This window comes from Pseudophryne corroboree, chromosome 1 (assembly GCF_028390025.1).
Source record: "Pseudophryne corroboree isolate aPseCor3 chromosome 1, aPseCor3.hap2, whole genome shotgun sequence".
Lineage (NCBI taxonomy): Eukaryota > Metazoa > Chordata > Amphibia > Anura > Myobatrachidae > Pseudophryne > Pseudophryne corroboree.
Window position 1 is genome coordinate 913,883,067 of NC_086444.1, and position 72,089 is coordinate 913,955,155.

Consider the following 72,089-nt stretch of genomic DNA (forward strand, 5'->3'; position numbering starts at 1 on the left):
GCATTCAGATTTTTTCCATAGGGCAGGGTTTTTTTTGTGACATAGGTTTAAAGTTTTATCAAATTAGTACAGTATTTATGTAAGTATAAATGATAAATATACACCTCATTCTATTTGACCTAAAAAGTTGAAGAAGATGATTTTCAGGCATATTTTGCCTTTGGGATGTCTCTTTTTATTCAATAGTCAACCAACAAACTGGAACTCCATTTGCCTTGGCACCTTTCCATCCTAGAAATCTGCTGAAGGAAATACTGGCCATGCTCCTCACTGACAGCCCTTATATTTTCTGGGAAGAAGTCGAGGTGGGAGTCCAAGAAGTAAAGTTTAAAAGACAAATGCAGGGGTGCTGTAGTTAAAATAAAAGTACACTGGCCCTGTCTTGTATGCTGTAAAAATACAGGGGTGCTGTTGTTAAAATAAAAGTACACTGACCCAAATACAGGGGTGCTGTTGTTAAAATTAATGTACACTGGCCCTGTTCTGTATGCTGTAAAAATACAGGGGCGCTGTGAATATAAAAGGGTGCTGGCCATGTCTTGTATGCTGTAAAATTACAGGGGTGTTGTGAAAATATGGTAGTTCTGGCACTGTCCTGTATGCTGTAAAAATACAGGGGTGCTGTGAAAATAAATATACACTGGCCCTGTCCTGTATGCTGTAAAAATAAATAGGGTGCTGTGAATATAAAGGGGTGCTGGCCCTGTCTTGTATGCTGTAAAATGATAGGGGTGTTGTGAAAATACAGGGGTGCTGGCACTGTTCTGTATGCTGTAAAAATACAGGGGTGCTGTGAATATAAAGGGGTGCTGGCCCTGTCTTGTATGCTGTTAAATTACAGTGGTGTTGTGAAAATACAGGGGTGCTGGCACTGTTCTGTATGATGTAAAAATACAGGGGTACTGTGAAAATAAATGTACACTGGCCCTGTCTTGTATGCTGTAAAAATTCAGGGGTGCTGTGAAAATAAAGGGTCACTGTTCTGTGTGCTGTAATAATAAAGGGGTGCTGTCCTATGAAATGGAGAACAAAAATTTGGAGGAAAAAATAGTGAAAGATCAGGAACCACTTCCAGTTCCTAGTACTAACGCTGAAGTTGCTGCTGCCACCAATCATGACATTGACAATGCAATTCCATCAACGTTGTCTGCTAAGGCCAATACCCAATGTCATATAGGGCATGTAAAATCCAAGGTGTAAAAATGAAAAACCCCAAAAAAAAGAAATGATCTGCAAAGAAACATAAAATTGACAATATGCCATTCATGATACGAAGTGGCAAGGCAAGGCAAGGCCATGGCCTATGTTCATGACTGGTGGTTCAGCTTCTCATGAAGATAGAACTTTAAAAAAAGAAAGTTTGTTAAAGCACAGGAAAAACAACTGTGCGTTCAGAGAGATCACAAATCCCCAAAGAGAGTCCAAGTTTGTACACGGTTGCGATGTCTAGGAATGGCCTTTCCATTGTATGGGAAGAGGAGGCTCCTACCTCCATTTGCATGCCCCCTGCAAGTGCTGGTAGGAGCACCGCCAGTCCAGTTGCTGATATTGAGATTGAGGATGTCATTGTAGAAGTACACAAGGATGAGGAGGATATTGGTGTAGCTGGTGCTGAGGGGGAAGTTGACAATAAGGATTCTGATGGTGATGTGGTTTGTTTGAATAAGGCACCAGTGGAGACAATTGATGGCCATGGGATGAAAAATCCCATAGTCATGCCTGGGCAAAATACCAAAAAAGCCATGTGTTTGAGGATGAGGATGTAAACACTGAAGGGAGGGGGAATCTGAGGATGAGGACATCTTGCCTCTGTCAGTGCCGTAACTAGACATTTTAGCGCTGTGTGTAAGAAACAGCACCGGCATCCCCCCCCTCGTCATATATAAAATAAAGCCAGTGGGTGGGCTCCAAAAATATAGGGGCGAGGCTTCATCGGGAAGGGGCATGACCACAAAATAATACCAATTCACATTACACCACAAATAGTGACACTTGTACAAATTGCACCAAGTAGAGCCCCTTAGGCACTTTATGTCAGGGAGTGCCCATTAGACATACTGCACTAGATAGAGCCCCTTAGAACTACCAATGCCCCAGACTGCATCAGCCTCCATTTCATATGTTATGGGCCTACCTTGAGTGGTTGTTGTTGGTCATACCAATGGATCTCTAGGTCATGCAGTGTGGTGGGCAGGCACACTCCATAGGTATGCAGGTGCTTCCCATTCCGTCTCCTGGTATGATGCTGTGACTGGTGCCTCCATCTTCTGGTGTCTGTAGGGAGGTGTGTATACCAGCACTCCCCACCAGTCTCTGTTGGTAAGCTATGGAGTGGAAGCACAGATTATGCATGGCCGCACTTGTCACTCCTCTCTTAACTGAAGACAGATCTCTTTTAGATGCGATGGGTTGTAGATGTCCCTGCAACCTGTGTATGATGGGTGCAGAGTGGGACACCAGCGCACAGTGCACCTCAGCATCTACTTGGCTCCTCTCTCTCTGTACTGGGCATGTTATGTGAGAAGTAAGACGCAGCCATAAATTCACAACATGATGGAGAGCAGAGCCCTGGAGATGGAGCAAGCACCTGGCAGCAGTCACACTCCAATCAATGTGCTGACAGTCTGCCGGGGCCTTCCGTCTGGATGTAAAAATGTATATCATTAAACAGCTCTGTTGATGGCCTGTGACCCTGGAACCAGCTTGGCCCTAAGCAACCACTTTGGTCACAGATCGGTAAATCTCTCTCTCTCTCTCTCTCTCTCTCTCTCTCTCTATATATATATATATATGATATGGTGTGTATTTATTATGAGGGCACTGGGCAGTATAGGGAAAGCACAGACACTGCCTCCCATCACCACACCCTCTCAGCCATCAGTATCCTTATCCTACCCCCCTTCACCTTTCCCCGCAGTAGACAGCAGCAAGCCAGCACAAACCCTCCCTAGTCCCTACACAGAGCAGCAGCCGGTACGCCATCCCCTCCCAATCAGGACTGCAGCAGCTGTCTTTTCCCGCCACTCTACCCATCAGAGGACTATCGCGGCCAGCTTCTCCCCCCTGTCAGAGGACAACGTCTTCTCCCCCCTACTTACTCCCTCCATCAGAGTACTACATGGTTGGCTTCACCCCCCTCCTTGCTTCCTCTGTCAGTGGACTACGGTCGGCGGCTGGCTGCTGATCATGATCATGGGATGCAGGAGAGGAGGAGCCTTGAGGTGCACAAGCTGGCTAGTAAATTTGGTCAAAGCTGCAGGCAGATAGGCAGCATTGTCCCCTGATGACTACTCTGTGTCCTCCCCAGACAGCTTGTGCACCTTGAGGCTCCTCCTCCCCTGCAGCTGAGTGACCAGGATCCACAGCCAGCCACCGCAGTCCACTAATGGAGGAAGCAAGGACGGGGAGAAGCCAGCTGCGGTAGTATACTGATGGGGGAGAAGCCGGTCTCCATTGTCCTCTGAAAGGGGGGAGAAGCCAGCCGCGGTAGTACTCTGATGGAGTGAGCAGCGTGCGCACGCCTATGTATGTCACATGTGTGTGCCAGTGGATGCGCCCACAGTGCAGTTGCGCTGTGTGCAACGCACCACTGGCCCACACTAGTTACAGCCCTGGCCTCGTAGATTCAGCCAGATTGTGCAAGGAGTGATTAATTGCTTCTATTTTGGTGGGAGCCCAAACAAACCAATCATTTCAGCCACAGTCATGTGGCAGACCCTGTCACAGAATTTATTGGTTTGTTGAGGTGTGCATGTCCTGTTTATACACAGGGTCGGCGCCACCATTAGGCAGCTTTAGGCAGATGCCTATGGGTGCTGGCCACTGTAGGGTGGCATGCTCCACTTAAATCTATTTTAGTAAAAAAAATATATTTTGCTAGGTAAGCCCAGACCAGGGGCGGCCGCGGCGAGGGTCTAGCCTGCCACAGCCGTCACTCACCTCACCAATGGCAGTGTATTGATTTCCCTGCTCCATGTCTCTAACAGAATAGACGGAGCTGCGGGTATGAGAAAGCAGGTCAGGAGATGGGCGCCACACAGGCAGCCTAACAGGCATCCGAGGCATCGGCGCTAACATGCCGTGCACTTGTTTACAAGTGAATAACACCCTGTGTGGCACCCGTCTCTTGACCTGCTCTCTCATACCCGCAGCTCGGTCTATTTTTGTTAGAGACATGGAGCAGGGAAATCAATACACTGCCGTTGGTGAGGACCAGGTGAGTGACGGCTGTGGCAGGCTAGACCCTCGCCACGGCCGCCCCTGGTCTGGGCTTACCTAGCAAAATGTAATTTTTAGAGAGAAGGAGCAGGGACAGGGCTGGCGTTATTATGCGGAGGAGAGTCAGAGGCGTCATCAGGAAGGATTGTAGCCCTTTTATTCCCACCTCCGCTCTAGACAGCACTTCAAGTTCTTCCCTCTGGCTGCCATCGACGATCCCTCCCCCTAACATTATTGTCATTACTGCTGTCGGAAGCCCCAAGATGAGCATAGAATGGGCAGAGGGGAGACGCTGCAGATGGTGATGTCTACTGCATCTGAAAGGCAAGAGAAGCCGCTGTGACGTCAGGTTAGAACTCTGCTCCTGCAGGCACACATAGTAACACCCCCCCAGTGATGTGTATGAGTTGTCACCACTTCTGCCGCTGGTCACAACCACTAGGGCTCTTCTAGTTTAAGAGTTCCCGCAGGACTAGGATCAAGCTCAGCACACTGCCATAGAGAACCAGTACAGTATCAGTGTCTCTTCTATGTTGCTCACTATGTCTCTTTCCTCAGCTTCTTTACTGGCAGTGAGGGGACTTTTGTCAGGCACACATGACCCAGGAAAAATGCTGCAGCACAATAAGTTGTACAAGAATATCACTCACTGTGTCTGCTTCTCTCTATCCCCTCCCTGCCGTCCAGCATCTCCCTAACCCCTCCCTGCCGCCCCGCATCTCCCTATCCCCTCCCTCCCTGCCGCCCTGTGTCTCCCTATTCCCTCCCTCCCTGCCGCCCCATGTCTCCCTATCCCCTCCCTCCCACCACGTGTCTCCCTATCCCCTTCCTCCCTGCCACCCCGCGTCTCCCTATTCCCTCCCTCCCTGCTGCCCCGCGTCTCCCTATCCCCTCCCTCCCTGCCGCCCCGCATCTCCCTATCCCCTCCCTGCCACCCCGCGTCTCCTTATCCCTTCCCTCCCTGCCGCCCCGCATCTCCCTATCCCCTCCCTGCCACCCCGCGTCTCCCTATCCCCTCCCTCCCTCCCTGCCACCCCGCATCTCCCTATCCGCTCCCTGCCACCCCGCGTCTCCCTATCCCCTCCCTCCCTGCTGCCCCGCATTTTAAATCTTTAAATCACTTTGGGAGGCACTGATAGCAATGCCTCCCGTTAACAATTGGAATGGGAGAGAAAGGAGGGCGGGGCCAAGCACAGGGCTGTAAAAGCCCATTAAAAACCTGCTGGGGAAGCGGCACATATGCCAGTGCAGCATTGACAGGGAAAACCCGCACCTGTCAGTGAGGCAGATGTGATTGGACAGCGGATCCAGTACTGGATACGCTGGTCTAATCACCCATAGGCATTGAGGTCAAGCTGCGGCAGGACCCGGTGCTACAGTGGAGCTGCCTGCCACTACAGGAGCGCGGCGGGGGGGGGGGCAGCGGTGGCGGGACCCAATGTTGGAGCTGCCTACAGCAGTGGCAGCTCCGGAGACAACGGGAGCGCCAGAGCTAGGGACAGCGCGGCAGCGCCGGGCAGCGCTGTTACCTCTATTTCCGTGCCCTCATCATCTCCGGCAGCATCTACTTCCTCCGGGACTGAGGAACCAGGACCACAAAGGCAAGGGGGGGAGTTGTGCTTGGTGGTAAGTGTCTGGGCAGCTCACCCCCAGATCACTTGGACTGCAGCTCACCCCCAGTGATCTGGGGGTGAGCTGCAGTCCAAGTGAACTGGGGGTGAGCTGCAGTTCAAGTGATCTGGGGGTAAGCTGCAGTCCAAGTGATCTGGGCAAGATCACTTGGACTGCAGCTCACCCCCAGATCACTTGGACGCGGGTACAGGGAAAAATAAATAAAATAAATGTAAAAAAATGATATATTTATAACACAGCCGCCCGCCGCCCACCGCTGATCAGCGCTCACTGCCGCACACTGCACCGCCACTGAAAGCTGACCACCGCAGACCACAACTGGCGGTGGTCAGAGGGACATCAACGCCACAGCGACGATGGACAGCTTAGTACCGCTGCATCCCCCGCAGACCATGGGCTCATCCGCCACCAACAACCACAGTCCCTTCCGCACCTCCGCTGCACATATCAGGTAATCTTCCCCTGCTTCCCTATGTCCCTGCTGTCACTCTCTCAGTCCCTGCTGTCACTCAGTTCCTGCTGTCACTCTCTCAGTCCCTGCTGTCACTCTCTCTCTCTCCCTGTCCCTGAATTGTGGGTCATACCGTGTGCTATAATGTGAATTTCGGCTCATACCATGTGCTATAATGTGAATTTCGGCTCATACCATGTGCTGTAATGTGAATTTCGGCTCATACCGTGTGCTGTAATGTGAATTTCGGGTCATACCGTGTGCTGTAATGTGAATTTCGGGTCATACCGTGTGCTGTAATGTGAATTTCGGGTCATACCGTGTGCTGTAATGTGAATTTCGGCTCATACCATGTGGTAAAATCTGAATTTTGGGTCATAGCGTGTTCTGTAATGGGAATTTCAGCTCATACCGTGGTAAAATATGAATTTCGGGTCAGACGGTGTGCTGTAATGTGAATTTCGGCTCATACTGTGTGCTGTAATGTGAATTTTGGCTCATACCGTGTGCTGTAATGTGAATTTCGGGTCATACCATGTGCTGTAATGTGAATTTCGGCTCATACCGTGTGGTAAAATCTGAATTTTGGGTCATAGCATGTTCTGTAATGGGAATTTCAGCTCATACCGTGGTAAAATATGAATTTAGGGTCATACGGTGTGCTGTAATGTGAATTTTGGCTCATACAGTGTACTGTAATGTGAATTTTGGCTCATACCATGTGCTGTAATGTGAATTTTGGCTCATACTGTGTGGTAAAATATGAATTTCGGGTCATACAGTGTGCTGTAATGTGAATTTTGGCTCATACCGTGTGCTGTAATGTGAATTTCAGCTCATACCATGTGCTGTAGTGTGAATTTCGGCTCATACCGTGTGCTGTAATGTGAATTTCGGCTCATACCGTGTGCTGTAGTGTGAATTTTGGCTCATTCCGTGTGCTGTAATGTGAATTTTGGGTCATACTGTGTGGTGTCAGGTGAAAGGGGCGCCAGTACTAGATAGTATAAGGGGTCCTACTACACTGAAGGACACACCCCCATTTGAGTGGCCACACCCCCTTTTCCGGAGTCGTACGCATAATTGCAGCCTTCACTTTTCCATACCCCCACTTCAAAATTTCCACTTTGACCACTGTATGTATATATATATATATATATATATACATATATAAAATCTCAGTGCCTCCCCAGCCAATGACCTCACCACACGTCACTGCCACAAAGTACTAGTTACAACCCTGGTGCCTATCTATAATACTGTTTAAACAACAGACTGTGGTATTATACTATATATTGATATGGGGCTGGATGCATTTTAACTTGTGTGCATTTAATATAATATTTGTCATAAGGTTTTCTGTTGCTGTTATTTCGCTGCTTCAGGAGGGGGTGTCGTACGGTATGCCGGCGGTCGGGCTCCCGGCGACCAGCATACCGGCGCCAGGAGCCCGACCGCCGGCATACCGACAGCGTGGCGAGCGCAAAGGAGCCCCTTGCAAGCTCGCTGCACTCGCCACGCTGCGGGCACGCCCCTGGAATGATGTGGCAGACAAAGAAAAGAGGTGTAAAATGGAATTGTCCTTGGGCCCTCCCACCTACCCTCATGTTGTATAAACAGGGCCGGTGCAAGGTTTCTCTGCACCCTAGGCAAAATTTCTGCCTACACCCGCCCCCCCCCCCCCCGGCCCTCCCCCTTCCCCTGTTGCTTGGACAGTGGAGTGATCACGTTATCTAGAGGCTGTGTGTTGATCCTCCTAATGGGTGGTCTTCTGTATGCCGAATGTCGGGATACCGGAACCACAGTATACTGGTGCCGGAATCCCGACACCCGGCATACCGACAACTATTCTCCCTCGTGGAGGGAGAATAAAATAGTGTGGCCTATATGCAATGTCGTAACTAGACATTCTAGCGTGCAAGACACTGCATCGGCGCCCCCCTTATTTAAAATAGGGGCAGTGTGCGCTGTAGGCATGCACCGACAATATAGGGGTGTGGCTTCATGGGGAAGGGCTGGGGCCACAAAATAATACCAATTCATATTGCTGCACAGTGGTCTCTATTATTCAAAATACACCACACAGTAGCACCACTACACCAGATAGAGCCCCTTTTAACACATTACAGCAGGTGGAGCTCCATTTTACACAGTACGGTAGCAGAGATCACCTTTTTTACGCATTACAGCAGCAGAGTCCCCCTTTTACACAGTACAGCAGACAGATTCCTCTTTTTACACATTACAGCAGGCAGAGTCCCCTTTTTTTTTTTACACATTATTGCAGGCAGAGTCCCTTTTTTACACATTACAGCAGCAGAGTCTCCCTTTTTACACATCACAGCAGCAGAGTCCTCTTTTTATACTTTACAGCAGGCAGAGTCCTCTTTTTACACATTATGGCAGGCCAGGGATGTAAGTACATACCAGTTCCCTGGACAAACAGTATATACATACATACATACACACAACCAAATATATACATATATGCACAGTGCACACAGCCACATATATATATATATATATATATATATATAGATTTCCAGCAATGACAGCACTCAGAGATTTTTTCAACAATGGAAGTGTATTAAAGCAATTTGACGTTTCGGAGCTGCAAGCTCCGTCCTCAGAATACACACCACAATGAGGACGGAGCTTGCAGCTCCGAAACATCAAATTGCTTTAATACACTTTCATTGTTGAAAAAATCTCTGAGTGCTGTCATTGCTGGAAATCTACTTGTGATATGGACATGCACCGGAGGAAGCTGCGTTTATGTTTGTGAGTGCCGGTATTCACTGGATGGATATATATATATATATATATATATAAACACACCCAGCCACGCATACACACAAACAAACACAGCCTCGTGTACTCATATACACACCCAAAACATAACTATATATATATATATATATATAGTTATCAGCCACATATGTTCTCTCTCTTTCTCCATTCCGGCATTCACCCCCAGTGGCGGATCCAGGGGGGGGGCACCCAGGCACGTGCCCCCCCCTGTCATATTTTTTTTTTTTTTTTTACCGAGGAGAAGCTTTTTAAGCTCCTTACACTGTCCGAGTGACAGTGTGAACCTGGCTGCTGCTGCTGCTGCTGCCGCTGGTGGCTGCCTGTAGGGGGAGCTGCAGCGGAAGCGCAGCTCCTCTCAGGCAGTTCAAGGGGCCATGAGACAGAGCTACGTGAGGCAGTGGCTGCTGTCTTCGGCTCCCACAGTAATGTAAGGTGAGGAGGGTGTTCAGTTTACTATTAATGAGTGTGTGTATTGCTATGTAAATGTATAGAATGTGTGTGTAACTATGTATATATGCTGTATGCATGTGTACTGTGTGTGCATATATGCTGTGTGTGTGTGTATGTATGTACAGTATGCTGTGTGCATGCTGTGTGCATATATACTGTGTATATGTATGTACAGTGTGTGTATGTATAATATGCTGTGTGCATGTATACTATGTATGTATGTTTGCATGTATACCGTGTTAGTATGTATGTATGTATACTGTGTGCATGTATACTGTGTGTGTGTGTGTATGATGTGTGCATGTAAACTGTACGCATGTATGCTGTGTACAGTATGTGTGTGTATGTCTATGTACAGATGTTCTGTGTGTGTTGTATGTATATATATATATACATACACACACACACACCTTGTCCACGTACGGAACCCCCCCCCCCCATGAAAATCCTGTGTTTGCCACTGATACCATACAGTAACAGGGTGCGTAGTCAGCTGTGTTAGCGTGCATTGCCTCTGTGTCCCTTACAGCAGCGCCAGTCCCGGCTCCCGGCAACGTCGCACATCTGCTGTAATTAGGATGCGACACTGCCACAGCCTGACAGGGGATCTGGGAGAAGAAAGCAGGCTTTGCTGCTGTGAGGTGAGTGGACGTAAGGGGACAGGTAGATGCTGGAAACAGGACGGGGGGCAGAGGGCATAGGCGTAGGAACGGGATGGGGGGGCAGCTTGACCCCCCCCTCCCCCCCCCACAAACATGATGCGTCGCCCCTTTCTGTACTAGCCGGCTGTCTCTCAATTGGTGATGTATTACTGGGAGGAGGCATGGCTGTGGGCCACACATTCTCCCAGTAATGCATCACCATTGAGGAGACAGCTGGGTATTACAGAAGAGGGGACACCGCCCACGGGGATGCAGAGGTAAGCGCCCCCCCCCGCACTGAAGGAGAGCGACCAGCACCACAGCGGAAGCGGAGGGGAGGGAGGGGGGGGGTGTTTGAAGGAGAGGAGATCGGCACCACAGCAGGGGCTCCAGAATGAAATTCAAACTTGCCCCCCCAGTGTGAAATCATTCTGACGCCCCTGACAGAGGGCACTATATTAAAAACACACTGGACCACTCCAACAAAAATGGGGACTATAAAAAAAATAATTACAGAAAGGGACGCTGTAACTAAAAACACACTTGCCCTGTCCCCTACCAGGCCTGCCCCCGCACACTTGCCCTGTCCCCGCACACTCACCCTGTCCCCTACCAGGCCTGTCCCCGCACATCGCCTTGTCCCCTACCAGGCCTGTCCCTGCTCACTTACCGTCCCCACACTCTCATCCTGTCACCCACTGCCCTAGTACTCCATGCCCCCAGCGTGATGAAAACGAGGGCGTGACGCATGGGTATGGCATTCTCTGTGAGGCCAAACCCCTTGTTACAATGCCACACTCTTTTCACAGGAGCATGTGCCGAACCCCCCCTTCCTTCCTCTATTGTGGTGCCCCCCCTGTCATTTTGTTCTGGATCCGCCCCTGTTCACCCCTGTCAGTCTTCTCTCTGCTCACCTCCTCCTGCAGCCATGCAACTGGCGGTCATGAGGTGGGAGCCAGGCAGCCTGCCTCTGCTTGCGGTAGCTGGGCAGTGGTGGTCAGGAAGTGGGAGCCGGGCAGCCGACATCTGTGTGTGGATTCTGGGCAGCAGTGGTAAGGAGGCGGGAGCCAGGCAGCCTGCCTGTGCATATGGGAACCATACAGCTGGCAACCGGAGTGTGGGGGTAGGATCCGGGAAGTAGGGTCTGAAGCCAGGCACACTGCCATCAAGCATTTCCTCCCCTTTCAATGCTCGCTCCGGCAGCAGCACAGAGGTGGCTTTTAATGAGTCAGTTTGACTCATTACAATGCTGCAGCCTTCGGACCCCCTGAATGGGAATGCGGGCAGTTGCATCCTCAGGGCGACTGCACTGTGTGCCAGGCACCACCTGCACATACGTAGTTATGGCCCCGCCTATATGGGGTGCTGCCACTTTGCCCTATTAGTACAGGGGTGCTGCCCCACTGCTGTTTAAGTATATGGGTGCGGTTGCCTGTCTGCTGTGCTGTGTAATTTTCCAGGGGTGCTGCCTATGCTGTATAAATACGGGGGTGCTGCCTATCTGCTGTATAAATCCAGAGGCACTGCCGTATAATTTCAGGGGTGCTGCTGTACTTGATCCTAGGTTTAAATGAAAGCCTAGACCAGAATATGAAACAAGCTTCAACAATACAAACAGATTTGTGAAAACATATAGCTGCAAAGGTGGATATGGAAATTGCAATTTTGATGAAGTGTTTTCCAATGAGACCACATTTGTGGCTGAGTCAGACTCAGAAGAGAATGAATCATAATCCAGCGCAACTGCCGGAGAAAACTAGATTTTCCAAACACACCTATGTCTATATGTCTGCCATATAATTCCAGGGTTGCCCTGTCTGAACCCACTTATCTACATCTGCTAGTGTGCACTGTGCACCCAGCATTAGAGAGAGGTTCTTCTCAGTTATTTAATGTTAGGTACTTACTCAAATGAATGGCTCCAATTAGTCAATCTTAATTTTGATTTATTATTAATGTTACACATTTTGTGATTATTTATTTACAAAATGTGCAATTGTTGTATAGGGATCTTTTCCTAAATCCTGCATAGGGTTATTGCAAAACCTTGTGGTGTTAGAAGAACAGAGTTACAGTGATCTTGCATTGCATCAGCTTTTATTGACTGCAGCACTAGATGAGCCAGGAGCTCCTGTGAGGCACAAACAGTTACTGAATAAGGCCCAGTATGGAGTCTCATGGTGATTTACAGCCAGGAAGATGTCTGGCTTGCCAGGATGAGGCATGCTGTGGGCACAGAGGTTAGCATTGCTTCCTCCCACAGTTCTACTTATAGTATGAAATGAGTTTTGACTGTAGAGTGGTAAACTCCACTAGGGCAGGGGCTCAATAACAAAAAAATTCACTGCACAGTCATGCTTAGTACTTTACCGAACCCACCCAAACTCAATTTGCCCCATCCGTGGCTGCTGTGGGGGCTCATGAGGGGCTGCTAAAACTAGAGATGAGCGCCTGAAATTTTTCGGGTTTTGTGTTTTGGTTTTGGGTTCGGTTCCGCGGCCGTGTTTTGGGTTCGAACGCGTTTTGGCAAAACTTCACCGAATTTTTTTTGTCGGATTCGGGTGTGTTTTGGATTCGGGTGTTTTTTTCAAAAAACACTAAAAAACAGCTTAAATCATAGAATTTGGGGGTCATTTTGATCCCAAAGTATTATTAACCTCAAAAACCATAATTTACACTCATTTTCAGTCTATTCTGAACACCTCACACCTCACAATATTATTTTTAGTCCTAAAATTTGCACCGAGGTCGCTGTGTGAGTAAGATAAGCGACCCTAGTGGCCGACACAAACACCGGGCCCATCTAGGAGTGGCACTGCAGTGTCACGCAGGATGTCCCTTCCAAAAAACCCTCCCCAAACAGCACATGACGCAAAGAAAAAAAGAGGCGCAATGAGGTAGCTGTGTGAGTAAGATTAGCGACCCTAGTGGCCGACACAAACACCGGGCCCATCTAGGAGTGGCACTGCAGTGTCACGCAGGATGGCCCTTCCAAAAAACCCTCCCCAAACAGCACATGACGCAAAGAAAAAAAGAGGCTCAATGAGGTAGCTGTGTGAGTAAGATTAGCGACCCTAGTGGCCGACACAAACACCGGGCCCATCTAGGAGTGGCACTGCAGTGTCACGCAGGATGTCCCTTCCAAAAAACCCTCCCCAAACAGCACATGACGCAAAGAAAAAAAGAGGCGCAATGAGGTAGCTGTGTGAGTAAGATTAGCGACCCTAGTGGCCGACACAAACACCGGGCCCATCTAGGAGTGGCACTGCAGTGTCACGCAGGATGGCCCTTCCAAAAAACCCTCCCCAAACAGCACATGACGCAAAGAAAAAAAGAGGCGCAATGAGGTAGCTGTGTGAGTAAGATTAGCGACCCTAGTGGCCGACACAAACACCGGGCCCATCTAGGAGTGGCACTGCAGTGTCACGCAGGATGTCCCTTCCAAAAAACCCTCCCCAAACAGCACATGACGCAAAGAAAAAAAGAGGCGCAATGAGGTAGCTGACTGTGTGAGTAAGATTAGCGACCCTAGTGGCCGACACAAACACCGGGCCCATTTAGGAGTGGCACTGCAGTGTCACGCAGGATGTCCCTTCCAAAAAACCCTCCCCAATCAGCACATGATGCAAAGAAAAAGAAAAGAAAAAAGAGGTGCAAGATGGAATTGTCCTTGGGCCCTCCCACCCACCCTTATGTTGTATAAACAAAACAGGACATGCACACTTTAACCAACCCATCATTTCAGTGACAGGGTCTGCCACACGACTGTGACTGATATGACGGGTTGGTTTGGACCCCCCCAAAAAAGAAGCAATTAATCTCTCCTTGCACAAACTGGCTCTACAGAGGCAAGATGTCCACCTCATCATCACCCTCCGATATATCACCGTGTACATCCCCCTCCTCACAGATTATCAATTCGTCCCCACTGGAATCCACCATCTCAGCTCCCTGTGTACTTTGTGGAGGCAATTGCTGCTGGTCAATGTCTCCGCGGAGGAATTGATTATAATTCATTTTAATGAACATCATCTTCTCCACATTTTCTGGATGTAACCTCGTACGCCGATTGCTGACAAGGTGAGCGGCGGCACTAAACACTCTTTCGGAGTACACACTTGTGGGAGGGCAACTTAGGTAGAATAAAGCCAGTTTGTGCAAGGGCCTCCAAATTGCCTCTTTTTCCTGCCAGTATAAGTACGGACTGTGTGACGTGCCTACTTGGATGCGGTCACTCATATAATCCTCCACCATTCTATCAATGTTGAGAGAATCATATGCAGTGACAGTAGACGACATGTCCGTAATCGTTGTCAGGTCCTTCAGTCCGGACCAGATGTCAGCATCAGCAGTCGCTCCAGACTGCCCTGCATCACCGCCAGCGGGTGGGCTCGGAATTCTGAGCCTTTTCCTCGCACCCCCAGTTGCGGGAGAATGTGAAGGAGGAGATGTTGACAGGTCGCGTTCCGCTTGACTTGACAATTTTGTCACCAGCAGGTCTTTCAACCCCAGCAGACTTGTGTCTGCCGGAAAGAGAGATCCAAGATAGGCTTTAAATCTAGGATCGAGCACGGTGGCCAAAATGTAGTGCTCTGATTTCAACAGATTGACCACCCGTGAATCCTTGTTAAGCGAATTAAGGGCTCCATCCACAAGTCCCACATGCCTAGCGGAATCGCTCCGTGTTAGCTCCTCCTTCAATGTCTCCAGCTTCTTCTGCAAAAGCCTGATGAGGGGAATGACCTGACTCAGGCTGGCAGTGTCTGAACTGACTTCACGTGTGGCAAGTTCAAAGGGCATCAGAACCTTGCACAACGTTGAAATCATTCTCCACTGCGCTTGAGACAGGTGCATTCCACCTACTATATCGTGCTCAATTGTATAGGCTTGAATGGCCTTTTGCTGCTCCTCCAACCTCTGAAGCATATAGAGGGTTGAATTCCACCTCGTTACCACTTCTTGCTTCAGATGATGGCAGGGCAGGTTCAGTAGTTTTTGGTGGTGCTCCAGTCTTCTGTACGTGGTGCCTGTACGCCGAAAGTGTCCCGCAATTCTTCTGGCCACCGACAGCATCTCTTGCACGCCCCTGTCGTTTTTAAAAAAATTCTGCACCACCAAATTCAAGGTATGTGCAAAACATGGGACGTGCTGGAATTTGCCCATATTTAATGCACACACAATATTGCTGGCGTTGTCCGATGCCACAAATCCACAGGAGAGTCCAATTGGGGTAAGCCATTCCGCGATGATCTTCCTCAGTTGCCGTAAGAGGTTTTCAGCTGTGTGCGTATTCTGGAAAGCGGTGATACAAAGCGTAGCCTGCCTAGGAAAGAGTTGGCGTTTGCGAGATGCTGCTACTGGTGCCGCCGCTGCTGTTCTTGCGGCGGGAGTCCATACATCTACCCAGTGGGCTGTCACAGTCATATAGTCCTGACCCTGCCCTGCTCCACTTGTCCACATGTCCGTGGTTAAGTGGACATTGGGTACAGCTGCATTTTTTAGGACACTGGTGACTCTTTTTCTGAGGTCTGTGTACATTTTCGGTATCGCCAGCCTAGAGAAATGGAACCTAGATGGTATTTGGTACCGGGGACACAGTACCTCCAACAAGTCTCTAGTTGGCTCTGCAGTAATGATGGATACCGGAACCACGTTTCTCACCACCCAGGATGCCAAGGCCTCAGTTATCCGCTTTGCAGTAGGATGACTGCTGTGATATTTCATCTTCCTCGCAAAGGACTGTTGGACAGTCAATTGCTTGGTGGAAGTAGTAAAAGTGGTCTTACGACTTCCCCTCTGGGATGACCATCGACTCCCAGCAGCAACAACAGCAGCGCCAGCAGCAGTAGGCGTTACACGCAAGGATGCATCGGAGGAATCCCAGGCAGGAGAGGAATCGTCAGAATTGCCAGTGACATGGCCTGCAGGACTATTGGCATTCCTGGGGAAGGAGGAAATTGACACTGAGGGAGTTGGTGGGGTGGTTTGCGTGAGCTTGGTTACAAGAGGAAGGGATTTACTGGTCAGTGGACTGCTTCCGCTGTCACCCAAAGTTTTTGAACTTGTCACTGACTTATTATGAATGCGCTGCAGGTGACGTATAAGGGAGGATGTTCCGAGGTGGTTAACGTCCTTACCCCTACTTATTACAGCTTGACAAAGGGAACACACGGCTTGACACCTGTTGTCCGCATTTCTGGTGAAATACCTCCACACCGAAGAGCTGATTTTTTTGGTATTTTCACCTGGCATGTCAACGGCCATATTCCTCCCACGGACAACAGGTGTCTCCCCGGGTGCCTGACTTAAACAAACCACCTCACCATCAGAATCCTCCTTGTCAATTTCCTCCCCAGCGCCAGCAACACCCATATCCTCCTCATCCTGGTGTACTTCAACACTGACATCTTCAATCTGACTATCAGAAACTGGACTGCGGGTGCTCCTTCCAGCACTTGCAGGGGGCGTGCAAATGGTGGAAGGCGCATGCTCTTCACGTCCAGTGTTGGGAAGGTCAGGCATCGCAACCGACACAATTGGACTCTCCTTGTGGATTTGGGATTTCGAAGAATGCACAGTTCTTTGCTGTGCTGCTTTTGCCAGCTTGAGTCTTTTCATTTTTCTAGCGAGAGGCTGAGTGCTTCCATCCTCATGTGAAGCTGAACCACTAGCCATGAACATAGGCCAGGGCCTCAGCCGTTCCTTGCCACTCCGTGTCGTAAATGGCATATTGGCAAGTTTACGCTTCTCCTCCGACAATTTTATTTTAGGTTTTGGAGTCCTTTTTTTTCTGATATTTGGTGTTTTGGATTTGACATGCTCTGTACTATGACATTGGGCATCGGCCTTGGCAGACGACGTTGCTGGCATTTCATCGTCTCGGCCATGACTAGTGGCAGCAGCTTCAGCACGAGGTGGAAGTGGATCTTGATCTTTCCCTAATTTTGGAACCTCAACATTTTTGTTCTCCATATTTTAATAGGCACAACTAAAAGGCACCTCAGGTAAACAATGGAGATGGATACTAGTATACAATTATGGACTGCCTGCCGAGTGCAGACACAGAGGTAGCCACAGCCGTGAACTACCGTACTGTACTGTGTCTGCTGCTAATATAGACTGGTTGATAAAGAGATGTCTATGTAACTATGTATGTATAAAGAAGAAAGAAAAAAAACCACGGTTAGGTGGTATACAATTATGGACGGACTGCCTGCCGAGTGCAGACACAGAGGTAGCCACAGCCGTGAACTACCGTACTGTACTGTGTCTGCTGCTAATATAGACTGGTTGATAAAGAGATGTCTATGTAACTATGTATGTATAAAGAAGAAAGAAAAAAAAACCACGGTTAGGTGGTATACAATTATGGACGGACTGCCTGCCGAGTGCAGACACAGAGGTAGCCACAGCCGTGAACTACCGTACTGTACTGTGTCTGCTGCTAATATAGACTGGTTGATAAAGAGATGTCGTAGTAGTATGTATGTATAAAGAAGAAAAAAAAAACACGGTTAGGTGGTATACAATTATGGACGGACTGCCTGCCGAGTGCAGACACAGAGGTAGCCACAGCCGTTAACTACCGTACTGTGTCTGCTGCGACTGGATGATAAATGATATAAAAAATATATATATATCACTACTGCAGCCGGACAGGTATATATTATATATTATATAATGACGGACCTGCTGGACACTGTCTGTCAGCAGAATGAGTTTTATTTTTATAGAATAAAAAAAACAACAACACACAAGTGAAGTCACACGACGAGTGTTTAACTTTTTCAGGCAATCACAATATAAGTATACTACTAACTATACTGGTGGTCAGTGTGGTCAGGTCACTGGTCAGTCACACTGGCAGTGGCACTCCTGCAGCAAAAGTGTGCACTGTTTAATTTTAATATAATATTATGTACTCCTGGCTCCTGCTATAACCTATAACTGGCACTGCAGTGCTCCCCAGTCTCCCCCACAATTATAAGCTGTGTGAGCTGAGCAGTCAGACAGATATATAATATATATAGATGATGCAGCACACTGGGCTGAGCCTGAGCAGTGCACACAGATATGGTATGTGACTGAGTCACTGTGTGTATCGCTTTTTTCAGGCAGAGAACGGATATATTAAATAAACTGCACTGTCTGGTGGTCACTCACTATATAATATTATGTACTCCTGGCTCCTGCTATAACCTATAACTGGCACTGCAGTGCTCCCCAGTCTCCCCCACAATTATAAGCTGTGTGAGCTGAGCAGTCAGACAGATATATAATATATATAGATGATGCAGCACACTGGGCTGAGCCTGAGCAGTGCACACAGATATGGTATGTGACTGAGTCACTGTGTGTATCGCTTTTTTCAGGCAGAGAACGGATATATTAAATAAACTGCACTGTCTGGTGGTCACTCACTAGTAAACTCTCTGCACTCTCTACACTTCTACAGTACTCCTCCTAGTCCTAAGCTCCAGTAAATCTCTCTCTCTTATAATCTAAATGGAGAGGACGCCAGCCACGTCCTCTCCCTATCAATCTCAATGCACGTGTGAAAATGGCGGCGACGCGCGGCTCCTTATATAGAATCCGAGTCTCGCGATAGAATCCGAGCCTCGCGAGAATCCGACAGCGTCATGATGACGTTCGGGCGCGCTCGGGTTAACCGAGCAAGGCGGGAAGATCCGAGTCGCTCGGATCCGTGTAAAAAAAGCTGAAGTTCGGGCGGGTTCGGATTCCGAGGAACCGAACCCGCTCATCTCTAGCTAAAACATCTAAGGGGCTGCTTTATTTATAAATAAAATATGATTAAAATAAACAAGACACACAGGTATGCTCACATGTGTGTAACTGGGACACACAGGTCTGCTCACATGCGTGTAACTGGGAACTGTGAAAAATGAAAATAAGGCATCTGTCACAAAATATGTAAATAAAAATGCAATAAAAAAAAAGAAAAAAAAAGAAACCCACAAGATTTTCACAAAATAAGTCTCCATACTCCATGGAGGGGAAAATATTCAATCTTGATCCTGTGGTATACACAAATGCATTTGCATCCCAGAATTAAATCCGAGATTATTTTAATCCCTGAAAATGGAGAAGGGGGTACAAATTCAGAGGCTTTTTCCCCTAGTTTTTCAGTTTGTCCAGTAATGTGGTAATTTTATATTTGCTTGGTTGAAGTCCTTTCCATTCCACATCAATATAGGAGTGGAGGTGAAAGCCTGTGTGTTCTTCCTGATTGCGTGTGAGTCTCTAATTTTTAATCACCTTCTTAACGCTGTCCTCTTCCTCTTGCGTCTTCTCATAATGTGAAAAGTCATCAAATATGGAGGTGGTGTGTTTGTAGCTAGCTATGATTCAGAGAACTTTGCAAGCTTTTTCCCGTGGAACCACCTGTCGCTGAAATGATGGTTTTTTTAAACTGTGCATGTCCTGTTTAAACAACATAAGGGTGGGTGGGAGAGGACAATTCCATCTTGCACCTCTTTTTTGCTTTGCATCTTTGGGGCTTAGTTTTTAAAACTGCCATCTTGTCTGCCACTGCAGTGCCACTCCTAGATGGGCTAGGTGTTTGTGCGTCCACTTGTGTCACTTAGCTTAGTCATCCAGTGACCTCGGTGTAACCTTTTGGCCAAAAATCAATAGTGTGAGGTGTTCAGAATAGACTGAAAATGAGTGGAAATTAATGTTATTAAGGTTAATAATACTTTAGGATCAAATATACCCCCAAATTCTGTGTTTTTATGGGGGGGGGGGTCTCAAAATAATCCAGATCCAAAACCAAAAACAAAACCCAAAAGGGTGGTTTTGGCAAAACCAATCCAGATCCAAAACTAAAACACAAAACCCGAAAATTGTCCACCGCACATCTCCACTTATTGTGTACTTTTGTGATTATTGTAAGTAACCATGGTTCTGTTCGAATCCTCATTATGCCACACATTTGATTGCCTCATTTGGCAATACAAAAGATTTAGGGGGTCATTCCGACTCGATAGCACACTGCCGTTTTTTGCAGCGGTGCGGTCAGATCTGTAGTGCGCCTGCGACAGGGAGCGACAGAACTAATGAAGGAAGCGATCACTCCAACGACCGCAAGAAGATTGACAGGAAGAGGCCAGCCGGAGGTGTCAACTGACCGTTTTCAGAGAGTGTCCGTCCGAACGCAGGCGTGCCCAGCTGTTTCCAGGGAGGGATCCTGACATCAGCTCCATCCTGGATGATCGCAGCGGGTGAGTAAGTCCAGAGCTGTGTAGAAACTGCACCAACTTTTGTTTGTGCAGCTCTCTGCAAAAGCGAGTGCAGATCTGCACAGTGATTCCCCACTCCCCTGTAGGTGGCGATTACCTGATCGCAGCAGTGCTAAAAGTAGCCTGCTAGCAATCAGGTCAGAATGAGGACCTTTGTGTCCTCTCAGCTTCCCAGTTACTGTACGAGGACATCCTTAGATGTTGTTTCCATGAATGTTGAAGTTTAGGTATTGAGAGTGATGGAAACAAGGAACCACAATTTTCGGTGGTTGCTGGCAAAGTAGAAAAGTGAATAGTATTTATGAAAAGCATCTATTACTTCTGTCTCTTTCACATGCGTTGTACAAATTATTTCAGAGGACCACAATAAATACAGGATAGTAAAATGGGTATTGTGCAGCATGCATAGAAACCCAGCTCTTCAAAATATGCTGACAACTTTAAGGCAAACGCATGCAAACTGTTTGACATTACATCCTGCAAGTGCAAAGAGTCTCAGTCTTTCTTTTGCCTAAAGGATTGGAAAGTTCCTTCAAAGGAGCAGGTTTTCCTTCTGGACCAGAAGGGCAACCACATCAGTCGCATAAGAGATGCTGATGTTTCTGAAATCGAGAAACTTCTTAAAAAAAAGATTAGTTAATTATGAGGAGTTACTCCAAAGAGACGACTAGGTTGCAAGCTGAGAGGATGAAGCTTCATGCTGCAAATCTTTATCAAAGTGTCACGATCCGGGTATCTGGACGCCATTTCCTGCCTTTCAGATGTCTCCTGAGGCTCGCTCAGCGCTCCAAGGCCGGATTTCATCTGTGTCCACATACTGCACATCCCTCCTGTCACGCTGAGATGCTGTCACAGCGGCGCCATGTTTGAATCCTGCATGGCGTCTCCCATCCTCCGCGGCCTCCGCCGCCGCTCCTGTGTTATAGGTGCAGGTTGTCAGTGTGGTGTTCCATGCCTGCCGCGGCCTCCGTTGTCATCCACGAGTATCAGCATACATTTCTCAGTCTGGCGTCTCCTGTCCTCTGCGGCCGGCGCCGCCATTGCACTTATGTTTCCACATGGTTTCCTAAACCAGTTTTCCCTCCAAGTTCTAACATGGGCGCAGCCATGTTGGATTCAATCACATGTTTCAGTTCCTCCAATCCACTGCCTGGAAATCTGCATAATTGCCCAGCCAATACCTGCATTGCTGCAGGTATAAGTATCCTGTGCCTGGGCCAGCAAATGGTCAGTGCTTTGTTTGTCATACCTTGTTCCAGTCTCTCTCCTGTGGTTGTGTCTCCAGGTTCCAGCTCCTGTCTCCAGCATCCACTAAAGAGATCCGCACCTGCCTACCATCCTGCGGTGCAGCCTGACTCTGCAGTCCTCCGTGGCTGATCCAGTTTCCAGCTTCCAGCTATTTCATCTGCTACCAGCAGTATCCACTACCACCGGTAATCATCCTTCAACTCCTCTGTTTCCACGCTCCCTAGCATCTTACTATATTTACTCCGTGTTTCATCACCTGGCTGGTTCCACCCAGCATTCATTCAGTGACTTTATCATCTGGCTGATTCCATTTCGCATCCACTCCGTGTCTTACCACCTGGCTGGTTCCATCCAGCAATTACAACAGCTGATTCAAGTTACCAGCTTCATCTGTTCCATCTACTGGCATGTTCCTTGGATATCTTCACTACTACAGCCAGGCCTGGTAAGGTTATTCCATCTAATGACTTTAACAACTGTTCTTAACCTACCAGTGTCCAGTAAAACCATTTCATGGTCAGAGTGCTCCAGGAATCATATTATTTATCATTGCCATTTTTATTATTTTCTGTCTGTTGTTACACGGAGTTTGTCAATAAACTTTTAATTTACTTTTACCTGGTTGTCATGGTCACACCTTCGGGTTTCCTTTTAACACTTAGATGTCCAGGGGTCTGATTAAACCTCCCCGGTTTAAGTTCCTCTCAGCCCCTACAACTGAGGCTTCCTCCTGTCAGCTAAAACCCTCAGTTGTGACACAAAGGACTCAACAGGAAAAGTACATTTGGAAAGTGAATTGTCCAATAGTGATCAGTCGTACTCACCATAATTACAGTAAGTCTGTAAGGGGAAGTCTTCCACGACTCAAATGTGAGTTAAGTTGGAGGAGATGGCACTTACCTGCCAAAGATTTGGGTGTGAGTGACAGAGTGACAGTGATGATAGCTACCTCTGTGCTTAAAGATGTCGGTCTAATATCCATGGATTCTCCAAACCTCGTAACAGATAAAAATAAATTTAGATGAGAGAATTAAAATGTATGAGAAGAGTTGAAACTGCAGGCACAACAAAATACTGTTCCACTCAAAGCTTTATACTTTGACAGTTGAATGGATGACTCCTTTGCTCAAGTAAAACAAGGAGCAAAATTCTACCAATGCTCTATCATGTAGTACCTAAATTAGGGAATGCTCATTACATTTGAGACAGCATACATGCAATTTTGATTCGAGAAGGAGGTACATTTTAGTTGTTGATTGTGATGGCACAGTTGTCAACATGAAAGGGAAGGCGGGTGTCATTTGATGCCTGGAAGACAAGCTTCGTTGACCACTTCAGCGGTAATATGTCTCCTCCACTTCAAGGAACTTCAATTTTGAAGTCTCTTTTAAGTTATGGATGGGGTCACATTTTGGCCAAAGTCATTCACTGTGCCTGTTGGTTCAAAACTGAAGGGTTGTAAGTAGTCCGTTATGATTGTAGCTTAGCTGATAATTTGTCTGCAGATCTGAGCAAGGATCAGAAATACTCACTAGAAATCTCTAGGGCAATGTAGTCTGGCACCTGTCCACCTGATCTGAGCTGTCATGATCTTGGTAGTTTTAATCATGCTGGCTGACCTGTACAAACCAAATATTAGATTTGTATATATCTACTGAAAGGCCTCAGCCAAATTGAAAGATATCACAAAGTACTTACTTTATGTTTATATTCCAATGTGGTTCAAAATAAGGACCAACAGCTCAATTAAGGATGGACCAACGCACTTCTATGAGTTTATCCAATGGACTCCATACCTACGGCAGAAGTACTTATGTGTTGTTGATAATGACAGACGAGAGGCTCAAAGTTCGTTTAGAAACATTAAGTAAGGGATGGACGCTGGGATTGACAGATGCGAAAATTTACCAAACTGTGTGCCTAATTCAGACCTAATTCAGACTGGATCGCTGCAGTGGCAGTGACCGCAGTCTGAAGCCCTTTGCAGAGTGCATTTGTGCAGCGGTCACACTGCGCGTGCGCACCCCGGAAGCCTAATGCAATTGACAGGCAAATGCGGTCACGGGTTGGGAGGGGGTGTGCCAATGACTTTAGAAAGCCATTGGTGGGGCGTGGTCTGGGCTATGCAGGCATGTACTGACCTTTGCGGTTGTAGTCTGCAGTGGCTGTGTGACATCACACACAGCCACTGCGACCTGGGATGCGGTGGGTAGCCGCCTGCCAGGCAGGGAGTTACTCGCTGGGTGTGAAAGCATCACTGCTATGCAATGCTTTTGCACCCTTGCGGGGGGTAGGGCCTGACATGCGGGGCGTCCCCCAGCATGTCAGAGAAACTGATCATAGACGTGCTAAATTTAGCCCATCTATGATCAGATCTGAATTACCCCCCGTGTTCTGCTGAAATTCTATTTCTGTGCTGACTGCCACAGAATGATCCTCCATTAAATTTTGACTTTGTGAGTTCTCAGAATTGTACTGAACCGGGAGCTGAAGGAAAAGTTGTCAGGTAAACATTGAGTACGGAAACTGGGAATTCTCCTATCCCTGTCACATTGTTGCAGTGGAAAATTTAGTCAAACTTGTTACAGAAGCGTCCGCTCATGCCTGTGGCTGTGATGCAAGGTATGGATTTAGCCATTGCTCATTGTTATCCCAACAAACAGTCCCAAAGTTTGACAACATGAGCCAGTTTTATCTGTAAGAGAGGCAATTAGCACTACACGGTATGGCAATAAGTAGAGCTTTGGCTAATTTTTTTCTTAAACATAAATGTGTAAAAATACCTCTGAAAAGAGGATAAAGAGAAAAAAAGAAACAAATGGAACTCAATGTGCAGCCACCTCCACGTTGTGGGTTCTGGGACACTTTTTTACATTACAAAATGGGCAAAGTGCTGCACACATGGCAATCTTATCTCGTAAATTAAATTGTTCTAGCACCAGAAATTCATCTAAGAGTAGGTTTTCCTCTCATTTATGGCACAAATAACTCTACTGAAGATAAAATAAGCATCTCGGAAAATATTGCAATCTTTGTGTGTGTTTTTTTTTTATAAATAAATAAAACTTCCAAAATTCAGGCCTCTCCTTCTAACAGAGTATATTAACCAATTGAGCTGACATTTTATTGACTCAAAGAGGCAACTTATCCATGCTATTAAAATTCAATCCTCAAAAAAAGTTTTTTTATAAAACATCCTACTGTATTTAGAAAGGCAGCTAATCAGCAGTGGTCTCCAATTCTGAATAATAAACAGGAAGGGGAAAGGAAAGAAAGTAATTATTAGAGAGGGTGCACTAGTATAATTTATTATAAAATTGCAATAATTCTAGTTATTAAAAAAATGGGCACATGGAACAATTATTTTAAGAAAGGGGGCACATATTCAGAGTAAATTATTTAGAGAGAGAGAGGGCACATAACGAGTATTATGAGAATGGGGCAAATATTACATGTATTAATATAGTAAGGATAAAATGTTAGTTGTAATCATGATTTATGTTCATAGTGGTGTATTGGGTTTGATACAAGTTGCAGAGGTTATGGTAAATTCAGACTGGTTCTTTACAGGGTATAAATTAGGAACCCTATCATGTGTACAATAGTGAGTGCAATTATTTTTTTTCTGGGGGACCGAGATAGTGAACATTACAGTATTCTAGGGGTGATGGTACAAATGAATGTATGACTTTAGATAGATCTTCTGAGGGAATGAAGTGCTTAATTCTGGCTATGGGCCTAATTCAGAATTGATCACAGCAGCAAATTTGTTAGCAGTTGGGCAAAACCGTGGGGGTAATTCCAAGTTGATCGCAGCAGGAATTTTTTTAGCAGTTGGGCAAAACCATGTGCACTGCAGGGGGGACAGATATAACATGTGCAGAGAGAGATAGATTTGGGTGTGGTGAGTTCATTCTGCAATCTAAATTGCAGTGTAAAAATAAAGCAGCCAGTATTTGCCCTGCACAGAAACAAAATAACCCACCCAAATCTAACTCTCTCTGCAAATGTTATATCTGCCTTCCCTGCAGTGCACATGGTTTTGCCCAACTGCTAAAAAATTTCCTGCTGCGATCAACTTGGAATTACCCCCCATGTGCACTGTAGGGAGGGGGGCAAATATAACATGTGCAGAGAGAGTTAGAGTTGGGTGGGGTATGTTCCAACTGAAATCTAAATTGCAGTGTAAAAATACAGCAGCCAGTATTTACCCTGCATAGAAACAAAGTAACCCACCCAAATCTAACTCTCTCTGCAAATGGTCTATCTGCCCCAGCGGTAGTGCACATGGGAGGTCATTCCGAGTTGTTCGCTCGGTAAATTTCTTCGCATCGCAGTGATTTTCCGCTTAGTGCGCATGCGCAATGTTCGCACTGCGACTGCGCCAAGTAAATTTGCTATGCAGTTAGGAATTTTACTCATGGTTTTTTCTTCGTTCTGGTGATCGTAATGTGATTGACAGGAAGTGGGTGTTTCTGGGCGGAAACTGGCCGTTTTATGGGTGTGTGTGAAAAAACGCTACCGTTTCTGGGAAAAACGCGGGAGTGGCTGGAGAAACGGAGGAGTGTCTGGGCGAACGCTGGGTGTGTTTATGACGTCAAACCAGGAACGACAAGCACTGAACTGATCGCAGATGCCGAGTAAGGTTGAAGCTACTCAGAAACTGCTAAGAGGTGTGTAATCGCAATTTTGAGAATCTTTCGTTCGCAATTTTAAGATACTAAGATTCACTCCCAGTAGGCGGCGGCTTAGCGTGTGTAAAGCTGCTAAAAACAGCTTGCGAGCGAACAACTCGGAATGAGGGCCATGGTTTTTCCCAACTGCTAACAAATTTGCTGCTGCGATCAACTCTGAATTACCCCCTATGTTCCTTAGATGAATAAATGAGGATTTGATTGTTGCTGATACCTGATGTTTAAGTGTCTGACCACTATCAAGGACAACACCATTTTTTTGCAATTCTGAGCCAAGCATACTGTTCAGTTGATCGGCTATGCTGCAGTTCAATCCATTGACCTATAATAAGGACATTTGTTTTATCAGGATTTAATTGCAGCCAAATGGCACTTGTACATTCCTTTAGCTTAGCAAGACATTCATTTAGGGCTGTTATTGGGTTCTCAGTATGTGGAGCAAAGAACAGGTACAATTTGTATAATCTGAATAGCAGTAAAAGGCCAGTTTATTTTGTCTGATTATTTCACCCAGTAGTACAGATGGAGCCTCAGTTATCTTGGCTGGCTGAGGTGTTAGTTGCGATCGGGCATACGCAGCGTGCCTGGTCGCAAGGAGGCTTGCCTAGTCATAGGGAGGTGTGCCTAGTCGTAGGGAGGCGCACAGAGAGTATGGCATTACCTTTAAGTGTAATACCAGTGATCATAAACCAGATGTCGCTTTTTAAATTCTATTAAAATACAATACAGAACTACAACGTAAGAACTACTTTACTGATGCGTCTCATTACACTACAATATGCTACAGTACTCTAGGTCATGCAGTATATTACAGTGTACAGACGGAATACAGTAGAACAGTATACAGTATATAGATGCAAACGAACATGATAAAGCCACAGTAAAGTCCACTGACGTTAGTAATATGTGAGCGACCAAGTCCCACAGACAAATCAACAAATAAAAACAGTAGTGTATACAGATGCAAACGAACGTGTTACAGGTACAGTATGGTCTATTGATGTTATGGGTAATAGTGATTCCTTCTCATTGGTGTTTGTTTATGCCGTTAAGGGACTTGGATGCTCACATAGTACAAAACATACGTATACTGGTGGTCATTCCGAGTTTATCGCTCGCTAGCTGTTTTTAGCAGCTGTGCAAACGCTATGCCGCCTCCCACTGGGAGTGTATTTTAGCTTTGCAGAAGTGCGAACGAAAGGATCACAGAGCGGCTACAAAATAAAATTGTGCAGTTTCAGAGTAGTTTCAGACCTACTCAGCGCCTGCGATCACTTCAGACTATTCAGTTCCTGTTTTGATGTCACATACACGCCCTGCGTTTGGCCTGCCACGCCTGCGTTTTTCCTGGCACACCTGCATTTTTTCGAACACTCCCTGAAAACGGTCAGATAACACAGAAACGCCCTCTTCCTGTCAATCACTCTGCGGTCAGCAGTGCGACAGAAAAGCTTTGCTAGACCTTGTGTAAAACTGCATCGGCCATTGTGAAAGTACATCGTGCGTGCGCATTGCGCCGCATACACATGCACAGAAGTGCCAGCTTTTTGCTTCATCGCTGCGCAGTGAACATTTTCTGTTAGCGATCAACTCGGAATGACCACCACTGTACATACTTTAACGTCAATGATCTACATAATTGCTTTCACACATTATTTGCGTCTGCATACACTATATTAATTTTTACTCTATTGCTTTGTCTATAGGACTTGGACGCTCACATGCAGTAACACGGCAATTGACAAGGGTTTTAATACATTCATTTGTGTCTGTATAAACTTTATATATATATATATATATATATATATATATGGTGAGAACTTATTTGAACCAACTAAGGACTATGTCATCCACTCAACATAAATTATCCAGGTACTCAATCAGAATCCCATTGTCCATAATATCAAATGCTGCATAGAGATACAGAAAGTTTAAAATTGAACAGCTACCTCTATGTTTTGCCATCAGAAGATCATTAAGTATACATACCAGGGCTGTTTCAGTGCAATGTCTTTTCCTGAATCCTGACTAGAAAAAAAATCATAAATATCATGGGTTGTAAGGCGAGTTTCTAGTTGAGTTGCAACCACTTTCTCAATAACTTTTCTTAGAAAAGGAAGGTTTGGTACTGGTTTGTAGTTAATCAAACAATTTTTTTGAGGGTTTCAGGCAAGCCACCAAATGTTCAATGTAAAGAGGTGTTACCCTCTGCAGCCTTGCTGCATTTGTTACCACAGTACAGCTATGCCATGAGAGGCTGCGACTACTCACAGCCATGGGTCTACCCAGGGCCTGATTAATGGTTCCAGCTGCCCTAGGCTAATACAGAAGTGGACGTCCCCCCAACAATTTTATTGCTTAGATTTTTTTAGCTAATATTCTTCCCCTCCTGTCTTTTATTCTATACATTTATTTCTACCATTCCTACTAATCCCTCCTGTCTCTTATTCTGTCCATCCCCTAGGACATGGGAGGCAAACCAGTCAGATTCAAAGAGCCAGAAAAGATCTGTAGTCATGGGTAAAAGCCACTATCATACACTCGCCAAAGGCGTGTGCACAAAAATGGGGCATGGCCTAGTTGACACAAAGCCACTCCCCATTTTTGTGTGCACACCTTTCGGTATGACGTTTGTAATAGTATGACCTTTTGTCATAACCCTGTTTTTAGTCATGTTGTACAGTGCCACATACATATAATGTCCCAGTACAGTGCCAAGTACATAGAAAAATGCCAAGAAATGAGTGCCTCCACAGTGCCAGATACATACATGTCCCTACAGTGCCAGATGGGTGTAGTATGGCTGACTGGGGGTAAGGAGACCGCCGGTCAGCATACCGATGCCGGGATCCTGGCAGCATACCGACGTTGGGATCCCGGCGGGGAGGGGCGAGTGCAGCAAGCCCCTTGTGGGCTCGCTGTGCTCACCACGCTGCGGGCTCGGTGGCGACCTGCAGTTGCCACAGGTTCTATTCCCACTCTATGGGTGTCGTGGACACCCACGAGTGGAAATAGCCCCTGTTGGTCGGCATGCTGACCATTGGGATAGTGAGGGGTCAGGATGCTGGAGGAGGTCATGTGACTGTCGGTCACATGAATACCACCCATGGCAGATACACATATGTCCCCAGTGTCAGATATATATACATGCCCCCCAGTGCCAGATACACATGCCCCCACAGTGCCAGATACACATATGCCCCCACAGTGCCAGATACACATATGACCCCACAGTGCCAGATATACATGCCCCCAGTGTCAGATACATACATGTCCCCACAGTGCCAGATACATATATGCCCCTACAGTGCCAGATACATATATGCCCCCACAGTGCCAGATACATATATGCCCCCAGTGCCAGATACATATATGTCCACAGTGCCAGATATGTATATGCCCCACAGTGCCAGATACATATATGACCTAGTGCCAGATACATATATGCCCCCATTGCCAGATACACATGCCCCCACAGTGCCAGATATACATGCCCCAGTGTCAGAAACACATATGACCCCACAGTGCCAGATACATATATGTCACCACAGTGCCAGATACATATATGACCCCATAGTGCCAGATACATATATGCCCCCAGTGCCAGATACATATATGCCCCCAGAGCCAGACACATATATGGTCCCAGTGCCAGATACACATACCCACAGTGCCAGTTACACATATTCTCTACAGTGCCAGATAAATAGATCCCCCCATGCCAGATACACATATCCCCCCACAGTGCAAGATACATATATATCCCCACTGCCAGATACACATGCCCCTGCAGTGCCAGATATACATGCCCCCAGTGTCAGATACACATATGCCCCCACAGTGCCAGATACATATAACCCCCACAGTGCCAGATACATATATGCCCCCACAGTGCCAGATACATATATGCCCCCTCAGTGCCAGATACATATATGCCCCCAGTGCCAGATACTTATAAGCCCACAGTGCCGGATACATATATGCCCAGAGTGCCAGATACATATATGCCCCACAGTGTCAGATACATATATGCCCCAGTGCCAGATACATATATGCCCCCCGTTGCCAGATACACATGCCCCCACAGTGCCAGATACACATACCCCCACAGTGTCAGATACACATATGCCCCCACAGTGCCAGACACATATATACCCCCAGTGCCAGATACACATGCCCCAACAGTGTCAGATATACATGCCCACAGTGTCAGATACACATATGCCCCCACAGTGTCAGATACATATATCCCCAGTGCCAGATACACATGCTCCCACGGTGCCAGATATACATGACCCCAGTGCCAGATACACATATGCCCCCACAGTGCCAGATACATATATGCCTCCACAGTGCCAGATACATATATGCCCCCACAGTGCAAGATACATATATGCCCCAAGTGCGAGAAACATATATGCCAACAATGTCAGATACATATATGCCCCACAGTGCCAGATACATATATGCCCCAGTGCCAGATACATATATGCCCCCAGTGCCAGATACACATGCCTCCAGTGCCAGATATACATATGCTCCACAGTGCCAGATACATATTTGCCCCCAGTGCCAGATACATATATGCCCCACAGTGCCAGATACATACAGTATATGCCCCCAGTGCCAGATACACATGTCCCCATAGTGCCAGATACATATATGCCCCACAGTGCCAAATACATGTATGCCCCTAGTGCATAGGTCCTAGGAGAAACGGGATGCAGGAGTTGCATAAAATGAATAGTAGGTTTTTTTTACCTACTAGTTCCCCAACAGGCAGGAGCATGGACCCTGCGGCTCAAGCGGGGCGGTGGCAGTGAGGACCCTCCTTGATCCTGCAGCTGGAGCTATTCAGTGGTGGTGGTCAGGAGGCTTCTGGACACTGCAGCTGAAGAGGGATGGTGGCGGTGGTGAGGACCCTCCTTTGTCATGTGGCTGGAGATGGATGGTGGCAGTGACAATGGTGAGGAGCCTCCTGGATCCTGCAGCTGTAGCGGGATGGCAGCTGTGAGATCCTTCCTGGACCCTCCTCTCTGGCCAGTGGCTCTGGGAGCATGGTGGGAATGGCACGGGCTGCCTGTAGTGGCTCTGGGTGTGTGGCTGGGTATGGTGTCGGCGTGTGATGTCCACACCCACTGCGCCACCCCATGATTCTGTGCTCCAGGCTGCAGCCTGATGAGCCTATTGGTTGATCAGGCCCTGGGACTCCCATTTAATTGCAAGGATAGCGGGTGTGAGCATACACAACCACCTGGGAATCTTGGGAGCTGTACGTACCATTACAGCAACAGCATAAAAGGACACATCTTTACTGGTGGGATGCAACATGTGCTTAATATCATCAATGTCTTTTACATTCATTGGGTCAAAGCTTTCCATGAAGACAGGTGGTTTACATTGGCAGACCTGGAAATTTGTCACTCCCTTGATGGCACTACAGGGATTCCAGCAAAGATGGAGGATACTTTATCAGGCTGCAGGCATGCTGCAGATGGTGGAGTTAGGTAAGGAATAACTAGTATCATTGGGGACAATACTAAGATTTGAAGATGGAATAGGAATTTGAACAAGCTGTATAAAGTTCAAAACATTTTAGTTTGCATAGTTTATTGCTTGGGAGTTGCCAGTGCCATGGTTTATCATGTCCCAGAGGTCGCTGGGGTCTTATAGAAGATGGCAAAAATAAAGGGTAGCGGGCTCATGTGTGGAATCTGGAGATAGTCTTGGTGTCAGGCCAATTTGTCAGAGTTGGCCCTGGGCTTCAATAAGAGTCTTGGCAGAGAGTTGGTAGTTTTAGTGCCAGAGGATCAAGCTACTGTAAATGGGAATCCCCAACATTACCCTATGTAAATTTCCCTCTGGGCTGTGATAACTCCCTGGAGATATCTCCACTTAGCCAAGGTGACCGGGAAATACCTTGATAGTAGCGTATTGTATGACCTTCATACTGGAGGTTTGAGAGTTTCTTAAATTCTTTCAAGATAGCTACCTTAAATTAAGATGTGTCCTGGGACTATGGCCCTCATTCTGAGTTGATCGCTCGCTAGCTACTTTTTGCAGCCATGCAAATGCAGAGTCGCCGCCCATGGGGGAGTGTATTTTCGCTTTGCAAGTGTGCGATCGCATGTGCAGTGTGCAGTGTTTTTGTAACGCATGTGCGTTACAAAAACATTTTGTGCAAAACAAGATTTTCCTGAAGTTACTTATCCTGTGCGATGATCCTAGCGACGGAGGTCCCGGAATTGATGTCAGACACCCGCCCTGCAAACACCTTGACACGCCTGCGTTTTCCCTACCACTCCCAGAAAACGGTCAGTTGACACCTTTAAAAGATCTCTTCCTGTCAATCTCCTTGCGATCGGCTGTGCGAATGGATTCATCGCTAGAAGCATTGCACAGCAACAATGCTCTTTGTACCCGTACAAAGCGCGTGTGCATTGCAAAGCATACACATGCATAGTTTTGCAGTTTTTTTAACTGATCGCTGCGCTGCGAAAATCGTCAGCGAGCGATCAACTCGGAATGACCCCCTATATCCTAAGGGCCCTTTGGGCTATATAAAGAAAGATGTTCTTTACGAATCTTAGTGGGCAATTCAGTAAAGAGTTCAATTGTGTATATTTCCTGGCCTCAGGAAAGCACTTGATATTGATATAACACTTGATTTGATATGAATTTATTCGAAAATGGTTGTCCAAATCTTATGGAATTTTTGGAGGGCCTGCAGGTAAAGTTTAATTAAGTTAAAGTCAGTATCAACAGAATGCTGTTAGGTGATTACCTACTGTAGTGGCATCTGTACTTGATATGTGCAGTTACCTACAGCTGTAACACCCGTAATGAAATAAATGCACAGTTATTTTACTATCTCTGTTATTGGGGAGAGAAAGTCCCTTCTAATGACATGGGATGTGTCATTCTCTTTTATTCCTTGTTGGTGACCTCCAGGCAAGCAGAGTTAACTAGCCTCATTGGGTGAGCCTCTAGAACATATTTCTCTATGAAATAATGAGGGAAAACCCAAATGTGGTATTTTCTTTCCTTTGCATGTATAGGTTTGACAGAGTTGTGTTGGAGAAAGTTGTAGTGAGAATTGAAAGGTAACTTTTGATGTCATGAGAGTGTTCAATAAAGAGGAAGGAGCCTACTGGTTAGGAGGGTATACAAGGAAATCATATCAATAGGAAACTCGCCATCAGGCTAAAGCACAAAGACAATGAGGAATCCATGGGAATCAATCATATCAATAGGAAACTTTCCATCAGACTAAAGCACAAAGGCAATGAGGAATCCATGGGAATCAATCCAGGTAATCTGTTGGGTTGACAGAGGACTGAAGTTCTTCTATGGGGAATTGCTGTAGCTACAACTCAGTCAAGATTTCCCAGCCCAGGTAGCAAACTCCAAGTTATTGCAGGCAGGAATGTTGTAGAGTGCAGTAACATGAAGAGAACTAATGGTAGCATCAAATATCATAGTCCAAGATATACAGGGAAGGTTTACAGCAAGTGCATAGAGATAGAGGATCAGATGAAGCCCCAGGGACAGAGGTCAGTGTCAGCAATGAGTTCTGAAGGATAAGAATGCTTGGAGATAATGTCCCCGGCAGAAATTGAATTGTAAATTGACACTGTGTCACTGGAAGATAAGAAGCAGCAGGCCATTGTAGGAAGTTTGCTACTATCATTGAAGCTCAACCATGAGATGAGTATAGAGGGAATCGAAAGTGATCAAAAGAGAAGCCAGCAATGACACTGATAAAGCAGAGGTGTTAGGCACAACCATTCAGCTGAAGATCACATCCAACACTACATATATGAGGATATAATTTTGGGGCAGGAAACAGAGAGGTATCTCTGTCAAAGAAATGTACAGGTACCTGGTCCTAGCAATGGTCCATGGAATCTTACTACACAGCCGATCAGGAGGTGCTGGCAGTTAGAGGATGTGGTTAGGTAAATGTTGCTGGGCACCAGGAATACTGCAGTGTTGATGGGAAGGTGGAGTCCATGGGATCGGAGTCTCATTGGCCATAGTAAGAGAAGTCAGATTTACAGTGGTTGCAGGGTGCAGAATGATAGTAACTCTTCAAGCATTAGCCAATCTGACATAAGGTAGTGACATTTTCAGAGGAATGGGAATAGGAAAGTAGTTCATCTGATGGAACAGTTGAGTTGCATGATGCCATTTGGAGTATATACTGTACATCTAAGCAGCTAGTTAGTCAATGTATTATCATATACAGAGATGTAGGGAATACAGTATAATTTCAAGTTATCTTCCATATTTAAAAGATTTTTTCATCAAGCAAACATTTTGACACTTATACTAGGCATCAGTGGTCCTACAATGATCTAACTTGTCAAATGTTCTCCTATATGTATGTATGAAATATTTTTCCCTTACTGCATCTATTAGATGGAATTACATACCTACTGTACATACCTCACCTCAAAAAAAGTCTCTCCCTTAACTTTTACTCTTTTAACCTTAACCACTTGCAATATTTAACTTTTTAATCTTACTAAATTATCTCATATTTTAGAAGGGTTGTCCCAGTGTGATTATCAAATATACCTCTATAGGACAAATTGTATATACCACCTATACCAGCTAATCCTTCCACTTCCCATATTTTATCTATAGTTTATCTACATGTACAGTACTATTGTTGATTCACAGCAATTCAAATTATATTATTTTGTCAACCCATAATGTATGGTAAGCAATTTAATCACCTTTCAATTGGCACAAATATTTATGGATCAGTTTAGTTCTTAAATTTTATAAATAAATCAAATCCCTTGTGCTGAAAAAACATATACATTACGTATCTTTATTTCATAATGGGCAAGATGTAATGCTGCCCGAGTTGTGCGGCCGTATGGGATGCCAGGAAAATGTGGACATTTTTTTAAAGGGGCAATCACAAGGCAAAACCATGCATTGTAAGTGATTGCCCCTTTAAAAAAAAGTCCAAGTTCGACAGGCATCCCGCACGGTGTGTCTATTTTATAATTGTAATTTAGCAGTAACATTTACAAGATAAAATAACATAAATAACATACAGCAACACAACCACCAAGAACACATAACCACCATGAATAAGGTTAGCTTTTTACATGATAACGAGTCATTACTTTGTTTCTTCCACAAAAAATGAGGTACCTGTAAGAGTCCCCCCACTCAATAATATGTATACAGAATAAAAACTCCATTATAAATATTTGCTGATGTTCCAATGAGTGTATTGCTCTGAGTAAAGTGTACTTAATGAAAAAAAACATATTGGGCCTATACAGTATGTTTTTCATTATCTCAGGGTAACAATTTACAACTACAGTATATCACATGAACATATCAATTATCAATAATCTGTGTAAGCCTGAGGATATATTTGGCAAGTGGAGGTTTTTGAGTCTTGGTTCCTGGACAGCCTGGTAGAGGTCATGTAGTTATAATGGATAATGAATAACTTAATAAATGTATTGTTGGCAGCCAGGAATAGAAAGGGAAAGGAGGAATATATTTTGTACAAGTTTGTCTGACAGTAATGTCTACAGATTTACTTGTAATACATCTATAAATTGATATTTAGAAATATTGCTATTATTTATATTACTATCGCTGCTGCATACTACTACTACTGCTGCTACTACTACTACTGCTAATAACAATAATAATAATAATAATAATAATAATAATAATCAATGTCTAGCATAGCTGTAGTTTTGTCTGGACGGTACACCCACTAAAATTGCAAATAGAATGCCGACTTCATTAGCTCCTTTAGGATGGAATTTTTGCCATAAAAGCAAGTCAGTTAATACTGTAAATCAATAACTTTGGAAACTTTTTGATACTTTGTCACTACTCTTGTGTCCACCTCTGAAATTTGGTCACATGCTAAACCATGCACATAGGGTATGCTTCTAGTGGGGATGCAATTAAAAGGCCGGATGTCAGGATCCCGGCATTCAGGATACCGACATCGAAATCCCGACAGCCAACAATGCTGGCAGCCGGAATCCCGGCCCACCAGGGCTATTTTCACTCGTACTGTAGGTGTCCATGACACCCATAGAGAGGAAATAGATCCTGTGGTGAGCACAGCGAGCCACCGAGCCCGCAGCATGGCGAGCGCAGTTAGCCCACAAGGGGACTCATAGCACTTGCCCTGCTACCAGTATTCTAGTGGGCGGGATGCCGCTGCCGGGTTATTGGCAGCCACCATCCTGCCTGCCAGGGTAACATATGTAATCCTTCTAGTGTTAGTTCAAGATTATAGCTATGAATTGTTGTAACAATATTTTTATAATTATGTATTTTAAGTGGTCTGCCAAAAATAACAGAAAGGAAAACACTGATGCTGTGGCATATACAAACAGAAGCAGATAGGATAATTGCTAAATATCACAGCTGTCTAGGTCCAATATAGGAACACAATCTGGATGAGTATCTATGGACACAAATAGATGGCCAAAATGTAGTATTAATAAAATACTAAGAAGCAGCAAAATGAACATAGGTAGTAAAAGGGGAATGGGTGTGAGGAATAAGTGGAGGAGGGGAGTGGGGCACAAATTAAGACTGCATGGATAACCTCCAACCAACACATATGGAACTAGGTAGTAGCAGTGATGGAGGTACAAAATGGGAGATAGTGTACACTGCTCTTGAGCCTCCATGAGTGGAAAGGGATGTAGAAAGGGATGAAAGCCAGGCTCATCAGAAAGCCATGAGGCCCATACTTGAGTAAAAACATTAACTTTGTCATAAAGATAATAGGTTATCTCATCCATAGATGCCACATGTCAAATCTGGCTTTTAAAAGCAGAAAGAGATAAAGGGGAGTTTTCCAGTTCAGGGACACCACAGATTTAGCTGGCATCAGAATGTGTATGGTTCATTTTCTTGAAAATTTTTTAAGATCTGGAGGAGGGTAACACAACATGAATACCCAAGGATTCTTTGTCACTGGGGTTACAGGAAGACCAGGAAGAGACAATCCCAAACAAGGGATAATATTTTCACATGTCCACTATATATGTAGCAGAGTGCCCCTGTGGCTGCAGTCATGCCACTAACCAGGTGATGAGGAAGGGAACATTTTGTTAACATTAATGAATATAATACATTTTATAGGGGGTTTCTTTAATTTCAGTGGAGATGGAAATTTTGTCAATCCCCACTTCCTCCCATGTCTCCTTATCTGCGGAGGTCCAAGGTCCTTTTTCCACCTCCTCTTGAAGAGGGAAGGTCTAATACAAGAAAGTTAGTATAAAGTCAGGATATTAAGCCCTTAGTTAAGTGGTTATGTTTACAGAGATTTTCAATAAGTATGAGGTATCTTAGTCCAAAAGTAGTTTCAGAGAATGTAGAAATTTACGGATTTGGAAGAATTCAAAGGGGTTGAGTGTCTGGGATATGGACTCTTCTGAATCTCTACCAAGGGCAACCAATGAACTTGTCTAGAGAAATCTATGTGGAATTTGAGGCCTACCTTAGAACATTTTATGATATGTCATGATGGATGACCCAATAGAAAACACAGGGTTGAACCTGATGTGAGTCAAGAGAGATATCAGAGAGGTTAGTTTCAATTTAAGTGAGCACTGATACAAAAGAGTAATGTTAAATTTAGGAGCAGGTTAACATAAGGTTAACATAAGCAGATTTTTTGTCAAGCCAGGAGGTGGAGTCCGGGGGTGAGTAAGAGGTAACAATCTGAGAGAAATGAGAGACTAGGTAGTAAAATTTGTTGTCCAGGAGACCCCTACCTCATCCCGATACTGGTCCCTTCAGACATTGGCCTAGATCTGTGGGGGTCTGTGGTTCCAAATAAAATGGATCAGGACATTTTGGATGTTGTAAAGGAAGGTGGCAAGTACAGTTACATCAAGGGTCTAAAATAGGTTTTAGGTATTATATTCATTGTAACATGTTTGATTGTGCCCAGCAACAAGATGATGAGGCAGGTCCAAGAGGTTAAATCAACCTGAATCTTGACGAAAAGAGGTGGAAAGTTTTGGTCAAAGAGGAAATCATTGCTGTTAGTGAGATAGATTTCTAAGTATCTACAGTAATTTGTCTGGATGGCCATTTAAAATTTTAATTGGATTTGAAAGTCTTGGTGGCCTGAGAGGGAACATGGAGCAACAAGGCTTCCGATTTTAAATAATTAATATTTTAGTTATGACATCACTATAGGACCATAGAACAGCTAAGATGCTGGGAAGGGAGATCACCAGCTGGGTTAGGGAAAACAGAATGGGTTGGGATTTAATTTGAGATGGGATTTAATTTGAGAAGCAAGTAGTGTGATCACATGGGAGAAAAGTTGGGGGGCACATATAGAGGTGAGGAGCAGTGTTAGCCTTTTAGCCTTATATTATATAGGATGGTGAGTGATCAAACATCCATTCAAAGGTTCTGCCACTTTTTTCTGATGCCAGAAGTCCATTTGTCAGCACATGGTCTCCATGTCTGCCATAATGTAACTACACCTGTTCTCCTATGTAAATAAACAACCTTTATCCTCTAACATCTACTCTCTCTTGGGTCAATATCTCTCTGCAGCAGTAAGGTGTAAAACTTGGTCTATTATGTCAGTAAAAAGGGTCATGACAAGAAGGCATAGCAGTAATTTAGGTTCTGTCTTACCCTATGAGTTCTCAACTTATTGCTGTAATATGTACATTTTGCTTGTTTGTTTTGCATTTGCGCTATACTGAGATACCCTTACTTTAGAGTTTCTGGTCCAAGATACTTTACAAAAATGTCTTAGCATCACCAAGAGGTTTAAAAGGAGAGGTGTTGTCCTAAGTGTCATGATCCTGACTGTATTTCTCATAATCCGGGGCTTACCTCGGCATATCCTGTAATTTGCATCTGTTCAGCTCAGCAGGAAGACTGCAAATCTGTGTTTGCTTACCTTGATTAGCCACCTAAATAGGAATTCCTCTAAGTAATCGGTGATCAGCTGTGTGCAGCATTTTGATTATTAACTGTGTTCAGCAATCTGGAGTTTAGGCCTAAAAGTCAGCATCCTCTGTTTATTTTTAGAAGTTCAGGCTTCAGTGTTTTTTCGGCCTGCTAGGCCTCACTCCACATCAGAGCCTAACCTGGAGTACTGACATGATAGGGTCTGATCACCTGACCTGGAGCTATCCAATTCTGTGTCAGTCAAAGACTCCATGAATCTTCTGACCCTATTCAGCAATCACCAAGGACCAGGAAGTATAAGTAAAGAGACTTGTGTTACAGAAGCTGCCAGTTCCTTGTGTCACACAGCTCAGTTTGAGCTTAGTAGCTGAGTTTCCTAAGAGGTACCACTATTACCTTAGTTCCTGTAAAACTCTGCTCTTTTGCTACCCAGTCTGGATTACAGTTGTGTTAGCAGTTATATCCAGTATTCTTCAGTCTCGTCTTAAAGACACAGCCACAGTATTCTTCAGTCTCATCTTAAAGACACAGCCGCAGTATTCTTCAGTCTCGTCTTAAAGACACAGCCATAATATTCTTCAGCCTCATCTTAAAGTCACAGCTACAGTCTTCAGTTCTTCTTCAGCCTCATCTTAAAGTCACAGCTACAGTCTTCAATTCTTCTTCAGCCTTGTCTTAAAGTTACAGCCACAGTCATTGTTCTACATACAGTTGTGTTTTCAGTTATATCTGATACCAGCCCAGATTACAGTTGCATTCCAGTTATACCGGTACCTAGCTCGATTCTCAGTCTCACCAGTAACCAGTCCAGTTCAAAATCTTCAACTCTCCTCCCAGTTCTGAACAACTCCAGAGAACCTATTTCATAGTAACCTTGAGTACACAAACACCTACTCCAGTGACAGTATATCCAGTTCATTCTCACTAATACATTCACCATCCTGCTATCAACACCAAGTCCCTGGTGATCCAGTGGTCAGGATACGGCTCCCTCTGCTGAGACCCGGGTTGACCCCTGGTCAGGCATTGCTCCTTACTACTTCATCTCACTGATTCCCACAGACCAGCCAAATATACACATAGTCCTCCAGTTACCCACATGGATTTCACATACACGCTGGGTTCACAAAAACCACAGTCATGACAGTGGGAACTGGCTACATGGACCCAGCCGAAAGTGTTTGTCTGACCAGAGACCTCCTAAGCAATATTGCAAGATGCTTGGAGGGTTTGGAGTCGACTCAGCATCAATTGACACAGTGTCTGCAGCAGAACTCCTCCAGAGATTCTTGGACTCTTTGTACTCAGACTCCTGACCAACTGTGGATTATCTACCAGATGTTAATACCGTTACAAGAACTTTTGACTAGTATTCTTTCTGTGATGCCTGAACTCCTCTGGAATACCACCAACGTTGTTGATCCTGTTTTGTCCCACCAGTTACTAAAGTCTCTTCCTCTGTGCAATGAAAAGTTGTTCGTCAGAGCTATCCACGGCCCAAGCTCTCTGAAGCTGAACGTCAGCGACGTGGGGAGCTACATCTCTATCTTTACTGTGGAAATTCTGGTGACAAATCTCAGTATCATAGCGCTCATGTCTACAAGTCATCTTTAGTAGCTGATTCTGCTACTGCTGATGGGGGTGTCAAGTAGGCTCCTCAATGGTCAACATACAACATGATGTAAGAAATGGTGAAGTAGTATATCAATCTCAACATGTTTATTCAAGCTGTACTTTGTAGCAATTTGTATTTGGTGCTGAACTATCTTGGAGAAGAGTAAAATGAGATTGAAAACAGTAATTACTTATCACTCCTAATACAGGAGTGTAAATAGTTTGCATGCATTTACAAACTCATGCTCACATGCTTAACTATTGTAATTCTATATTATGTTAAACTGCTTTAAAGGAAACAGGTTTAATTAATAAATTGTTCAGAAGGCATTTACCTAGGCAATCTGGACCTCAGATAAAAAAAACTCCTGTTTCAAAGTACTCAACCATTTTCTAAAGCAGGACTAGGCAAATGTTGCACTCCAGGTGCTGTGGAACTACACACAGTACTATTTTTCAGCAGGAACCAGCACTTCCTGAACCTCTCATTAAATATGACATCATCAGGAACTGGGTTCCTGAACCTGACCTGGGCCAAAATGTATTTTCCATAAGATAAGTTTTATTTAAAGTCCATTTTGAGTGCCTTCTTTTCTAAAAACTATATATCATCTGTCTATAACTTTTTTAATAGCTCCGACCCAGACCTGTAGCTTTTGAACCTATTATTTTTAAATAGTATTGGTGTAACTGGCACTGCTGAGGGCATTGTGCATCTGGCACTGCTGTGGGATTTGTGTAATTGGCACGGCTGGGGGGCATTGTGTAACTGACACTGCTGGGGGCATTGTGCATCTGGCACTATGGGGAGCATTGTGAAACTGGCACTGCTGGGGGCATTGTGTAACTGGCACTGCTGGGGACATTGTGTATCTGGCACTGCTGGGGGCATTGTGTAACTGACACTGCTGGGGGCATTGTGCATCTGGCACTATGGGGAGCATTGTGTAACTGGCACTACTGGGGGGCATTATGTGTATATATGGCAGTACTCAGGGCATTATGTGTTTTTAAAAAAAGTTTATGTACCAATTGATGCTCCGCCCCTTTGGTAGCTCAACCCACATCACCGCTCACCTCTGCTCAGTGAACAGTTCCTGAACCTATTTAACTACAAAATTAGCACTGACTAAACATACCAGCAAAACTGTGCCAGGGCTTGCTGGGATGTACAGTTCACCAGAAGCTGAAGTGCCACATAATGCCTACCTCTGTTCTAAGGATTTTTTTTATAGATCAGTTGGACTCCTTTTTCATTAGTAGTGATACCCATGTCATGTTCTAAGACGTTGTGCACAAAACAGTGACATTTTCTCTAACTGCTCCTTTCTAATTATCAAGAAAATGTTACAAATATTTGCAAAGCTACATGTCCTAAATAACTTATCATGCAATCAAAAATATAAACATATTACAATTAAATGTTTTAAATCAATAATTACTGCTCATACAAATATTCAGTAATGAGTGTATTCCATATGTGGCAAGAGAAGATTTTCACCATATGTTTTGGGTCTAACAGTTGTCTTACTGTGAAATGCATGACTCACTCTATTAGAAATACATGTTTTCACAATATGTCAGGGTTAATTGTCTATTCACTGTATTAAACGTGGGACTTATTGGAGCTAATAGAAGAGACTGCCAAAAGGGAAGAAGAATGTTATTAACTATGTATATTTATCATTTCAAATCATACAAATTCACTTAACTGTGAATAATGCATACAACATGACAAAAGTAACTAATTTAACATAAATTAATGCTTATAGTTGTATCTTGCCTACGTACTGTACAACGTTTTGTGATCAGACTACATGATGTAATTACATAATTTCCAACTGGGTTTAACATCAGCATCATGGAAAGAAAGTGTGAGTGTTTTTTTTTTTACAAGGAACTAAGCTCTTATTTGACAAGACACTTTCCTCACCAAAAGCAATAATTCTTAAGTTGTATGTTAAGCTCTCTGCAGGTGGAAATAGTATGCTTGTGTGCAAATGTTTTCACTTAACAATATGTAAATCTTTAATCTCCATGGATAAACTGACTTTGACATGTTTTAATACCCATGTATGTACCTTCCTTGGAATTCTGTGTTATGTAAATTAAATCAATATGCATTGCGTCAATATTTTACATAATTTATGGTTAACATATTTATGCTTTTAAAACAAAATGTATAAATAACATGATTATATTGTGTGCATTGGCTCTGTACTGCCTTACAATAAAGATATATAATTTAGAAGTGTCTTCCTGAATATGGGCAGGAGAGTTCTGAACAGCATGTGTCACATTACATGGATGGCATCATGGCGCACTATGGCTCTCAGTTTGTGCTTCCTATCTTGTGTCCATATCAGTCACAGGAACATTTAAATGGTTCTGACATTACAATTCATAGTGCTAATGTAGATCTCTCATAATTTACTACATTGCATTTTCAGAACTGCATTTGTATTTATACTGAATAAACACTTTGGAGAAAATTGCAGCGACTTACTGTATCTTTATGCAATAACACACTACGGTTAGTAAAAAAGGATACCTGGTAATCATATCAACCCCTCTTCTGCTTGAAATCATGATTTAATGGCTTGATATTGAGGAATAGTCTGAAAGAACTATGCATTTTGATGGAAAACATTGATTGATGGAGCCATTTGACTGAGACAGCTATATTTTTCATTGGCCCAGAGCTATCATTATGAACTAATATTGCAGACAACAAAGTTTAATGAACAATAAAAAAAGTTGTAGAAACTTTTTCAGTGTAATATGTAGCCCTTGGTTGTTAAATAACAGTAAATTATATAGTACCAGCAGATTTTACAATTCACAAGTAATTTACAATTCAAATACTTTACAATTTGTAACAAAACAAAACTGGATAATAATTGAGAAGGGATAAGAGGCTCATGCTCACAAGCTTACTATCTAAAGGGAAACAAGAATTTGCTACATGAGGTTAAGTGCTTTGTATTGAAAATTGGTCTAGCCATATTGTAAACATAAAAGGTTCTTGGTGTGCTATGATGTCCTGGGTCAGCAGGTTGTTTGTGTGTGTGTGTGTGTGTGTGTGTGTGTGTGTGTGTGTGTGTGTGTGTGTGTGTGTGTGTAGAAAGAACACATATAAAGTTATGTGTGAAATGTGTAGAGCACAGGTTTTGGGTACAATAGAAAGTCATATGGGTGGTTCTGGAATTTGATATGCTTACCTAAATAGTTACGTTTTCAGGGAATACTTGAAGGTTTGGAGGCTTGAATAATGGTGGTCATTCCGAGTTGATCGCTAGCTGCTTTCGTTCGCTGTGCAGCAATGAGGCAAAAAAAGGCACTTCTGCGCATGCGTATGCGGCGCAATGCGCACACGCTAAGTAATTTTACAACAAACAATGTAGTTTCACACAAGGTCTAGCAAAGCTTTTCAGTCGCACTGCTGGCCGCAGAGTTATTGACATGAAGTGGGCGTTTCTGGGTGTCAACTGACCGTTTTCAGGGAGTGTTCGTAAAAATGCAGGCGTGCCAGGAAAAACACAGGCATGGCTGGGCGAACGCAGGGCGTGTTCATGACGTCAAAACAGGAACTGAACAGTCTGAAATCATCACAAGCGCTGAGTAGGTATTGGGCTACTCTAAAACTGCACCAAAAAACTTTGCCGCCGCTCTGTGATCCTTTCATACGCACTTCTGCTAAGCTAAAATACACTCCCAGTGGGCGGCGGCATAGCATTTGCATGGCTGCTAAAAACTGCTAGCGAGCGATCAACTCGGAATGACCACCAATGTCTTGTTCTGTAAGAGAGTGTTTTCCACACAGTAGGTGCAGCCTGAAAAAAAATCCTATAACAGTGAATAGGAGCAGGTAATGATTCAGGATGATAAGCACAGAATTTTTGATGAGCATAAGAGTTGAGTTGAGCTTGGAGAAATTTTAATATAAGCGATGCTGTGCAATTCTATGATGATGTATTTTTGAAAAAAAAACCCCACCACCACCAATAGATTGTTTTATTAAATATTTATTTTTATGTTCAGTGTAATATTGTTAGCAGATTGCTTTTTTAGTAGTTTTCTTCTATGTACTTTATGTGTGGTATTACTCCCAAAAATTGTATATCTTTTTTAATTAATTTATTAATTTATTATGTTTATTTTCGATAGGGTATTCATACATACTGTACCATAATAAACGTAGCGTTCTGCACCTGAATTTATTCATATATTTGTCACAAACTAGTACATGTCAAGTGCAACAGATGAGAATTATACTAATGTTTCAAAACAAACATTAGCATCAGATAGTAAAAGACCAGCTACACCCCAGCCACAGCATGTTTAACTTGCTTCCTTCAGGCAGGCGTTACAGGGCTGTCCCCGCCAGACCCACCAGAAGCTTCAAAAGTTTCTTTCCCCAAGCTGTCCACCTGCTGAACTCCTGAACATTGACTGACTAAACGTACATGTAACTAACTTGTGTCCCTACGGTATACCTATCTGTGTAACTTTACTTGCCCCCACACACACACACACACACACACACACACACACACACACACACCTGCTTACCTGTTACCTACTTGGCTGTTGTATAGCAAACCGAAGACAAATTCCTAGTATACGTAAGTATACCTGGCCAATAAAGCTGATTCTGATTCTGATTCTGATTCTGATCATGGATTCACATCACAAAAATTCCAATACTTTGGGAAAATATTATATTACAGATACAGTAATAAATGAAGATGTCACTTTAATAAATGAAAGTGTTTCCAAAGAAACCCAATTAACTATTTAAACACAAGTAATATAAGTCTGAAATGTAAGTCCAACATCATCTAAGAGATCTTTGGCAATGAGTAAATTGTCAGCTTGGATTTTTTGGGTTTTGTCATTGACACAGACAACATGTCAATGCCCAATTTCTTAGTGTGTGTACACTACTTTCAACAACTGAGGCTACCAAGCAACAAACTGTTGGACAACCCTTACATTATCACAGTGCTTGTTTAAGTTCTGCCAGCAGAATTATAACTTAAAAAAGTTGGAAATCACCCTAAAATATTGATTTAAAAAAACAAACTTATGCATTATATCTAATCAATAATAATTTTTCATGGTCAGAATTATTGATATTTAAATAATTACTATACAACAATGTTACTCTTTCATTTGTGGTATACACTTGACTGGGTAAATATTAAATAAATGCAAAAAATAATTACTATGTTTGACCCATAAATCTGAGCAAAAATGAATCATCTCAACTCTTTTATTGGTCATGTATATAAATTCCCTAATTACCAAATTGTTTGTCATATTACACATATCTGGTCAATTAAGTACAGAACCAAAAGGTCACAATGGTCAACCCTAAGGCTATCTATATCACTATAATCCTACTGACTACACACTGATAATTTCCTCTGTGACATAGCCACAAGCAGGCCCGGCAACAGGGGGGGTCAAATGGGACCACTGTACGGGGCCCCAAGGTTCAGAGGGGCCTGATTATCAGTGGACAAATACCATGCCGCGCACCTAGAAATGCTTTTTATCTTATTCTCCAGCTGCCTGCAAATAGAAAAACACAATTGACAGGCTGCACCAATTTCCCCTCACCCCCTCCCTGGTTACCCTGTCACTTGGTCCAGTCCTGGTGGTTCCCCCTGCTTTGCCATCATAACATACTGTGACAATCCTGCCTTGTCTGTCCCTGCCATTGCTGCAGAGCCGGGCAGCCCCGTAGTAAAACCGCCACCTGCTGGGCACACTGACAGTCTGAGTCAGGCTGATGCTCCACATAGCAGTTGCCCGCAGCCACACCGCTGCCCACTCCCTACAGACAAAATGGCTGTGGTGAGTCCCTTTGGCTGGCACAGTTACTGTGTTATTGTTTGACATTTACATTGTAGTAAAAAGTAACTGAAAAGTAATCACTTGGACACTCCCAGCTCCCAATGAAATATGTGTGTATGAATATATATATATATATATATATATATAAAAAAAAAAAAATATATATATATATATATATATACTGTATATACATGCTTGTAGTATATATATATATATATATATATATATATATTAGGGCTGGGCAAGTTAACGCGTTAATATTGCGTTAACGCATTAACTAATTAATGGCGACAATTATTTTAACGCTGACAATCATCCTCTCACAGCACGTCCACCTGGGGGCGTCGGAACTGGGGGGGGGGGTTGGCAGCTCGCCCCCCCCCCAACCATAGAGAGGCGCCGATCATGCATAGGAGGAGCAGAGGTGTGATGTGTGGTCAGGTGAAAGACCACACACTGTTGCTGGCCTGGTTCTGGAACATCAAAGATGGCTCATCCTCGGGGATTTCAATGCATGGGTGGATGATGAGCTCTCACGCCTTGGCCAAGACCTCCTGTGCACAATGAATGGTCTGGGCTTCACACAGGTCATTCCCTCTGCCACACATAAAAGTGGTCACACTCTGGACCTTGTCTTTCAGATTGGATTAGAAGTCACTGACCTAAAAATAAACCCAGTCATCTGGTCAGACCACTACTCCCTCTGGTTCTCAGTTGCAACCCCTCAATTAAGATCTCTGCCCGTGGAGTTGACCAGGTAATGTCCAAGGAGGGGTATAACTCCCCAGGCTCTTGCAGCAAATCTGGATCTCTCTGCTATACTGGATGCCTGTGAAGATCCCTGTTCCCTAGTCCGTTATTATAATAGGGATGTTATGGCTGCAATTGATATTATCGCCCCTGTGCGTTTAAGACCTCGTAAACCACAACGTCAAGCTCCATGGTTCGACAACAGTGTGTCACGATCCGGGTATCTGGACGCCATTACCTGCCGTTTAGGTGTCTTCTGAGACTGGCCCAGCGTTCCAAATCCGGATCTCATCTGTGTCAACACTCTGCACATCCCTCCTGTCATTCTGAGACACTACCACAGCGGCACCATGTTTGAATCCAACATGGCGTCTCCCGTCCTCCGCGGCCTCCGCCGCCGTTACTGTGTTATTGCTGCAGGTTCTCAGAATCATGTATCATGCCTGCCGTGGCCTCTGCTGCCCTCCAAGTGTCTCAGCATATAACTGTCATCTGGCGTCTCCTGTCCTCCGCGGCCGGCGCCGCCATTATCATTATGTTTGCACATTTCATTTCAAACCAGTTTTCCCTCCAGGTTCCAGCATGGGCGCAGCCATGTTGGTTTTAATCACATGCTCCAATTCCTCCAATCCACCGTCTCTGGAATCTGCATAATTGCCCAGCCAATGCCTGCATAGCAGCAGGTATAAGTATCCTGTGTCTGGGCCAGATAGATGTCAGTGCTTTGAATGTCATACCTTGTTCCAGTCTCTCTCTCCTGTGGCTTGTTTCTCCAGGTTCCAGTTCCTGTCTCCAGCATCCACAAAGAGACCCGCATCTGCTTTCCATCCTGCGGTGCAGCCTGACTCTGCAATCCTCTGTGACTGATCCAGCTTTCAGCTATTACTTCGTTTGCTTCCAGCTTCCAAGCTTTCAGCTATTAACCCATCTGTTTCCAGCAACCTGTTTCCAACAGAATTCAGCCTCCTTAAAGAGCCGGTGTTCTCCCAGCGGATTTCTACTTACCAGCAGTATCCACTACCACCGGTAACCACTCTTCATTTCATCTGTTTCCACGCACCCTAGCATCTTTCAGTTTTAACTCCGTGTCTCCACCATCTGGCTGGTTCCGTCCAGTGACTCCTACAGTGCATTCCAGTTACCAGCATCATCTCATACACCTACTGGCGTGTTCCTCAGTTGTCTCCACTACTACAGCTTGGCCTGGTAAGGTTATTCTACCCAAGGACTATAACATCCGTTCTGCAACCTACCAGTGCCCTGTTATACCTTTTATGGTTTAGTGATCCTGGAACTGTATTATCTGCCACTGCTAATACTGACTGTGAACGCTGTTGTGATTATACGGAGTCTGTTTAATAAACCTTCATTTGACTTTTAACCTGCTTGTCATGGTCACACCTTCGGGTTTTCTTCCACACTTACATGTCCAGGGGTCTGATTAAACCATCTAAGTTTAACTTCATTCCAGCCCCTACAACTGAGGCTTTCTCCCGTCAGCCTAAACCCTCAGTTGTGACAGTAAGCACTGACCATATGAATCCAGCCGGAGACCAGGATCAAGCGGCTAGACCTATGCAAGAACTGGCAGCCAGACTCGAACATCAGGAGGCTGCACAAGGTCACATCATCCGCTGTCTCCAGGATCTCTCTACTCGGCTGGATGGGATTCAGACGACCCTCCGTGGACCTGGCACGTCTGGTGCTTCCACCACAGTGACTCCAGCTGTAACCCCGCCCACCTTGCCCATTTCCATACCACGTCTTCATCTTCCAACGCCAGCAAAATTTGACGGATCTCCAAGGTTCTGCAGGGGATTTCTCAACCAATGCGAAATCCATTTTGAGCTTCAATCTGGCAACTTTCCCAGTGACCGTACCAAAGTTGCTTATATTATTTCTCTCCTCAGTGGCTCAGCCCTTGATTGGGCATCACCGTTATGGGAGAAGTCTGATCCCCTGCTGTCCTCCTATACTGACTTTGTAGCATCATTCAGGCGCATCTTCGACGAGCCGGGCCGGGTTTCCTCTGCTTCATCTGAGATTCTCCGTCTACGCCAGGGAACACGTACTGTGGTGCAGTATCTTATACAGTTCAAAATCCTGGCATCTGAACTGGCCTGGAACGACGAGGCCCTGTATGCTGCATTCTGGCATGGCTTGTCAGAACGCATTAAAGATGAGTTAGCTACCAGAGACTTGCCTTCTAAGTTGGATGAGCTAATTTCACTATGCACGAAGGTTGATCTACGGTTCAGAGAGAGAGCAACCGAGCGAGGAAGATCATCCGTTCCTAAATCTTCTGCTTCTCCTCCTCGTCAACCATCTCCATCCAAGGATGAGCCTATGCAAATTGGTCGTTCCCGTCTATCTCCCGCTGAGCGCCGAAGACGCCTTTCCGAGTCTCTATGTCTCTACTGTGCAGCTCCGTCGCACACTATCAACGCCTGTCCCAAACGTTCGGGAAACTCCAGATCCTAGCTCGCCAAGGAGAGGGCCGGCTAGGAGTAATGATCTCCTCTCCATCTCCTCATGATTGTAACCTCCCAGTGTCGCTCCAAATTGCTCAACGTTACAGGAACGTCATTGCCCTCCTTGATTCCGGAGCAGCTGGGAATTTCATAACCGAAGCTTATGTTAAACGGTGGTCCCTACCCACCGAGAGACTGTCCTCGTCCATCTCTTTGACTGCCGTGGATGGCAGCAAGATTTTTGACGCAGTCATTTCCTTAAGGACTCTTCCAGTTCGTCTGAGAGTGGGAGTTCTTCATTCTGAGTATATTTCGTTTCTAGTGATTCCAAGAGCCACACATCCAGTGGTTTTAGGCCTTCCATGGCTCCGTCTCCACAACCCATCAATTGACTGGACGACTACGCAAATACTGGCATGGGGTCCCTCCTGTGCTGAGACTTGTTTAGCCAAAGTTCTTCCTGTTTGTTCTTCCTTCCCCAGGTCATCTGATGTTCCGCCTCCTCCATATCAAGACTTCACGGACGTGTTCGGTAAAGCCTCTGCTGATATCCTTCCTCCTCATAGAGAATGGGACTGCCCAATCGACCTCATTCCAGGGAAGGTTCCACCGCGAGGCCGAACTTATCCGTTGTCTCTGCCTGAGACACACTCCATGGAAGAGTACATCAAAGAGAACCTGGCGAAGGGTTTCATCAGACCATCTTCTTCTCCAGCCGGCGCAGGCTTCTTCTTCGTTAAGAAGAAAGACGGTGGTCTGCGTCCGTGCATCGACTACAGAGGTCTGAACGACATTACCGTCAAGAACCGATACCCTTTACCCCTGATTACCGAGCTCTTTGATAGAGTTAGTGGTGCAACCATTTTCACAAAGCTGGACTTGAGGGGTGAAGAAAATAATACAATGTGACAGAAAAAAGATTTCTGTGATTTCCACAAGTTGGCGCAAAGGAAAATGCAGCCAGGTGGGAACCTATGACTCGGGAATGGATATAACCCCTTAATCCAACAGAATGAACATACACAAAAACAACAATTGAGTCAAAGGCTTCCTTCGGCGCATGGGAAAAATTGAGGAATGATTGAAACTTTCCTCAACCATGTAGTATAACGTATTAATAAGCGTACCCCCACTCACGCTGCAATGAGGTGGGTTAAACTCATCAAGGTATCTTTAATTTTCTAATGTCAAAAAGAGGGTCTCAGATGGCGTACCCCAACTCACACGATAATGGGAATCTGGACTCCTATCAAGGTTTCTTTAAGGTGTCTTCTAACGATAGTTTATGCAGGTGTGTCCTCCATACGTGATGACATCATTTACATGCGGAAAACGACAAGAAAATATCCAATGTATAGAATTTTCTATACCATACACTATAAACTGTGCAATTATATATTGTTATAGTAATTGTGATTCCTTCACCAGATTGTAAATGAGGCAGGCGTACCCCTCACTCACACAGAGATTAGATGTATAACTCGTATAAAGGTATCTTTGTGTTGAACGAGGGTAAAAATCTCATGGGCGTACCCCAACTCACACGTGAAGCAATGGATGGAATCTCATCAAGGTATCTTTATCTGGTCTTTATAACACACCCACACTCACACAGGGGTTTGATGTATGACTTCTAAGGTGTCTTTTTGTGCAGAGGGAAAGGATATGAATATCTCATGGGCGTACCCCAACTCACACGTCAAGAGGCAGATTGAATCCCATCAAAGGTATCTTTATCCTGTCCTTATATCAACACTTTATGCAAGGGAAATCCTCTGTACCAATCTTTGGCAGTATTAAACTCCAAGGCATAAATCCCAAAATTGAGAGAATTCAAAGAAAGAGAGTCTTTGTGTGACATATGGTTTCCAAAAACATCGGTAACATCAAAGTTCCAAAAATTTTTTTATTGAAAACCATAAGATATTTTATATTCCACAAAAATTGACATCTATAGCCTATTTGATATCAAAAAAATTTGATATCAAAAAAATTGTTGTCATCCAAAAACATAAATACAGGAATGGAGTTAAAAAATGTATGTCCACTGAAAATTCAATAAAAAATAAAAACTCAAAAAATTAAAAATTCAATAAAAAAATTCCGATTGAATGAAATGGCTACTCACACAGGGATCTGTCGACGCGTTTCGGTCTCCTGGACCTTTTTCAAGACATGACCTTCTGTGTGAGAAGCCAGCTATTTATGATGCCTGTAGCCAATTGTCTCCTAACCGGAAGTCAAAAAACCGGAAGTGACCTCATTGCTGGTAATTTACATTTTCATTAAAAATTTTCGTTAAAAATTACATATACATAAAGAGGCAAATATGGTCCCTATTATTAAACCAAAGTTGTGCCTTATTATTATAAATATATTGTGATAGAGGAGCGAATCTATCTTTTACCATTCTACGACAAAATGTCGCTCGGAATTATGGGAAATGTAGTCCCACAAAGATAACGTTACTCCTTGTTTACTAAATTAATCTAAATCGAATTTTTCACATCTTATAGTCTCCAGATAGCGTGTGCATATAATAATCTTGTTATTCAAACAATATTCACAAAGTTCATAGGGAAAATTAGAGACCCGATATTTCGCCGCTTTGCATCTTGGGAAATGTAGTCTTATGGGATCGTGGGTTGCCGTGGCGTCGTGAAGCTGGAACCGGAAGTTGTCAACGTGTCTACTTCCCTTCTATGCATGACGGGAAGTGTAGTTCTTTGATTGTCCTTTGCGCATGCGTTCTTGCCTCTCTTTCCGGGACATCGTATTCCTCCGTTTTCTGTGATATTGAAAACTTTAGTTTCTCTCTCTCTTTGGGTGTTGCGCATGCGTCTTTGCAATTTGTCTCCTTCATTGGCGTTCAAGAGCATTTTTATTATACACGGCCGCCTCCATCATCAATACTTTTTAGATGATTCGGGTTTCTTTTGACATTTTCATATGGCCAGTGATATTTCAATGACAGGAGAAAAAATATAGATGGATTATTACTAATGTACAGTAAAAAATATATTACTGATATACAGTGAAAAATTAAACCATATTGTTGAACTGATGTTTTGTAATAGATAGCATTAATCCTAATTGAAAATGACATTCAAAATTACTAAAAGAATGCATAAAAACAAGATGAATAAAGTGAAATGAACATCTATGTGGCAGGAAAATTTTCATAGAAACCACTTCAATTCGAAATCTGAATTGAGACCACTGGGAATTAAAGTTTTGCATTGATAAATTAGTTTCATTTCTGCTTTTGCTAGCGCTGCAGATGAATCTTTGTTTCTCACATTTGGTTTAATCACTTTTAACCCATAAATACCCGTTATTCCTGACGGGCAACAGTTATGTTGTTCTTTAAAATGTGTGGATAGAGAGTGCGTTAATAATCCCTTTCGAATGTTTCTGAGATGTTCACCTACACGAATCTTAAGGGGGCGGGATGTGCGGCCTATATAATAAAGACCACAACTGCAGCCTATGGCATATATCACATTCTTTGTATCGCATGTGACAAAATCCACTATTTTAATAATTTGATTGTTAATACATATCTCATTGATCTTATTTGCTCCTTTAGTGTTTTTACATCCCATGCAGTTCAGGCATCTATAAAACCCCTTTGATGTTATTTTTGAATTTAAAGTGGAAGATGGTAAATGACTCGCTACCAATGCTGATTTGATATTGGGGGCCTTCCGGTATATATGGATAGGTTTGTCAGGTATTAATGACCCGATGGACGGATCTCTTTTCAAAAGATTCCAGTGTTTTTTAAAGATATTTTCTATCTTTTTATGATGGGTGCCATATTCAGAAATAAAAGCCCATTCAAATTTGTTATTTTGTTTAGATTTTTTGGTATTCTTCTTTAGTAGTTCATGGCGTGGGACTGCATTCGTCTCATTTCTGGCTCTTTCTATAGTATCTCTGGAATAGCCACATGCGGTGAATCTTTCCTCCAATCTATTAGCTTGGGACTGGAATGTCGCATCATCGGTGCAATTTCTCTTGATGCGTTTAAATTGACCCACTGGAATCGATTGGAGCCAATTTTGATGATGGCAGCTATCTGATGGAATGTATTGTTATTGAGTTTATTACAAAATAAATTCAAGGAATCAAGATCTCCTTTCCAAACAAAAAAGATATCGTCTATGTACCGAACATAGGACACTAGGTTCGCGCCATAGGGATTATTGGACCATATATTGTCCAGTTCCCACGCCCCCATGAAAAGGTTGGCGTAACTTGGCGCGAACCTAGTGCCCATTGCTGTTCCTGTCTTTTGTATATAAAAATTATTCTCTCACAGTCAGAGATTATGAGACAATTAGAGGATATAGTAACTTATAGAAGTCTCAGGAACGATCCAACAGAGACCACAATCACCAAACTCAAAGCCCTGATTAGCATTTATGAGAAGAATGGAACCATTACAACTAAGGAAGCCAAATTTATTGTTAATGAAAGTCCCACGACACCAGTAATTTATATACTCCCTAAAGTACATAAAAGTGTTGAAAATCCCCCGGGAAGGCCTATAATTTCAGGGGTTAATTCAATTACGGCCAATTTGTCTAAATTCATAGATTTTTACCTACAACCTTTGGTGCTGCTTAACAAATCGCACCTAAAGGATACCGGTGATTTCTTGACTCATTTAGATCAACAAGTATGGGAAGATAATTTCTTCCTGGTGACTGCGGATGTAAGTTCGCTTTACACCATAATTGATCATACACAAGGTGTTGAAGCAGTAAAATATTTCCTAACACTTTCAGATTTAGATGAGAAGTTACAAGAATTAATTTTGAGTGGGATTAATTTTATATTAACCAATAACTTTTTTTTGTTCAAAAATAATTTTTATATACAAAAGACAGGAACAGCAATGGGCACTAGGTTCGCGCCAAGTTACGCCAACCTTTTCATGGGGGCGTGGGAACTGGACAATATATGGTCCAATAATCCCTATGGCGCGAACCTAGTGTCCTATGTTCGGTACATAGACGATATCTTTTTTGTTTGGAAAGGAGATCTTGATTCCTTGAATTTATTTTGTAATAAACTCAATAACAATAATAGAAATATTAACCTGAGTTTCGAAATAAGTCAACAAGAGGTCAACTTCCTAGACATTACAGTTTATGTAGAGGAAGGCAAATTAAATACCAAGACTTTTACAAAACCAACAGATTCCCAGTGTTACATTCCATCAGATAGCTGCCATCATCAAAATTGGCTCCAATCGATTCCAGTGGGTCAATTTAAACGCATCAAGAGAAATTGCACCGATGATGCGACATTCCAGTCCCAAGCTAATAGATTGGAGGAAAGATTCACCGCATGTGGCTATTCCAGAGATACTATAGAAAGAGCCAGAAATGAGACGAATGCAGTCCCACGCCATGAACTACTAAAGAAGAATACCAAAAAATCTAAACAAAATAACAAATTTGAATGGGCTTTTATTTCTGAATATGGCACCCATCATAAAAAGATAGAAAATATCTTTAAAAAACACTGGAATCTTTTGAAAAGAGATCCGTCCATCGGGTCATTAATACCTGACAAACCTATCCATATATACCGGAAGGCCCCCAATATCAAATCAGCATTGGTAGCGAGTCATTTACCATCTTCCACTTTAAATTCAAAAATAACATCAAAGGGGTTTTATAGATGCCTGAACTGCATGGGATGTAAAAACACTAAAGGAGCAAATAAGATCAATGAGATATGTATTAACAATCAAATTATTAAAATAGTGGATTTTGTCACATGCGATACAAAGAATGTGATATATGCCATAGGCTGCAGTTGTGGTCTTTATTATATAGGCCGCACATCCCGCCCCCTTAAGATTCGTGTAGGTGAACATCTCAGAAACATTCGAAAGGGATTATTAACGCACTCTCTATCCACACATTTTAAAGAACAACATAACTGTTGCCCGTCAGGAATAACGGGTATTTATGGGTTAAAAGTGATTAAACCAAATGTGAGAAACAAAGATTCATCTGCAGCGCTAGCAAAAGCAGAAATGAAACTAATTTATCAATGCAAAACTTTAATTCCCAGTGGTCTCAATTCAGATTTCGAATTGAAGTGGTTTCTATGAAAATTTTCCTGCCACATAGATGTTCATTTCACTTTATTCATCTTGTTTTTATGCATTCTTTTAGTAATTTTGAATGTCATTTTCAATTAGGATTAATGCTATCTATTACAAAACATCAGTTCAACAATATGGTTTAATTTTTCACTGTATATCAGTAATATATTTTTTACTGTACATTAGTAATAATCCATCTATATTTTTTCTCCTGTCATTGAAATATCACTGGCCATATGAAAATGTCAAAAGAAACCCGAATCATCTAAAAAGTATTGATGATGGAGGCGGCCGTGTATAATAAAAATGCTCTTGAACGCCAATGAAGGAGACAAATTGCAAAGACGCATGCGCAACACCCAAAGAGAGAGAGAAACTAAAGTTTTCAATATCACAGAAAACGGAGGAATACGATGTCCCGGAAAGAGAGGCAAGAACGCATGCGCAAAGGACAATCAAAGAACTACACTTCCCGTCATGCATAGAAGGGAAGTAGACACGTTGACAACTTCCGGTTCCAGCTTCACGACGCCACGGCAACCCACGATCCCATAAGACTACATTTCCCAAGATGCAAAGCGGCGAAATATCGGGTCTCTAATTTTCCCTATGAACTTTGTGAATATTGTTTGAATAACAAGATTATTATATGCACACGCTATCTGGAGACTATAAGATGTGAAAAATTCGATTTAGATTAATTTAGTAAACAAGGAGTAACGTTATCTTTGTGGGACTACATTTCCCATAATTCCGAGCGACATTTTGTCGTAGAATGGTAAAAGATAGATTCGCTCCTCTATCACAATATATTTATAATAATAAGGCACAACTTTGGTTTAATAATAGGGACCATATTTGCCTCTTTATGTATATGTAATTTTTAACGAAAATTTTTAATGAAAATGTAAATTACCAGCAATGAGGTCACTTCCGGTTTTTTGACTTCCGGTTAGGAGACAATTGGCTACAGGCATCATAAATAGCTGGCTTCTCACACAGAAGGTCATGTCTTGAAAAAGGTCCAGGAGACCGAAACGCGTCGACAGATCCCTGTGTGAGTAGCCATTTCATTCAATCGGAATTTTTTTATTGAATTTTTAATTTTTTGAGTTTTTATTTTTTATTGAATTTTCAGTGGACATACATTTTTTAACTCCATTCCTGTATTTATGTTTTTGGATGACAACAATTTTTTTGATATCAAATTTTTTTGATATCAAATAGGCTATAGATGTCAATTTTTGTGGAATATAAAATATCTTATGGTTTTCAATAAAAAAATTTTTGGAACTTTGATGTTACCGATGTTTTTGGAAACCATATGTCACACAAAGACTCTCTTTCTTTGAATTCTCTCAATTTTGGGATTTATGCCTTGGAGTTTAATACTGCCAAAGATTGGTACAGAGGATTTCCCTTGCATAAAGTGTTGATATAAGGACAGGATAAAGATACCTTTGATGGGATTCAATCTGCCTCTTGACGTGTGAGTTGGGGTACGCCCATGAGATATTCATATCCTTTCCCTCTGCACAAAAAGACACCTTAGAAGTCATACATCAAACCCCTGTGTGAGTGTGGGTGTGTTATAAAGACCAGATAAAGATACCTTGATGAGATTCCATCCATTGCTTCACGTGTGAGTTGGGGTACGCCCATGAGATTTTTACCCTCGTTCAACACAAAGATACCTTTATACGAGTTATACATCTAATCTCTGTGTGAGTGAGGGGTACGCCTGCCTCATTTACAATCTGGTGAAGGAATCACAATTACTATAACAATATATAATTGCACAGTTTATAGTGTATGGTATAGAAAATTCTATACATTGGATATTTTCTTGTCGTTTTCCGCATGTAAATGATGTCATCACGTATGGAGGACACACCTGCATAAACTATCGTTAGAAGACACCTTAAAGAAACCTTGATAGGAGTCCAGATTCCCATTATCGTGTGAGTTGGGGTACGCCATCTGAGACCCTCTTTTTGACATTAGAAAATTAAAGATACCTTGATGAGTTTAACCCACCTCATTGCAGCGTGAGTGGGGGTACGCTTATTAATACGTTATACTACATGGTTGAGGAAAGTTTCAATCATTCCTCAATTTTTCCCATGCGCCGAAGGAAGCCTTTGACTCAATTGTTGTTTTTGGACTTGAGGGGTGCCTACAATCTCATCCGAATCCATGAGGGTGACGAGTGGAAGACCGCCTTTAACACCCGTGACGGACATTATGAGTACCTCGTCATGCCCTTCGGATTGAGTAACGCTCCAGCAGTTTTCCAGCACTTCGTGAATGAGATCTTCAGGGACATCTTGTACCGCCATGTCGTGGTTTATCCTGATGACATCCTCATCTTTGCTAATAATCTCGAAGATCATCGTTTCTGGGTAAAAGAGGTTCTTTCCCGTCTCCGTGTCAATCACCTCTATTGTAAATTGGAGAAGTGTGTGTTTGAAGTTAAAACCATTCCGTTTCTAGGTTACATTGTGTCCGGTTCCGGACTAGAGATGGATCCTGAGAAACTCCAAGCAATCCAGAATTGGCCTATACCCTTAACCCTCAAAGGGGTCCAGAGGTTCTTAGGGTTCGCCAATTATTATAGAAAATTTATACGAGACTTTTCCACCATTGTGGCGCCTATCACTGCATTAACCAAGAAAGGTGCTAATCCGTCCAAGTGGTCCGAAGAAGCTACGCAGGCCTTTCACCTTCTGAAGCAACGGTTCATCTCTGCACCAGTTCTGAAACAGCCCGACACCGACTCTCCTTTTATCTTAGAGGTAGATGACTCCTCCGTTGGAGTAGGAGCAGTGTTATCCCAGAGGGCCAAAGATGGACATCTACATCCTTGCAGTTTCTTCTCCCGGAAGTTCTCCCCAGCTGAGCGCAACTATGCCATTGGCGATCAGGAGTTGCTAGCCATCAAGCTCGCTCTGGAGGAGTGGAGATACCTGTTGGAGGGAGCTTCCCACTCAATCACCATACTTACCGACCACAAAAATCTTTTATAGCTCAAAGGCGCACAATGTCTGAATCCTCGTCAGGCCAGATGGGCACTTTTCTTCTCTAGGTTTGACTTTAAACTCCAGTTCTGTCCGGGTTCTCAGAATCGTAAGGCCGATGCCCTTTCCCGCTCATGGGAGCAAGAAAATGAGTCCGAGTCTGCAGACAAGCATCCTATTATTAATCCGTTGGCATTCTCCACGGTAGGGATGGACTCTACGCCTCCACCAGGGAAAAGTTTTGTTAAGCCAGTTCTAAGGAAGAAGCTCATGCATTGGGCCCATGCTTCCCGTTTTGCTGGACATACAGGCATTCAGAAAACCCTTGAATTTATTTCTAGGTCCTACTGGTGGCCAACTCTGAAGAAGGACGTTATGGAATTTATTGCCTCCTGCCCAAAGTGTGCCCAACACAAAGTCTCCCGCCAGTCGCCTGCGGGGCAACTGGTTCCATTATCTGTTCCCCGTCGACCATGGACCCATTTGTCGATGGACTTTGTTTCCGATCTACCTATCTGCAACAAGTTTAATACCATCTGGGTGGCAGTTGACCGGTTCACCAAGATGGCACATTTCATCCCTCTCACCGGTCTTCCGTCAGCTTCCAAGTTGGCTCAAGTATTTATACAAGAGATCTTCCGACTTCACGGTCTACCTGAAGAGATCATCTCGGATCGTGGAGTACAATTTGTAGCCAAATTTTGGCGAAGTTTGTGTCAAGCCCTCCAAGTCAAGTTAAAGTTTTCCACGGCTTACCATCCTCAGACCAATGGTCAAACCGAGAGGGTGAATCAGGACTTGGAGGCCTTCCTCCGTATATATGTGTCTTCCTCTCAAGATGACTGGGTTCAACTCCTTCCTTGGGCCGAGTTCAGCCACAACAATCAATACCATTCCTCATCTTCTTCTACACCATTCTTCATTAATTATGGATTCCACCCTAAAGTCCCAGAATTCCAACCACTTCCCGCAACTTCTGTTCCAGCAGTGGATGTCACCTTGCGTCAGTTTTCAAATAACTGGAGGAACGTCCGCGCAGCCCTGCTTAAAGCCTCATCCAGGTATAAGAAGTTTGCCGATAGGAAGCGTAGAGCGGTTCCTGCTCTCAAGGTGGGTGATCGTGTGTGGTTGTCCACGAAGAATTTGAGGTTGAGAGTTCCCAGCATGAAATTTGCACCTCGCTACATCGGTCCCTTCAAGATTGAACAAGTCATCAATCCTGTTGCCTACAGATTACAGTTACCACCCTTCTTGAAAATACCCAGGACATTTCATGTTTCCTTGTTGAAACCGCTGATCCTAAATCGGTTTCATTCCGCACTTCCTCCAGCTCCCAAAGTTCAGACTCAATGGGGAGTCGAGTACGAGGTGGCCAAGATTTTGGACTCACGTTTCCGTTACGGTCAGCTACAGTATCTCATTGACTGGAAGGGCTATGGTCCTGAAGAATGCTCTTGGACCAATGCCTCAGACGTCCATGCTCCTGCCTTGGTCCTAAATTTCCACTCAAAGTTTCCTTTAAAGCTTAAGAAGTGTCCTGGGGCCACTGCTAAAGGGGGGGTGCTGTCACGATCCGGGTATCTGGACGCCATTACCTGCCGTTTAGGTGTCTTCTGAGACTGGCCCAGCGTTCCAAATCCGGATTTCATCTGTGTCAACACTCTGCACATCCCTCCTGTCATTCTGAGACACTACCACAGCGGCGCCATGTTTGAATCCAACATGGCGTCTCCCGTCCTCCGCGGCCTCCGCCGCCGTTACTGTGTTATTGCTGCAGGTTCTCAGAATCATGTATCATGCCTGCCGCGGCCTCTGCTGCCCTCCAAGTGTCTCAGCATATAACTGTCATCTGGCGTCTCCTGTCCTCCGCGGCCGGCGCCGCCATTATCATTATGTTTGCACATTTCATTTCAAACCAGTTTTCCCTCCAGGTTCCAGCATGGGCGCAGCCATGTTGGTTTTGATCACATGCTCCAATTCCTCCAATCCACCGTCTCTGGAATCTGCATAATTGTCCAGCCAATGCCTGCATAGCAGCAGGTATAAGTATCCTGTGTCTGGGCCAGATAGATGTCAGTGCTTTGAATGTCATACCTTGTTCCAGTCTCTCTCTCCTGTGGCTTGTTTCTCCAGGTTCCAGTTCCTGTCTCCAGCATCCACAAAGAGACCCGCACCTGCTTTCCATCCTGCGGTGCAGCCTGACTTTGCAATCCTCTGTGACTGATCCAGCTTTCAGCTATTACTTCGTTTGCTTCCAGCTTCCAAGCTTTCAGCTATTAACCCATCTGTTTCCAGCAACCTGCTTCCAACAGAATTCAGCCTCCTTAAAGAGCCGGTGTTCTCCCAGTGGATTTCTACTTACCAGCAGTATCCACTACCACCGGTAACCACTCTTCATTTCATCTGTTTCCACGCACCCTAGCATCTTTCAGTTTTAACTCCGTGTCTCCACCATCTGGCTGGTTCTGTCCAGTGACTCCTACAGTGCATTCCAGTTACCAGCATCATCTCATACACCTACTGGCGTGTTCCTCGGTTGTCTCCACTACTACAGCTTGGCCTGGTAAGGTTATTCTACCCAAGGACTATAACATCCGTTCTGCAACCTACCAGTGCCCTGTTATACCTTTTATGGTTTAGTGATCCAGGAACTGTATTATCTGCCACTGCTAATACTGACTGTGAACGCTGTTGTGATTATACGGAGTCTGTTTAATAAACCTTCATTTGACTTTTAACCTGCTTGTCATGGTCACACCTTCGGGTTTTCTTCCACACTTACATGTCCAGGGGTCTGATTAAACCATCTAAGTTTAACTTCATTCCAGCCCCTACAACTGAGGCTTCCTCCCGTCAGCCTAAACCCTCAGTTGTGACACAGTGTTAGTGAGCTCAAGAAAAGGGGGCGTAGACTGGAAAGATGATGGAGGAAGACTAACCTAGTGGATGACAAAATAAAATGAATAAAGCATAACGTAGAATATCAATCGACAATCACTCGTAAGAAAGCACAGTTCCTGTCAAATGAGATCACAGCAGCAAACAATAGGCCAGCTCAACTTTTCCGCACAGTTCCGGGCTGGAATCTCCACAGTGCCATCAAAGGAGTGCCAAACTACAAAGCCTGCCAATATAAGCTACCTGCCTTCATGGACCAGCTTTGATCCAGTGGATGTAAAGGACACTGCTGAAATTGCTCGGATTTTGCGTCCCACCACCTGTGATCTGGACCCAGCCTCAACCAAGCTTCTAATAGGTTGTATGGATATAATTGGTCCTTTCTTTACAAAAATTGTTCAATGCTCTTTGCAGACAGGCATTTTTCCTGGACCCCTAAAGGAAGCAATTGTTAGACCGCTTCTTAAAAAACCTAATTTAGATCCCGACTGCATGACCAACTACAGACCGGTATCAAACCTTCCTTTCCTAGGAAAGGTTATTGAGAAAGTCGTTGCAAATCAACTGTAAACCCGCCTGACAACCCATGATATTTATGATCCATTTCAATCAGGATTCAGGAGAAGACATAGCACTGAAACAGCCCTGGTGTGTGTGTTAAATGATCTTCTGATGGCAAGAGACAGAGGTGACTGTTCAATATTAATCCTTCTGGATCTCTCGGCAACATTTGATACCGTGGACCATGGGCTTCTGATTGAGCGACTGATACATTTCTGTGGTCTGGATGGCACAGTCCTAAGCTGGTTCAAATCATTTCTCACAGGCAGGTCACAGAGAGTATCATCTGGATTATACTCATCACCACCAGTGCCATTGCCATGTGGTGTCCCACGAGGTTCTATACTATCCCCCATGCTTTTTGCAGTATACATGCTCCCATTGGGCGAAATAATCAGGCGCCATGGCCTGGTCTACCACTGCTATGCAGATGATACACAACTGTACTTGTCCTTTGCTCCGGGCACTGATAACCCAATAGCAACCCTAAATGGCTGTCTAGCTGAACTACTGGAGTGGATGAGCGCCAGTTGGCTGCGACTGAACCCGGATAAAACAGAGGTCCTTATGATACGACCGCAACATCAAAGGACAAGACTGCAGCATAGCCAACCAACTGGACTTACACTCGGGGATTCAGAATTACAGACCAGTGATCGTGTGCGGAATCTTGGCGTTGTCCTGGATGGTGGCTTGACACTTAAACATCAGATATCAGCCACAATCAAATCCTCATTCTTTCACCTGAGGAACATAGCCAGAATCAAGCACTTAATTCCCTCAGATGATATGCCAAAAGTCATACATGCATTTGTATCATCTCGTTTAGACTACTGTAATGCCCTCTACCTTGGTATACCAGCAAAAGAATTGCAGCGCTTACAGCTGGTGCAAAACACAGCTGCCAGGCTATTAACCAACCAGCCCCGTTCTAGCCACATAACACCCATCCTCTACTCCCTTCACTGGCTGCCTGTATGATGGCGAATCATCTTCAAGATTGGCTTACTGAGTTTCAAAGCATTACATGACCAAGGCCCAAGGTACCTGAAACAGCTTCTGACCCCATACTGCCCCACTCGATTACTGCGATCTGTAGATGAAGTACTTTTAGCAGTACCTAGAATCTACCGTAATTCATCTGAGGGTCGAGCTTTTAGTCATGTGGCTCCGACTCTATGGAACTCACTTCCCCGCACAGTGCGAGAGGCCCCAACTATAGAATCCTTCAAAAGTAGATTCAAGACTTTTCTGTTTACTCAAGCATTTCCATAATGTCCCTTTTAGTATCTTCATGCTTCTGTATTTTATGAAAATGTACTTCATTATTTTCTGTACTATATTATGCTATGTATCTGTTAAGCGCCTTGGGTCCTATTGGAGAAAGAGCGCTATATAAATAAAATAATAATAATTATTATTATTACATCCTCCACTCCGTGCAGTCAGTGAATGTAGTCGCAGCAGAGTGCATGTTGCGCCCCTCCTACTCCCTGCTGGTCCCGGCTGCCAGCCTCACCTCTACGCGTCAGCTCCTGTGCTTCCGTCCTCTACACTGCACAGTGTCACGTGTGCACCGGGAGCCAATCCGGATTCCTGTTGCGCTTCCCGCTCTGCTATTGCCCATCGGTTCCGTGCTGCGGCCGCCCGGCACCCGCCTCTGGATACAGCCCCTTCCCTCCTGATGAGCCTGCAGACAGCAGCAAGGTGGCGCGGGATGGGGATGTCATACATCCCATGCAGCACACCGTGACAGCGGATCTCTCCATCACTATTATACACAGGAACTCAGTGCTGGGCTGCGGGGCAGGTGAGTGTGGAGGAGCTGCCAGTGACAGCAATGAGTAGTAGGAGGACAACAGCTCCCTTCTTGCTCTCCTGTTTGCTGTCATTAACATCTGTGTGTGCAGTGCTGGACAGGAGAGTCCCAGGAAATGTTAAGCTACAGGAGTATGCATCCAGTTATGTGAAATAGAGGAGCATGAATTAGCACAATCTCATTTTAGCTAGGTTTATTTTAACTGTACCGATGACTCCATGCAATCTCATTGACCGCCCCCTTCTCTCCTTCTCTCTATGCTTCTTTCTCTCCCCTCTCTGCCCCCCCTCTCTCTCTCCTCTCTGTGCCTCTCTATATCTCCTCTCTCTGCTTTTCTCTCATTTCTGTGCCCCCCTCTCTCCTCCCTGTGCCACTCTTTATCTCCTCTCTCTCATCTCTGTGCCCTTCTCTCTCCTCTCTGCCACTCTTTATCTCCTCTCTCTCATCTCTGTGCCCCCTCTCTCCTCTCTGTGCCTCTCTTTATCTCCACTCTCTGCTTCTCTCTCCACTCTCTCCTCTCTGTGCCCCCTCTCTCCTCTCTGTGCCTCTCTTTATCTCCTCTCTCTGCTTCTCTCTCCCCTATCTCCTCTCTGTGCCCCTCTCTCTCCTCTCTGTGCCTCGCTCGTTCTCTCCACTCTGCCACCTCTTTCTCTCCTTTCTATGCCTCTCTAACATTTCTCTCAACTCTGTGCCTCTTTCTTTCTCTCCTCTGTACTTCTCTATCTCCTCTCTGCCCCCCTCTCCTTTCTATGCCTCTTTGCTGATCCAGTTTTGCACATAACAATGCGATTAATCTGAGAAAATCCTGCTATTAATTGCGATTAGAAATTTTAATCGTTGCCCACCACTAATATATATATATATATATATATATATATATATATATATACATATATATATATGTGTGTGTGTGTGTGTGTGTATACTGTACATATATATGTATGTCTGTATATGTATGAGTTGTAACACTGTAAGGGTACAAAGTGCCATTTCCTGGGGTAAATGGCAGCACACAGCTGAGGAACCACACAAGTCCAGTTTCTGGTACAACTGGCCCCAGCCAGTTTTATTATACAGAAAATAAAACAAACACCAAAAGAAAATACCTTGCCTGTCCGGCACTAACTAAACACAAGATGTTCCTAACTATCACTAAACAAAAACACAGAGTTCTCCAGTAAACACTGTATAGCTCACTTGTATCAGGAAGCGTGTTTCTCTCACAGAGATCCTGCAGTCTTCCCAGGCAGTCTGCACACATTAATCAGGCTAGAAGCCCTATAAGACTCTTGCACAGCTGAAAGCCCTGATTAGCCCTCTGTGAGGCGAAAGATCCGAACTGGGCCCAATGTCTGGAACTCGCCCTATCTCTCTCTCAGAGCCCTTATCCAGCTTTTCCAGCAAACTGAAAAGGTTCTAACAAAACAAAAACATTTTCCTAGAAGTTTTCATTTTCTAAAACATGTAAGACAAGAACCTGGGACAAACATACCTGCCCTCAAACACTATCCCAGTGTTCTTGTCACAGTATATATATATGTGTATATATATTTATATGTACAGTATGTAATATACAGTATATGTATGGACTATATATATATATATATATATATACACACACACTATTTTCTTTAATACCACCCTTTCCTTTAAAGGGTGGTGGGCAGGGTCAAGGTTGTTGGGGCACCAGAGATATCTTTGTGCCGGGCCCCAAGATTTCTGTTGCCGGTCCTGTCCACAATTGTATGGTTCTGAATACTTATGTGAGGTTGCACACCATGGTTTAAACTCATTTTGAGTAGACTACAGTACCTTAATAGTTTTTGCCGCTTTTCAAAGGAAGTCAGACCCTCTGAGATTATCCAATAACTATATAATAATTAAAGATAGATGGCAAAACTCTGATTCTCTGATATTTTGCTGACATTTATGAATATCTCAAGACGAGTAAAACTTCCAACTTGATTTAGAACGATTATATTCACATATTGAAACAATATTTTAAGGTACACATTAATAAAGGTTATGTTTTAAATATGACATTATTTAATTGATATAATAGTGCTCCACAGATAATTTTTGTCTTCTACGTCTACGCATTCTAGTAACTTGTTACTTATTCACAATTCTGGTAGCACCACCAACCATACACCATATCTATGATAGAATATATGGTACATACATTGGTTTCAGCTACTGTCTTATCATATACAGTACCAGCATCCTGTGCAGACTCTATAGCTATAATACCCAATGGAGAGTGGTCAACCAGCTACCTTATATTAGCACTAATATGAGTCTAGTTTACTATTAAATAAAACCATATTTTGATTAGTTTTATTCTTCACAGGAGTTTACCTATCTTGATTTGGTCATCTAGTTTGGCAAAATGTGACCAAATTAGCTGAGGAAAAAAGTACCGTGTGAATTGAAAGTACTGGGCACCAGTTAAGCAGAACTTAGAGTACATATATTCCATTTTCAAATACTATGTAAGTAAATATCCCATGTACTGTATATGACACTCTTTCTTATTACAATGTTTGGCAAACAACTTACCACTACATAATTTAAGAATGTCAAGTCAGCCCAGCAAAGTTTCACATTGTCATAAGCTAACCACTTCAGACATATTTTATTTTAAATTAAATTAACTTGAAATCTTCAGTATCTGATAAAAGGTGTTTGTTGGCCTGAAATCTCTGTTTAATCTGTTTTCAGATTTACTTTTAAATTATTTGGCACATATTTAGCAAAATGTAATTTTTGGCCATCCTTTTTATGTTCTGAGTCAAATAATTGCACAACATCTTTCCTGTAGATCAAAGTAATAATTGTCGAAAAACTCTATGTTATCTGGTTATTTATTATAGCAGCATATCATTTACATTCCCATTAACATATTCATTTGTACTAATTTAGAAAAATCTGCTTGGACAATAACAGAGATATGTATTACAATGTGGTGAGTTCTAAAAGAAAACATTTTAAGGCAAACATCTCATTACAGATGCGGTCGCCGCCATCTTACCCACGAACGGGTCGCACATGCTGCCACATTGCGATTGACACTAGCCATTCACGAGAGCGTATGCACCCATGCAATCCTATGGATCGCAGTTGCGCACGCTGTGCACGCACATGGCCGCGAGCATGATAGTCACTGAAAATGACTCACGGTTGCTGCAGCTAGCAGCAAAACTGACAGCTGCCACATCTGTATATGCTAAAACTTTACAGAGGTTGCATGGAAGAATTAATTAGTATAAAATATACTAATTGTGTATGTCTGCTAATATAGATGGCCATAACTGGTTGTGTAGGTGTTTCACTTTCAAACAAGTACAGGCCACACATGGAACAATACTGTCATTCAGTCATAGTCCTTAACAATAAACTCTATTTCCACTTTTGTTACACTTGTGGTGACATTGAACAATTGACTGCACAAATGAGCACCTGTAAATTTGGTGGTACACATACAAGTGAAGATGTACAAATTGGAGTTCTATGTACTAAGCCTTGGGGAGAGATGAAGTGGAGAGGGATAAAGTACCAACCAATCAGTTAGGAGCTGATTGGTTTGTACTTTATATCTCTCCAAGGCTTAGTAATTTACATTTTCCCCACGGTATGACTATATAGAGCCTGTATGCCGATATCGATGGCAAAATCCCACTTGGGTGGCAAGCAAATGCTGAAAAGTTCAAAACTGGAAAAATAATCTGATAATTAGAAGATAAAGCAGTATTTCTTCTGTTTAGTAGTCCTTCAGGATAGTTCTGAATTTTGTGCACATGCATTATAGTTGCATTACATTATGGTCATTTAACATATATATATATATATATATATATATATATATTTATATAATGTGATATAAAATATAATGTATCACTTACAATTAGGTTTCTGTGAGAGTGCTTTCACGCACTGATTCTTAAGGTTAAGCTTACAAATCTGTGTCAAAGGTGAGAAACCAAATGACTTGTTCATTCCATTGAGATGTTCGGATACTGTAAGGAATCATTAACAATATCTGACAATGATAACAAGTGACAGTCCACTCTGATGGCATTTGAACTGCGGGGTATATTCAGTGACTGGCCTACTGGCCTGCTAATCTTCCCCCACATTATGAAATGACACACATTTTTTATAAGTATTAACTTTTTCTACAATGTATCTCTGCTTACATAGCCTACTGTAGATTGTATTCTTAAAATATATGTGACACTTTTCTTTAAGTCAGAGAATAATTCAGAAACCACAAAATGGACAGCAACATGAACTGAAGTATACTTCAAATATTTAGAAAACTTCATATCTAACATTAACCTTATTTACTAATAATTACAATTCATTATTAATGTAGCTGACTTTTAATTATAACATAGCACTGCTCTGTGTAACTAATTTATGTAACTCACTATCCCTAATGTGTATACGACTACAGTAAACTGGTGAGCGGGATATTACTAAATCTTCATTTTGGAAGGTGCGGCCGTTATTAAAAATGAATAAAGTCACATTAACTGTATGAAATAGTATTAGATTAAGACGCAAACAAAAAAATAAAGATTGTTGTCATTGTAAATCATTACACACATCCAGCGCATTTCCCTTTAAAAGACAAAATGTAATTCCGCTTAATTGCTGTTAAAAAATTGCCAATATCACTGTTATAATGCAAACATACCATAACATGCATATTGCAATAGAGTTACAATGCAGTAATAGTTGTAGTATAGTGATAAATTCAGCCAATCAAAAGTGAATACTGTTCATCATAATTATGAGATGGCATTTTGCACCAGGGGTCAAGCACCTGCATCTGCCACTGAACAGGCATATATCGGTCTATGTTATAGTCAGTATGTGAAACATTTTGTTTAAACATGCCCATAATGTACTTTGGCTGCACTTGCATGTTCCCTTAATTTCCTGATCCAACCTTTAGTGGTAGGAGTTCCTAAAAGTAAAATTTGTCTCAGTTTGCATTATGCACAGAAAAAAAGATAGAATAGTAGTTCAATGAGCGAAATGTCACATATTGTATTTTTCATCCAACTGTAGATGAGTCCCATGATGGTTTAATGAATATCACACTATTTATTGTTCATTTATGCACCACACCAACAAAATTTCTGTTTCTGTTTAAAGTTTTTCAGTTGGAAAATGTTTTTGTGGTACCCTTTCTTGGACGCAATGGACAGTCCCAGACAGAGTATTGCAGGTGACATTGGCCTCACAAAACAATTGTAGTTGGAGCAGTGGCTTTATTTTACATTTTGTAGACAATATTTAATGTCTCTCAGGACATAATAGTGAGAGCTTGTTTACCCTCTTTGGTGCACCACAGTTACTTTTTTTGGAACATATTTGGTTTCGTTTTGACTGTCCTCTGGCCTGCTTAGTTGATTCTTACTGCAAAGTCCCTTCTTTCATGAATCCATCTGGAATGTGGTCTGGTCTGTTCAGGTATGGATCCTTAGGATCACCCATCTTGATTTTAAACTCTCTCCTAAATGGTGAGTTGATTGTAAATGATTTCAAACTTTATTCATAATGAAGTCAATCTCCTCACAAGGCCATTTTCTCTTGGAGAGATTTCTAGTAGTTCAGGCTACTAATTTTTCTGAAAAGCATGAACTGAAATTTCTTAAGAAGGAGCTTGAAAGAGGATCTCATTCTTAGGTGGACCCTGAAAGACACAGTAGTTCACTTATTACTCCTTATACCAGCATCAATGCATATACAGGCAAATTTGGGTGTAGTTGTTATTCTGTTGTCTTACACCTATGGCACAGCAGCCCTTTATTTCTCCTCCTGTGGTGTAGGGCTAACACTATCACATTCCAAAAAAGGGGTAGGCTGGGGGCGAGTCACATGGTGCTTTACATGGTTTATCAGAGCACAATCAGGAAGCTGTTCACAATGAAAGAATCAATAAAGTACTTTCTTTTGATACTACTTTACAGGAAACCTTGTTATATTTCTCTCCCTACAGAATACAAGAGTCCAGAATTGTTTGCACTGGATAATAATTATGTGAGTGTCACACATGGCGCTGATCTCAGTGGCCGGAGCGCTACTTGTTTGTCCCCAGAGTCGATTGCTGGGGGTTCTAGACAGCTGTCTCCTGACCTAATGGACTGCATGGTTCAGATGGCAAGGCCTCCAGGACACCACACTGTTGGCCCACCAGAGACAGGCAATCTCCTTTATAAGGGAGATCAGCCCAGCAATCCAGTGTTTGATTATTGAAGTGCATTCCTGCTGTAAGGTCATAACTTCAAATCCTCTCAAGCTCCCTGATCCCTTGCATTGCCTACTGCCTTGTTTCCTTGATTTGACTCCATGTATACTGAAGCCTTGCCATCTAGTCCTTATCTGTACCTCACCAGTCTGAGTGAATACATGTGTACTGAAACTTTGCCATTTAGTCCTTGTCTGTACCTTCACCAGTCTGATTGATTCCATGTTTACTAAAGCCTTGCAGTCTCATACCAGTCTTTACCCCACAAATACTTGACTAAAGGACTTTCACTCAAGTCAAATTGGTTCCAGTCTAAGGTTACATTTTACAAAACAGGTTGGAGCCATGAATGTAGCACTGATATCTCAAATGGTATATTCAATGAAGTTTTCAAATTTGCAAGCTTTCAGAATTTTACAAGGAATAAGGAACTATTGTAGATTGGTGACTTTAAGGTGGTATCCAGAAACATGTAAGCTTAAATTAGTCTCTGTAGCTGAACAGCAGAACTGAAGCATTATCTGCTAGCTTTAAAAGAACATTCAGGATAAAGCAGGGAGCACATACATTCTTGAAAGAAATTTCTAAAGCAAACATTTTCTTAAATGCAGTAGTAGTAGACTGGTAGGCTTTCAGACTGTGCACTACTGTATGAAATGATCTGGAGAAGCACCAGCATAGGTTCCTCTTCTGACCACATGCCTGCAAGGCAAATTTATCAGCAGACTTAGATGGAACTGTGAGGAAACACAATCTTTCTTAAGGCCCATATAGACGGGCCAATGTGGGAGAGATGTGTGCTGAGTGAACCGCTCAGCACACATCTCTCCCGCCGCTCAGCACAGCTCAGCGGGGCTGCGCATCGCTATCACTGTAGGGGGTACACACGGAGCGATAATGCTCAAATTCTAAGCAATCTAGTCAGATTGCTTAGAATATCGCTCCATGAGTACCCCCCTTTATGCTCTAGATGATCTCTGATCTCTGCATAAACTCTTTAAACATTGTAGGAAAATCAGTACAGTCCAGATAATGTTTAATCTTGTCAGATAAGCTTTAACAATACTGATGAAGATGAGTAGTTTCATTCTAGAAAGTCGATTCAGTTATGGAACTCTAATATGTATTACTATACTGACCACCTGCATTGGTGAGGATGAGTTATAAGACCTTCAGCTTTGGAACTTTGATATTGGTCACCAAAGATGTTAAAGAGTTTAATAAAATGGACCTGGACAATAGTATTGGATTGTTTTTATCCAAATAGGGTTTAGCCAGGTCAAGGTCTCATTTTTTTTTTAGAATGGACAGAATCAAACCCACTTTTAAAGAATTTGCAACATAGATTTGGGCTTTCCT